This window comes from Sceloporus occidentalis, unplaced genomic scaffold (genome assembly GCF_023333645.1).
Source record: "Sceloporus occidentalis isolate IW3139 unplaced genomic scaffold, rSceOcc1.0.p SCAF_545, whole genome shotgun sequence".
Lineage (NCBI taxonomy): Eukaryota > Metazoa > Chordata > Lepidosauria > Squamata > Phrynosomatidae > Sceloporus > Sceloporus occidentalis.
Window position 1 is genome coordinate 45,099 of NW_028317525.1, and position 65,715 is coordinate 110,813.

Sequence of the window (65,715 nt, forward strand, 5' to 3'; positions counted from 1 at the left end):
GGGACACCAACAAGTAACCCCTTCAACGCCGGGCAGAACCAGCGTTGTAGATAGAAGGGGGGACGTAGCTGCACCGTAGCTGCATTGGCACTGTGGCTATCCGAAGCTTAGCTACACAGCGAGGCTACAGCCCACCCCAAACATCAGTCAACACTCATGTTGAGGTGAAAACAGGACTCATTTATTAAAGCCAAATACAGAGGTATATATACACAAGTAGAAAAGGGGCAATACAAATATCACATGATCTAATTACCATGGCAGGAAGGAAGTAATTAGATTAAATCCTGCAACACAATATCCGGGGGAAGGACAGGATGTCACGAGACATAAATAATTACATTAACTGGGGACGTAGACGTGGAATGACGATAGACATATAATTGGCTTAAGACAGACAATGGCCAGGACACAGGGATAACAGGAGCTCACAGGATTAACAGCTACCTGTTATGTAATTGATAATTAGGTATGCAGCAGTGACACCTAGTCATACCTACAGGGGGTCTTAAGACAAGGGCTAACTCACACAATAACAGGGGAAACACTTCACACCTATACAATTAACAATACAAAGACAATCAGCCTTCTTCCTACCACAGGATGTCCAGCAGACGTTACAGTTCTGAGACTCTGAGTGCTAAAACATGGGGTACATCAGCAGACTGAACCCCTATATCCACACACAGAAGTCTCTACAAGGCCTGGGCCCATAGTCGATAGGGAGGAGGCTGGCTCTCAGGCCTCTCCAGGGGCCCCAGTGATGGAGGGTTCTGTCACATTGTCTTCCTCCCTAATGAATCAGACATGTCTTCTCACTCCCTCATACACCAGACACATCATCTCTCTCCCTCATACACCAGAGATGTCTTCTCACTCCCTCATAAACCAGACATGTCTTCTCATTCCCTCATAATCCAGACATGTCTCCTCACTCACTCATACAGACATGTCATCTTGCTCCTTCATATACCAGACACTTCAGCTCGCTCCCTCATACATCAGACACTTCAGCCAGCTCCCACATACATCAGACATGTCTTCTTGCTCCCTCATACATCATTCTTGTCTTCTCGCTCCCTCATCCACCAGACAAAGCTTCTCAGTTCCTCATACACCAGACACGTCTTCTGTCTCCCTCATTAACCAGCCATGTCTTCCATCCCCCTCATTAACCAGACACGTCTTCTCTCTCCTTCTTTAACCAGACACTTCTGATCACTCCCTCATACACCAGACACCACTTCTCTCTCCCTCATACACCAGACACGGCTTCTCAGTCCCTCAGTCCCAGACACGTCTGCTCGCTACCTCATACACCAGATATGTCTTTTCCCTTTCTTATACAACAGACATCATCTTGCTCCCTCAGACACCAGACACATCTTTTATCTCCGTCTTACACCAGACACGTCTTCTCGTTCCCTCATACACCAGACACTTCAGTTCACTTCCTCAAACATCAGACATGTCTTTTCGCTCCCTCATACACCAGACACATCTTCTTCCTCTCTTATACACCAGACATGTCTTCTCCCTCCCTCATCCACCAGACATGTCTTCTCCCTCTCTCATACAACAGACATGTCACCTCGATCCCTCACACACCAGACACGTCATCTCGCTCCCTCATACACCAGACATGTCTTCTTCCACTCTAATACAACAGAAACGTCATCTCGCTCCCTCATACACGTCTTCTCTCTCCCTCATACATTAGACGTGTCTTCTCTCTCCCTCATACATGAGACATGTCTTCCCTCTCCCTCATACACGAGACACTTCTTCCCTCTCCTTCATGCACGAGACACGTCTTACCTCTCCCTCATACACCAGACACGTCTTCTCTTTCCCTCATACACCAGACATGCCTTCTCTCCCCACCAAACACCAGACACGTCTTCTGTCTCCATCATACAGCAGACATGTCTTCTTCCTCTTTAACACAACAGACACGCCATCCCGCTCCCTCATACCCCACATACATCTTTTAGCTCCCTCATACACCAGACATGTCTTCTCACTCCTTCATACACCAGACATGTCTTCTCACTCCTTCATACAGCAGACATGTCTTCTCACTCCCTCATCCACCAGACATGTCTTCTCCCTCTCTTATACAACAAATATGTCATCCCGCTCCCTCTTACTCCAGACATGTCTTCTCACTGCCTCATACACCAGACAAATCTTACTTCTTTCTCATACATCAGGCATGTCGTCTATCTTTTTTATAAACCAGACACTCCAACTCTCTCCCTCATACACCAGACAAGTATTCTCATTCTTTTATACACCAGACATGTGAGTTCTCTAACTTATACACCAGACAAGTCTTCTCTCTCCCTCATACACCAGACACGTCTCCTCCCTCTCTTATACAACAGACATGTCTTCTCACTCCGTCATACATTAGACACATCTATCTCCCTCATACACCAGAAACGTCTGCTCAATCCCTCACAGACCACTCATGTCTTCTCTCTGCTTTATACACCAGATACTTCAGATCGCTCCCCTCATACATCACACATGCCTTCTTGCTCCCTCATAGACCAGACGTGTCTGTGTATGAGGGGGAGAGAAGACGTGTCTGGTGTCTCTCTCCTTAATAGAACAGACATTTCAGTTATCTTCCTCGTACACGAGACACGTCAGCTGGCTCCGTCGTTACACCAGACATTTCTTCTCATTCTTATACATCAGACATGCCCTCTCCCTTTCTTATACAACAAACACACCTATCTCCCTCATACACCAAACACACCTATATCCCTCATAACCAAACACACCTATCTCCCTCATACACCAGACATGTCTTCTCTCTCCTTTATACACCAGACACATCAGCTCTCCCTCAGATACCAGACATGTCATCCCGCTCCCTCATACCCCAGACATGTCTTCTTGCTCCCCCGTACACCAGACACTTCAGCTCTCTCCTTGATACATCAGACATGTATTCTTGGTCCCTCATATACCAGACATGTCTCCTCACTCCCTCGTACACCAGACACGTCACCTCAATCCCTCATACACCAGACACATCTTCTCTCTACCTCATACACCAGACAAGTCTGCTCGCTCACTCATACACCAGACATGTCTTCTCTCTCCTTCATACACCAGACATGTCTTCTCTCTCCTTCATACACCAGACATCTTCTCTCTCCCTTATACAACAGACATGTCTCGTCACTCCGTCATACATCAGATACATCTATCTCCCTCATACACCAGACACGTCTTCTCAATCCCTCATACAACAGACACATCAGCTCTCCCTCAGATACCAGACATGTCATCCCGCTCCCTCATAAACCAGACATGTCTTATCTCTCCCTCATCCATCAGACATGTCTTCTCCCTCTCTTATGCAACAAATACGTCATCCCGCTCCCTCTTACTCCAGACATGTCTTCTCACTGCCTCATACACCAGACAAATCTTTTCTCTTTCTCATACATCAGGCATGTCTTCTCTCTCCCTCATACACCAGACACGTCTTCTCTCTCCCTCATACACCAGACACGTCTTCTCTCTCCCTCATATACCAGAGACGTCGTCTTCCTCCCTCATAAATCAGACATGTCTTCTCACTCCCTCACAACCCAGACATGTCTCCTCACTCACTCATACACGTCTTCTCTCTCCCTCATCCACAAGACACGTCATCTCGCTCCCTCATACACCAGACATGTCTTCTTGCTCCCTCATACACAAGACACATCTTCTGTCTTCCTCATACATCAGACATCTCTTCTCGCTCCCTCATACACCACACATCTCATCACTCCCTCATACACCAGACACATCTTCTTGCCCCCTCATACACCTGACACATATGGTTGTTCACGTACATAACAGACAAGTCATCAAGCTCCAACATACACCAGACGTCTTCTTGCTCCCTCATATATCAGACACGTCGTCTCTCTCTCTCTCATACACCAGACACATCTCCTCACTCCCTCATACACCAGACACGTCGTCTCTCTCTCTCTCTCTCTCTCTCTCATACACCAGACACGTCTTCTCCTTCACTCATACACCAGACGTGTCTTCTATCTTCCTCCTTCAGCAGACACATCTTCTAACTTCCTCATACACCAGACACGTTGTCTCGCTCCCACATACACCAGAGACGTTGTGTTTCTCCCTCATATACATCTCTTCTTACTCCCTCACACACCAGAGATGCTGTCTTCTTCCCTAATGAATCAGACATGTCTTCTCACTCCCTCATACACCAGACACATCATCTCTCTCCCTCATACACCAGACATGTCTTCTTACTCCCTCATACACCAGACATGTCTTCTCATTCCCTCATAATGCAGACATGTCTCCTCACTTACTCATACAGACATGTCATCTTGCTCCCTCATATACCAGACACTTCAGCTCGCTCCCTCATACATCAGACACTTCAGCCTGCTCCCTCATACATCAGACACTTCAGCCAGCTCCCTCATACATCAGACATGTCTTCTTGCTCCCTCATACATCATTCTTGTCTTCTCGCTCCCTCATACACCAGACAAAGCTTCTCAGTTCCTCATACACCAGACACGTCTTCTGTCTCCCTCATTAACCAGCCATGTCTTCCATCTCCCTCATTAACCAGACACTTCTGATCACTCCCTCATACACCAGACACCACTTCTCTCTCCCTCATACACCAGACACGGCTTCTCAGTCCCTCATACACCAGACACGTCTTCTCTCTTCCTCAGAAACCAGACACGTCTGCTCGCTACCTCATACACCAGATATGTCTTTTCCCTTTCTTATACAACAGACATGTCATCTCGCTCCCTCATACACCAGACACATCTTTAATCTCCGTCATACACCAGACACGTCTTCTCGTTCCCTCATACACCAGACACTTCAGTTCACTTCCTCAAACATCAGACATGTCCTTTTCCTCTCTTATACACCAGACATGTCTTCTCACTCCCTCATCCACCAGACATGTCTTCTCCCTCTCTCATACAACAGACATGTCACCTCGATCCCTCATACACCAGACACGTCACCTCGATCCCTCATACACCAGACACATCTTTAATCTCCGTCATACACCAGACACGTCTTCTCGTTCCCTCATACACCAGACACTTCAGTTCACTTCCTCAAACATCAGACATGTCCTTTTCCTCTCTTATACACCAGACATGTCTTCTCTCTCCTTCATACACCAGACACATCTTCTCTCTCCCTCATCCACCAGACATGTCTCCTCTCTCTCTTATACAACAGACATGTCTCGTCACTCCGTCATACACCAGACACATCTTCTCAATCCCTCATACAACAGACATGTCTCGTCACTCCGTCATACACCAGACACATCTTCTCAATCCCTCATACACCAGACACATCAGCTCTCCCTCAGATACCAGACATGTCATTCCGCTCCCTCATACACCAGACATGTTTCTTCTCACTGACTCATACACCAGACATGTCTTCTCTCTGCCTCATCCACCAGACATGTCTTCTCCCTCTCTTATGCAACAAATACGTCATCCCGCTCCCTCTTACTCCAGAGATGTCTTCTCACTGCCTCATACACCAGACAAATCTTTTCTCTCTCATACATCAGGCATGTCTTCTCTCTCCCTCATACACCAGACACGTCTTCTCTCTCCCTCATACACCAGACACATCTGCTCGCTCAATCATACACCAGACATGTCTTCTCTCTCCCTCATACACCAGACATGTCTACTCTTTCTCTTATACAACAGACACGTCTATTCTCTCCCTCATACACCAGACACGTCTTCTCACTCCCTCACAAACGAGACACGTCTTCTCTCTACCTCATACACCAGACACTTCTGCTTGTTCCCTCATACACCAGACATGTCTTCACTCTCCCTCATATACCAGACACGTCTTCACTCTCCCTCATACACCAGACATGTCTTCTCTCTCCCACATACGCCAGACATGTATTCTCCCTCTCTCATACACCGAACATGTCTTCTCTCTCCTTCATACACCAGACACGTCTTCTCTCCCGTATACACCAGACACTTCAACTCTCTCACTCATACAACAGACATGTCTTCTCCCTCTCTTATACAATAGACACGCCATCCTGCTCCCTCATGGACCAGATACATCTTCTCGCTTCCCTCAGACACCAGACACCTCTTCAACCTCTCTTACACAACAAACACTTCATCCCGCTCCCTCATACACCAGATATGTCTTCTCCGTCTCTTATGCAACAAACACGTCATGTCACTCCCTCATTCACGTCTGATCGCTTCCTCATATACCAGACATGTCTCTTTACTCTCTGATACACCAGACACATCTTCTGTCTCCCTCATTAACCAGACACGTCTTCTCTCTCCCTTATTAACCAGACACATCTTCTCTCTCCCTCATTAACCAGACATGTCTTCTCTTTCTCTTATAATACAGACATATCATCCTGCTCCCTCATGCACCAGACATGTCTTCTATCTCCCTCATACACCAGTCACGTCTTCTCTGTCCCTTATACACCAGACATGTCTTCTCTCTCCCTTATACACCAGACACTTCAACTCTCTCCCTCATACAGCAGACATGTGTTCTCCCTCTCTTATACAATAGGCACGTCACCCCTCTCCCTCATACACACGTCTTCTCTCTCCCTCATACACCAGACACATCTGTCCTCTCCCTCATACACCTGACATGTATTCTCCCTCTCTCATACACCAGACATATCTTCTCTCTCCTTTATACACCGGACACTTCAGATCACTCAATCATACACGTCTTCTCTCTCCCTCATACACCTGTCACGTCTTCTCTCCCCCTGAAACACCAGACACATTTTCTCCCCCCCTTATACAACAGGCAAGTCTTCTCTCTCTCTCATATACGGCTTATCAGTTCCTCATACACCAGACACATCTTCTGTCTCCCTCATTAACCAGCCATGTCTTCCATCTCCCTCATTAACCAGACACATCTTCCATCTCCCTCATTAACCAGACACATCATCTCTCTCCCTCATTAACCAGACACGTCTTCTCTCTCCATTACAAACGAGACACGTCTGCTTGCTCACTCATGCACCAGACACGTCTTCTCTCTCCCTCATTAACCGGAAACATCATCTCTCTCCTTCATTAACCAGACATGTCTTCTCCTTCTCTTATAATACAGACATATCATCCTGCTCCCTCATACATCAGACATGTCTTCTCTCTCCCTCATACACCAGATACTTCTGCTCGCTCCCTCATACACCAGACACTTCTTCTCTCTCCCTCATACACCAGACACGGCTTCTCAGTCGCTCATACACCAGACACGTCTTCTGTCTTCCTCATTAACCAGCCACGTCTTCTCCTTCTCTTATAATACAGACATATGATCCCGCTCCCTCCTACACCAAACACGTCTTCTCTCTCCCTCATACACCAGTCACGTCTTCTCTCTCCCTCATATATCAGTCACGTCTTCACTCTCCCTCATACACCAGACATTTCTTCTCTCTCCCTCATACACCAGACATGTCTTCTCACTACCTAATACACTAAACATATCTACTCCCTCTCTTATACAACAGACATGTCACATTGATCCCTCATACACCAGACACGTCTTCTCTCACCCTCATACACTAGACACGTCTTCTCTCACCCTCATAAACCAGACACGTCATCTCGCTCCCTAATACACCAGACACGTCTTCTCTCCTCCTCAAACACCAGACACGTCTTCTCTCCCCCTCATACACCAGACACGTCTTCTCTCTCCCTCATACAACAGACACGTCTGCTCTCTCCCTCATATACCAAACATGAATTCTCCCTCTCTCATACACCAGGCATCTCTCTCCTTTATACACCAGACACTTCAGATCACTCCCTCATACACCAGACATGTCTTCTCTCTCCCTCATACATCAGTTACGTCCTCTTCTCTCCCTCATACACCAGAAACTTATTCTCACTCCCTCATCCACCAGACATGTCTTCTCTCTCCCTCATACACCAGACACGTCTTCTCTCTACCTCATACAGCAGACATGCTTTCTCCCTCTCTTATACAAAAGGCACGTAATCTCGCACCCTCATACACCAGGCACGTAATGTCGCACCCTCATACACGAGACGTGTCTTCTCACTCCATCATACACCAGACATGTCTTCTTCCTCTCTAATACAACAGACACGCCATCCCGTTGCATCATACACCGGATACATCTTCTCGTTTCCCTCATACACCAGTCATCTTTTCACCCTCTTTTATACAACAAACACGTCATCTTGTTCCCTCATTCACGTCTGATTGCTCCCTCATATACCAGACGTCTCCTCGCTCCCTCATATACCAGACACGTCTCCTCGCTCCCTGATACACCAGACACGTCTTCTCTCAACCTCATATACCAGACACATCTGTTCTCATCCTCATACACCAGATACGTCTTCTCTCTCCCTCATACACCAGACACTTCAACTCTCTCCCTCATACAGCAGACATGTCTTCTCTCTCCCTCATACAGCAGACATGCCTTCTCCCTCTCTTATATAATAGGCACGTAATCTCGCACCCTCATACACCAGACATGTCTTCTCTCCCCCTAATACACCAGACATGTCTTCTCTCTCCCTCATACAGCAGACATGCCTTCTCCCTCTCTTATATAATAGGCACGTAATCTCGCACCCTCATACACCAGGTACGTAATCTCGCACCCTCATACACCAGACATGTACATACACCAGAGGACTTCTTCCTCTCTAATACAACAGACACACCATCCCGCTTCCTCATGCACCAGATACATCTTCTTGCTTCCCCCATACACCAGACATCTCTTCACCCCCCCCTTTACAACAAACACGTCATCCGGTTCCCTCATATACCAGACATGTCTCCTTGCTCCCTCATATACCAGACATTTCTCCTTGCTCCCTCATATACCAGATATGTCTCCTTGCTCCCTCATACATCAGTCACGTCTTCTCTCTCCCTTATACACCAGACATGTCTTCTCTCTCCCTCATACAGCAGACATGTCTTCTCCCTCCCTCATACACCAGACATGTCTTCTCGCTCCCTCATATACCAGACATGTCTTCTCTCTCCCTCATCCACCAGACACATCTGCTTGCTACCTCATACGCCAGATATGTCTTCTCCCTTTCATATACAACAGACATGTCATCTTGCTCCCTCATAAACCAGACACGTCTACTCACTCCCTCATAAACCAGACACGTCTTCTCTCTCCCTCATAAACCAGACATGTCTTCTCGCTCCCTCATAAACCAGACACGTCTTCTCACTCCCTCATAAACCAGACACGTCTGCTCCCTCTCTCATACACCAGACTTGTCTTCTCTCTCCTTTAAACACCAGACACTTCAGATCACTCCCTCATACACCAGACACGTCTTCTCTCTCCCTCATACACCAGACACGTCTTCTCTCTCCCTCATATACCAGACACGTCTTCTCTCTCCCTCATATACCAGTCACGTCTTCTCTCTCCCTCATATACCAGACACGTCTTCTCTCTCCCTCATATACCAGACACGTCTTCTCTCTCCCTCATATACCAGACACGTCTTCTCTCTCCCTCTTACACAAGACATGTCTTCTCCCTCCCTCATACACCAGACATGTCTTCTCGCTCCCTCATATACCAGACATGTCTTCTCTCTCCCTCATCCACCAGACACATCTGCTTGCTACCTCATACGCCAGATATGTCTTCTCCCTTTCTTATACAACAGACATGTCATCTTGCTCCCTCATACACCAGACATGTCTTCTTGCTCCCTCATAAACCAGATACGTCTTCTCGCTCCCTCATACAACAGACACGTCTGCTCTCTCCCTCATATACGAAACATGAATTCTCCCTCTCTCATACACCAGACTTGTCTTCTCTCTCCTTTATACACCAGACACTTCAGATCACTCCCTCATACACCAGACACGTCTTCTCTCTCCCTCATACACCAGACATGTCTTCTCTCACCCTCATACACCAGACATGTCATCTCGCTCCCTAATACACCAGACACGTCTTCTCTCCCCCTCAAACACCAGACACGTCTTCTCTCCCCCTCAAACACCAGACACGTCTTCTCTCCCCCTCATACACCAGACACGTCTTCTCTCCCCCTCATACACCAGACATGTCTTCTCTCCCCCTCATACACCAGACACGTCTTCTCTCTCCCTCATACAACAGACACGTCTGCTCTCTCCCTCATATACCAAACATGAATTCTCCCTCTCTCATACACCAGGCATCTCTCTCCTTTATACACCAGACACTTCAGATCACTCCCTCATACACCAGACATGTCTTCTCTCTCCCTCATACACCAGTTATGCCCTCTTCTCTCCCTCATACACCAGAAACTTCTTCTCACTCCCTCATCCACCAGACATGTCTTCTCTCTCCCTCATACACCACACACGTCTTCTCTCTACCTCATACAGCAGACATGCCATCTCCCTCTCTTATACAAAAGGCACGTAATCTCGCACCCTCATACACCAGACGTGTCTTCTCACTCCCTCATACACCAGACATGTCTTCTTCCTCTCTAATACAACAGACACGCCATCCCGTTCCATCATACACCGGATACATCTTCTCGTTTCCCTCATACACCAGTCATCTTTTCACCCTCTTTTATATAACAAACACGTCATCTCGTTCCCTCATTCACGTCTGATTGCTCCCTCATATACCAGACATGTCTCCTCGCTCCCTCATATACCAGACACGTTTCCTCGCTCCCCGATACACCAGACACGTCTTCTCTCTCCCTCATATACCAGACACATCTGTTCTCACCCTCATACACCAGATACGTCTTCTCTCTCCCTCATACACCAGACACTTCAACTCTCTCCCTCATACAGCAGACATGTCTTCTCCCTCTCTTATACAATAGGTACGTAATCTCGCACCCTCATACACCAGACATGTCTTCTCTCCCCCTAATACACCAGACATGTCTTCTCTCTCCCTCATACAGCAGACATGCCTTCTCCCTCTCTTATATAATAGGCAAGTAATCTCGCACCCTCATACACCAGGTACGTAATCTCGCACCCTCATACACCAGACATGTACATACACCAGAGGACTTCTTCCTCTCTAATACAACAGACACACCATCCCGCTTCCTCATGCACCAGATACATCTTCTTGCTTCCCCCATACACCAGACATCTCTTCACCCCCCCTTTACAACAAACACGTCATCCGGTTCCCTCATATACCAGACATGTCTCCTTGCTCCCTCATATACCAGACATTTCTCCTTGCTCCCTCATATACCAGACATGTCTCCTTGCTCCCTCATACACCAGTCACGTCTTCTCTCTCCCTTATATACCAGACATGTCTTCTCTCTCCCTCATACAGCAGACATGTCTTCTCTCTCCCTCATACAGCAGACATGTCTTCTCCCTCCCTCATACACCAGACATGTCTTCTCCCTCCCTCATACACCAGACATGTCTTCTCGCTCCCTCATATACCAGACATGTCTTCTCGCTCCCTCATATACCAGACATGTCTTCTCGCTCCCTCATATACCAGACATGTCTTCTCTCTCCCTCATCCACCAGACACATCTGCTTGCTACCTCATACGCCAGATATGTCTTCTCCCTTTCATATACAACAGACATGTCATCTTGCTCCCTCATACACCAGACATGTCTTCTCGCTCCCTCATAAACCAGACACGTCTTCTCACTCCCTCATACAACAGACACATCTGCTCTCTCCCTCATATACGAAACATAAATTCTCCCTCTCTCATACACCAGACTTGTCTTCTCTCTCCTTTATACACCAGACACTTCAGATCACTCCCTCATACACCAGACACGTCTTCTCTCTCCCTCATACACCAGACACGTCTTCTCTCTCCCTCATATACTAGACACGTCTTCTCTCTCCCTCTTACACCAGACACGTCTTCTCTCTCCCTCATACACCAGACACGTCTTCTCTCTCCTTTATACACCAGACACTTCAGATCACTCCCTCATACACCAGACACGTCTTCTCTCTCCCTCATACACCAGACACGTCTTCTCTCTCCCTCATATACTAGACACGTCTTCTCTCTCCCTCTTACACCAGACACGTCTTCTCTCTCCCTCATACACCAGACACGTCTTCTCTCTCCCTCATACACCAGACACGTCTTCTCTCTCCCTCATATACCAGACACGTCTTCTCTCTCCCTCATTTACCAGACACGTCTTCTCTCTCCCTCATATACCAGACACGTCTTCTCTCTCGCTCATCCACCAGACACATCTGCTTGCTACCTCATACGCCAGATATGTCTTCTCCCTTTCTTATACAACAGACATGTCTTCTTGCTCCCTCATAAACCAGAAACGTCTTCTCGCTCCCTCATATACGAAACATGAATTCTCCCTCTCTCATACACCAGACTTGTCTTTTCTCTCCTTTATACACCAGACACTTCAGATCACTCCCTCATACACCAGACACGTCTTCTCTCTCCCTCATACACCAGACACGTCTTCTCTCTCCCTCATATACCAGACACGTCTTCTCTCTCCCTCATATTCCAGACACGTCTTCTTTCTCCCTCATTCACCAGACACGTCTTCTCTCTCCCTCTTACACCAGACACGTCTTTTCTCTCCCTCATACACCAGTCACGTATTTTCTCTCCCTCATACACCAGACACGTTTTGTCTCTCCCTCATACACCAGTTACGTCCTCTTCTCTCCCTCATCCACCAGACATGTCTTCTCTCTCCCTCATACACCAGACTCGTCTTCTCACTCCCTCATACACCAGACATGTCTTCTCTGACCCTCATACACCAGACACGTTGTCAGATATTTTATCATAGAAAACATGTATTCCATATATTCTGTATTTTACATGAGCAGAAAATGGAGTCAGAGCCATTTTATTTTACTTAATCATGTAGTGGTTATTTCTTTTTGTCCTTGTTCTCTCTATAATTGAGAACAAAGGAGTATTCATGTATAATGATGTTTCAGCATATATGATACAATTAATGTTATCTTCCATGAGAATGTTAAGGAGTAGACGCTGCATATCATTGGGAACGTAAATTCGTATGGGGGATACATGGTAAGTCTACCAAGTCCTGAGTTACTATCTAGGAGGTAACACCTGGCGATAAGGGTGACCAAGGATAAATTCCAAACACATATGTAATGGTTTTAAGTTAATTCTTAGACCAGAGCGTCTCTCACAGGTAAAGTAAGAAATTACAACGGTGTAAATATGAGTTAATATCCCTAACAACGTCATCTCGCTCCCTCATACACCAGACACGTCTTCTCTCTCCCTCATACATGAGACATGTCTTCTCTCTCCCTCATACACGAGACACGTCTTCCCTCTCCCTCATACACGAGACACGTCTTCCCTCTCCCTCATACACGAGACACGTCTTCCCTCTCCCTCATACAGCAGACACATATTCTCTCCCCCTCATACACGTCTTCTCTCACCCTCATACACCAGACACGTCTTTTCTCTACCTCATACAGCAGACATGCCTTCTCCCTCTCTTATACAATAGGCACGTAATCTCGCACCCTCATACACCAGGCACGTAATCTCGCACCCTCACACACCAGATGTGTCTTCTCTCTCCCTCATCCACCAGACACATCTGCTTGCTACCTCATACGTCATCTATGTCTTCTCCCTTTCTTATACAACAGACATGTCTTCTCGCTCCCTCATAAACCAGACACGTCTTCTCGCTCCCTCATAAACCAGACAAGTCTTCTCTTTCGCTCATACACCAGATACTTCAGCTCACTCCCTCATACATCAGACATGTATTCTTGCTCCATCATACATCAGACATGTCTTTTCGCTCCCTCGTACACCAAAGACTTTATCTTGCTCCCTCATACATCAGACATGTCTTCTCATACCCTCATACATCAGACACGTCTTCTCTCTCCCTCATATACCAGACACGTCTTCTCTCTCCCTCATACACCAGACACACCTTCTCTCTCCATCATACACATCTTCTCTCTCCCTCATACACCAGACATGTCTTCTCTCTGCCTGATACACCAGACACACTTCTTCTTGCTTCCTCATACACCAGACATGTCTTCTCGCTCCCTCATACACCAGACACATCTTCCCTCTCCCTTATATACCAGACACGTCTTCCCTCTCCCTCATACACCAGACACGTCTTCCCTCTCCCTCATACACCAGATACGGCTTCTCAGTCCTTCGTACACCGGACACGTCTCCTGTCCCCCTCATACACCAGACAAGTCTTCTCTCCCCCTCATACAGCAGACATGTCTTCTCCCTCCCTTATACAATAGACTCGTAATCTCGCACCCTCATACATCAGTCACGTAATCTCGCTCCCTCATACACCAGACATCCCTTCTCCCTCTCTTATACAACACGTCATCCCACTCCCTCATACACCAGACGTGTCATCCCGTTCCCTCATACACCAGACGTGTCTTCTCTCTCCCTCATACACTAGACATGTCTTCTTGCTCTGTCATACACCAGACATGTCATCCCATTCCCTCATACACCAGAGATGTCTTCTCGCTTCCTCATACACCAGACACATCATCTCTCTCCCTCATACAGCAGACACGTCTTCTTGCTCCGTCATACACCAGACACGTCTTCTCTCTCCCTCATACACCAAACACATCTTTTCTCTCCCTCATACACCAGACACGTCTTCTCCCTCTCTTATACACCAGACATGTCTACTTCCTCTCTTATACAACATGTCCTCTCACTCCGTCATTTATCAGACACATCTATCTCCCTCATACACCAGACACATCTGCTCAATCCTTCATACACCAGACTTGTCATCCAGTTCCTTCATACACCTTATAGACCGCCACTAAAGATCGTCCTACCTTAGCAGTGATCCACCTGAATGATCAAAGTCTGACATCTCAAACGCTTGTCATGACATAGAGTATTTTAATTTACCTCTGGATTGATGAATAAATATCCGTGAACTTCTCTGAGACCTCTTTAAGCAACTGGTCAGCCACCGGCTGACATGGTCAACCTATAACCCATTGCGTGTCAATAGTGAAGTGCATTAATGACCATGAAATGCGTGTGTTATTCGAGCAATGGAACTCACCTGGGTATTTGAGAGACGGCGGAATAGTGTTTTGTATCCCATTCATCTTCATCCAGCACAGCGACCTTCCCAATCTCTGCTGATGACCACCCGGCTGTTTTAAACAAGAAAAAATGGTAAGACATTATTTATAAATCTTCTAGCAAAAAATGACGTGTCTAGAACGACCTTTATCTTACAGCCACCATTCGCCGTGGGTCTCTATAATCAATTTAAAAACAAACATTATTCCTGCCTCTTTATCAAGAGAACGTACGTATAACCAAACTGATGTTCGGGGGGGGGGGGGTAGGAAGGGTTATTAAAGACTTGGAGCCAAAACATGTAAAATAATGCATCTGGGACAGAGAATGTAAAGATATAATTAATAGCTACAATACTGGTCACAACAGCAGAGAAGAGACTATTGAGGCTACTCACTTACAATGTTTTCCCAAACAATAGGTTTGTACAGAGCAGCCAATGCTGGCCCGTTGTCGTTAACATCCAGAAGGTCTAGAATGACAGTTGCGCTTCCTGTTTGAACTGGGATACCCCGGTCTGAAGCTACAATGACCAGGAGGTATTGGGAAGTCACCTCCCGGTCTAGGGCTTTCACCACTTTGACAGCCCTACTTTGGTCAACATAAAACTGACGGAAGACATCAGACTCCGCGTGAATGCCATAAACAAACTGTCCATTTAATTCGGATCAGGCAGTGGGAAACTGAAGGAAAATCACAGTCCCGGACCTCGATGGTAAGGTTAAATCTCCGTTCCTCAGGGATCTCATAATCCAGCTTCTTATTAAGTTTAATTATCGCGTGTTTCTCCTTTTGGTTGCTTTCAATAGTGAATGCGTGGCCTGGGTCTCCTCCAACGATGCTAAATGACAAAGCGTTTTCTCCGTCATCTTCATCTAGTGCCACCACCTGAAGGACGTTATAGTTGATTTCACTTGTCTCCCAGACGGTAGCATGCCACGTATCCTGGGTGAACACCGGTGCGTGATCGTTTATATCTAGAACATGAATAGTTGCCGTACCGGTGGAACTCATTCCTCCGCCATCTTCAACTTCAATAAGAAGAAAGTAAGTATCTGTCTCTTCACGGTCTAGGTTCCCGAGGGCTGTATAAATAACACCGGTGGTGGAGTCTATGCCGAAGATGCTTCGGTTAAGCAAATCCAGGGGATTGTTAACGATGGAGTAAGTCAGAATAGCATTGGAACCCTTGGTTCAACTGCACTCATCTCCATGACGGACGCGTTGGCAGGAGCGTTTTCCAGCACATCTCCACTGCAGGTGTTTCTCTCGCAGATGAAATGCGGTACGTGGTCATTCACATCATCTACATAAATGATCACATCGGCAAATCCTGTGAGGCTATCTCCTTCTTCATCTGTGGCAAGAACCACAAACCTCCAGAGAGCGTGTTCCTCGCGATCCAGAAGCTTTTGGGCAAATATTCCTCCTGTCCTTTCATTTATGGTAAAAACATTACCTGCTCCGCTTCCATGCAGAGAATACTTCATGGTTCCTTGTTCTCGGTCATCTGGGTCTACAGCAGAAACCTTGACATACGTCAAAGAGTAAACACAGTAGTATTGTTATTATTGGCCAAGAACATTTGAAGAATACCCCTAACCCCCTTGTTCTGAGAGTTATAAGGAAGATGAAGTCAAACAAATTCTGGAAACATGTTCAAAGTACCAGTACCAAAACCGGTAAGTGTGACAGTTCTTCCATTATGTGACGTTGGTACTCGTTCTGCGAGAAAACCGGAGCCTCATCATTTTTGTTCAACACGTTGATCATGACCGTGGTATAATCTTCCCACTTCATAGACCGGCACCTCCTCGTAATTCAGTGGCTGGAAAATGAAGACAGCGCCGGTTTCTGGGTCTACATCCAGGGCTCCCCCGTTATTCCCAGCTGTGATCTGATAGCGGATCTTTGCATTCATCCCTGTAACATAAACAAACATTCCGAGAGCTTCTTCCAAACCAAACAGCTTCCCTTTAAACGGAATGACTTGTATGTCGAGTCAAATGAATGATCCGCATTACTGATAAGCACAGGAATGAGATATTACTAGTTACTGATAATTCCTTTGCTCACCAAACTTCCGTAACATGGACTTTATGTAGATTAGCAATTTCTTCTTGGTGCAAAAAATCAGTTTATTACCATTCTTTACTCTTTTGAGAACTAGGGGTGGAAACCCCTGGTCTAGGGGTATCAGTTGAACTATCCTTGGTCACATTCCTAGACCCAGTTGAACTATCCTTGGTCACATTCCTAGACCCAGCTGAACTATCCTTGGTCACATTTCTACATTTATAACTCTTTGGGGGAAGAGCTCTGTAACTCTCTTACAACTCGGTCACGCTTATTTCACCTTCGTCAAGATCAGTGGCACTGACAAGGGCAGCAATGGATCCCACGTCCTGGTCTTCCTGCACGTTAACGTGGTAAGCACGCTGAGCGAAGGCCGGCTGGTTATCATTAACATCGCTGATGAAAACGCGCACGTACGCCGAGTCTGCAGAGACGAGAGGCAGGAGATTAAAATACTTCACAGAGGCGCTTCTGTCAGGCGCAATTCCTTAAACTGTCCGCCCGCATGTTAAATATAAACTAATATGCAGACAATCCGCGGACAGACCCTGCGGCTCGGAAACAACTTATACAGCCGCGTTATTCCAAAGCTCTTGAAGATGAGATGAATGTGGACGGGAATTTGTTTCAATGGATAACACGAGTATAACTGATGCCCCATGTCAATGGCTCATTTAAAAAAAAAAATTATTTCTGGCCCAATCGCCCCAATAAAGTAGGCCCCGGAGACACAGAAATAACAGGAGGGGCCCCATGATCCGGCCTTGATGATGGTAAGGGTCAGGCTTGACCTCAGATTGGCCCTAGGCTAATCAAGGGGGCGTGTGCCCCCCTTTGGCTATTTAAGGAAGGCCAGGGGTCGTGGCCTTCCTCTTTAAATTTTAAAAGCAGCAAAGAAGTTTTTTCCCGCCCGCCCGCCCTGTTTTTAGTGTGTTGTTTTGGTTTGTGTCCTTTGTGGGGCGCGTGGTGCGACTTACTTTGGTTGGCGGGGAACTGAGGTTCCGGTTGGATGTTTTAGGTACTTATTCGTGGTACCTGGTTATAATTGGGTGGTTTCTCATCAGAGGTATGGGAACCGGGTTTGTTTGTCACGTTTGGTGGGCTTTCCCGCGGGCACGGTCCCAAGGGATGAGGGGGCCGTTGTGCTTATGCCACGTGCTAGTGCGGTTTACGGCTCGTGGTAGGGGTGCACGGCAAAAGTTGGTGACAGCTCCCGGACGGAGGTGGAGCTGTCGGAAAAGGATGTCGGTTTATCCTTAAGGGGTGTGGTAGTAACCTCCATGGGGTTGAAGTGTGGTAGTAGGGGTGGAGGGACCCTAAGTCATGGAGGTTACAATGTTATAACATTATGTATGTTACAATTCAAATAAAGTTTTTACGTGTCACAGTGCTTTTATAATAAATAAAGCTGTGGCCTTTTCAAAATCCAGTTGGTTGTCCGTCTTATTTATTTATCGGTACGTTACTTTATGTTGTAAACCCTTCAGCATGACCCACAAGCTGTCAAGTGCTCGGATCACGCATTTTATTGGGGTTAATTTGTTCTCATTTGCAAACCGTGCTGCTCTTCAGAGGAGCGTTAGGACGTAGATCCTCCTGAACACCATTATAAATTCATGATATTAGTGAATTTCATTAGCATTGCATAAAAGAATACATTTCATTTTTTGCGCATAACTTAATTTAAATACACAAAAAGTGACATGATTTGCATAAGCTTCTGGCAGCTTAAAGTCATTTTATACGAACAGAACTGCATGAGTTAATCCCGGGGTTTCTTTACATGTTGAAAGGTGTGCCCAACCCTAAATATTTAAAAGGTGAGGAGGTAACAGGGCTGAGAGTTACCAACGTAACAATTGACCATCCCTCTGGCACTGCAGCAGGATCAGACTTTGGGGTATCTCAGCAGGATCAGATGTTGGGGCAAAGAGGGGCATGGGCATCTCAGCAGGATCAGACCTTGGGGTATGGAGGGGTATGGGTATCTCAGCAGGATCAGACGTTGGGCTATGGAGGGGTATGGGTATCTCAGCAGGATCAGACGTTGGGGTATGGAGGGGTATAGGTATCTCAGCAGGATCAGACGTTGGGGTATGAAGGGCTATGGGCATCTCAGCAGGATCAGACGTTGGGGTATGGAGGGGTATGGGTATCTCAGCAGGATCAGACGTTGGGGTATGAAGGGCTATGGGCATCTCAGCAGGATCAGACGTTGGGGTATGAAGGGCTATGAGCACCTCAGCAGGATGAGGCATTGAGGTTTTATGGGCTATGGGCTATGGGCACTGCTTTGTGAACATACATTGGGGTGGTTTGTGGGCAACTTCGCAGGATCAGACCTTGGGGTAGGGAGGGCTATGGGTATCTCGGCAGGACCTTGGGGTGGGGATGGTTGTGGGCAACTATTTAGGAATAGATCTTGGGATGTATGCTGCATTTCGGTTGAGCAGTAAGGCCACTGTGCCAAAATAAACCCCATATTAGCCTCACCAGAATTGGAAAACCACTAATGCTCTTTGTTGCAAAGGCCTGGAAGCTTTTACTGAACATGTTCTGCCAGGACTACATATATTATTAACGTAACAGTAATGCCGGTGCGCAGGAAATGCTGCGATCCGATGAGCAAAAGGTCTGTCTGCTCTGCCGCGAACCAATTTAATTTCTCTTTATTATTTATTTGTGGCTTTAACTGACACGTGACCCCTCGACAATCAACAATCTGGCCCTAATACCAGACAGTGTTATCAGGCGAGAAAACCCCCCTATGTGGCGTCAGTAACTCTAATTAACGTGCTGACCCCCTGATCTAGTGTAGATATTGGTATGGCCGTGTCCCACGGATCAGTATGGCCCTGTACTATGAACTGGTATACACCCCTCTCCTATGGATCGGTATGGTCCTGTGCTATGAATTGGTATACACCCCTGTCCTTTGAACCAGTATGGCCTGATCCTATGAATCAGTATTGCCCTGTCCCATGAATCGTAATGGCCCTGTGCAGAGCCGGCCTTAGGCGTTGTGGCGCCCTGTGCGGACTACTCCTCTGGCGCCCCCCCTCACTACCCCCCCTCTCTGCCCCTTCAAACTACCCCCCCTCTCTGCCCCTTCAAACTACCCGCCCTCTCTGCCCCCTCAAACTACCCCTCCCCTCTACCCCTTCAAACTACCCCCCCCTGCCCCTTCAAACTACCCCCCCCCCTCTGCCCCTTCAAACTACCCCCCCCTCTGCCCATTCAAACTACCCCCCCCTCTGCCCCTTCAAACTACCCCCCCTCTGCCCCTTCAAACTACCCCCCCCCCTCTGCCCCTTCAAACTACCCCCCCCCCCCTCTGCCCCTTCAAACTACCCCCCCCCCACTTACCTTGTTGCCGGAGTCCTGCGGTAAGAGCGGGAGGCATCCGTCTTCTCGCTCTGCCAGCATTTCATGTTGAGCGCCGGTATAGTCCGGCGCTCAACATGAGATGCTGGCACCGCGACGGAGTCACGGAGAGTAAGGGGCGCCGAGCGGTTGCCGAGAACTTCACGAGCAACCCGCTCGGCGCCCCTGACCGGGACTTAGATTAAAGCATCGTTTGTTTTTTTTTAAACTTTATTTAACATCAATGATGTTAAATAAAGTTTAAAAAAAAACGATGCTTTAATCTAAGTCCCGGTCAGGCGCCCCTGCAACCATGGCGCCCTGTGCGGTCGCACAGGTCGCACACCCCTAAGGCCGGCCCTGGCCCTGTGCTATAAACTGGTATGCACCCCTGTCCTCTTGATAGGTATGACACTATGCTATGAAATGTTATGGCCTTGTCCCATGGATCGGTATGGCCCTGTCCTGCTGATTGGTATGACCCTGTCCTGCTGATTGGTATGGCCCTGTCTTACAGCTTGGTATGCCCCTGTCCTACAGATTGGTATGGCCCTGTCTTACAGACTGGTATGGTCCTGTTTTACAGATTGGTATGGCCCTGTCTTACAGATTGATATGCCCCTGTCCTACGGATTGGTATGCCCCTCTCCTACAGATTGATATGCCCCTCTCGTACAGATTGATATGCCCCTCTCCTACAGATTGATATGCCCCTCTCCTACAGATTGATATGCCCCTCTCCTACAGATTGATATGCCCCTGTCCTACGGATTGGTATGGTCCTGTCCTACGGATTGGTATGGCCCTGCCCTACGGATTGGTATGGCCATAAAGCACATTGTTTTACATGTGCAAATTACAGGAATATATGCTATGGCTAGAAGGACCAGGGATATCTGAAGAACATGCGTCAATGGGTGCAGATTTTATAAGTTGGTACCGCATTTAGTATACCCTGGAGCACAGAGCTATAGGAATCAGAGTGTGCGTGTGATGAGGTTTCACGTATGAACTCACCTCTCCATTCAGTCCGAGATCTTGGTCAGATGCAGACACCCGGAGCACAAATGTTCCCAATTCAAGGCCTTCTGTAACGGTGGCCTCATATATGGACGACGTAAAGAAGGGCACATTGTCATTCACATCTGCAATATAAACAAGTCCGGCTTCACATTTGCTCTTCTAGCAGCGCAGGCACAGAATCGATATCCGGAGATTCTACCTGTAATGTTAATGTACACCGTAGTGAAGGCAGCCAATGGCACAGCAGCAACGGTCTGAGCTTGGATCCTCAGGATAAATGTCCTGGTTGTTTCATGATCTAAAGGTTCAGCTACAAGAACGGAGGCAGAGCCTTCTTCTCGATTTACCGTCAGGTAGAAACGAACGGGCATGTTAGTCTCCGGGACCAATCCTTCCTCTAAATTGTACGTCACACGAGGGTCTCCCAGCAGTGAGGAAGCTTTAACGGTCTGTAGGAATGGCAGAACATTGTGTAATTAACAGTAAATTACAGTAAAAAGAAGCCCTCAACAGCAGGAAGTCTACTCGGAAATGACAGACATTAGAAGGGTGATTAAGGCTCCTTAGAGGTGATGTCTCCATACCCCGTTCCCTCTCACTAGCTTCATATTAGGCCTAACGGGAAGCAGATGTCTAGATGGGTATGATCCCTGGTAGCCGGGCATGAGGGAGAAATCCATCTTCAAATGAGATCATGCACCAATGGGCGGAATCCTTCTATGACTCCTACCAATGGCTGGAAGCATTGTAAGGTGCCCAACCAATGGCTGGAAGCATTGTACAGTTCCCACCGACAGGTGGAAAAATTCCACTGGTTTCCAGGTCAGAGGTCACGTCTTACCACAACAGGCGTATCTCTCATGGTATTTTCGGAATCACCAGGTCATATCTTTCTTTTTCCCAGACCGGATGCTGATTCTGAGCATCTGTGATTCGAACGGCTACTTCCACCTGCGTGCTTCTATTTCCTCCGTCCGTGGCCGTGACCTCTAGTGTTATTAATGATTTCTGATGGGAAAAAAAAGGTTAAGACAAAAAAATTAATTACATTCACTTAAACCGTCTCCATTCAGCAACCTCCCCGACAAAAAAACAAACCCAAAAATGCTCTTCCAATTGATTTAAAAGCTGTGAGTGACAGATGGTTGAGGAGTTTCATGCACCACTCACATACTCTGGTACTCAAAGTGTTAATTAGTTGTATGGTACTTGTCCTAGAGGGTTTTTCATTCTATCACCCAACCGATTTCCAATTACAGAGCTAACCAGAGGCACGTAAAAAAAAAAAAGACAGTGGACGATTCCCAGCAAACAGCTGGCATTCTGCAATGGAGAGTCTCATTTAGCGGTAACCTCGGGGACTCACACGGGGGCCTTCCAATCAGTGTCCAGATGTCATCGTCTGGCCGTAGAGACTTTTGATTTCAGAAAAAGCAAACATGACAGCTTGACAATGCCTTAAAACTATCCAAAAAGCCCCGTTACGTCCCCACTTAAAAAGCCACCAGCTGTGTTTGCAAAGCAGAAAGTTGAAATATCCAAACACAAAGCTACTCGCTGTCATAAGAGATACATTGTAGTTTTGCAATATGTACATTAAACCGGTTACTTAATATTAGGAACAAAAGAGAGATACAAGTGCGCCATATCTTATTATTGCATTATATATATAGTGGCTTACAATCCTACTATAAGTCATATTGTATGAAGGGGTCTGGGGTCAGAAGGTGACCCCGCGATATTTTCGCTTGTTGAAATGTAAGTTGGTTCTCTAAACACAGCATGTAAACGCTTGCTACGTTACCCGAGATATTGGCTGGCGAACATAAAGCCACCCCGTAGAGGTGTTAATGCTGAAGGCCACTGGTTCCTCTCCGGACACGGAGTACGTGATCGTTCCATTCACGCCATAATCGTCATCACGGGCCGCAACGCGGAGGAAGCAGCTTCCCACGGCAGCATCTTCTCTCAGGAAATCTGGGACAAGAATGGAGACATTTGAATTCTATGTTGTTCACTGGGGTCCCAAATACCCCATGGGCGTGCTGGCCAAGCTCTTGTGGACCAGCAGATCTAGGAAGACTCTTAACGCTGAATTCCACTTAAAGCTATAATTAGAAGAGGACAGAAGAACATGATGGGGACTTGGTGCTTGTAGAGATCTCATACTCTACCCACGGAGACTCAATTACATTCGTAGTGGTTGTTCTCAAAGCTGGGGTCGTTGTCATTTTGGTCCTGGATCTGTAGGTTGATCTGGCACAGCCCTATGAGAGGCTCGGCCCCCTGGTCTGTGGCTTTGATGGTGACGGGGAACTCTTTCTGCTTCTCCCGATCAAAGCTCTGAGGGGTTGTCAGGACTCCTGCGTGGGAAACGTGTTAAAGAAAGCACGGAGGCGATGTGACTGGCAATTCCTGCTATAACACGTGAAGAACATTTTCTCATAAGCTTTTGATTAACATGACCTACAACCATGGTTAAAACCTGCATCACCGAGCCTATCTGACCCACTGGTTTTAACAGAATCAAATGAAGCTCCATGTCGTCACCTCTGGCTGTTGACCCTGGGGTAGAAGGGTAGAAGCGTATACACCAATCCAGCAAAAAGCATATTAAAAACCTGGAACACAAATACACCGGGAGGAAAGTGTGTCCTCGGTCACCGTGCCGCAGCCCGTCTCTCCATGCAATGTTTAAAGGGCTTTAAGGTATAGGAGGCGGTGGCACCTGTGTCCGGATGGATGCTGAATGCAGGAAGAGAGCCCTCGCGATGAACGATCCCGTACTTCACTTGACCGTTGACGCCAACGTCTGCGTCTTTCACCTCCACCTGCAGCACAAACATTCCTGGGGGCTGGTTCTCCAGGACTACGGCGTGGTGACGGTACTGGGCACACTGGAAATAATGTTAAATCCACACATTCAGGGCCGGCCGAAGACTTAACGCCGCCTGGGGCGAAGTTTAAAACGCCGCCCCCCCCCGCCGACGCCGGGGGGGGCGGCATTTTAAACTTCGCCGACGCCATAATCTACGATCCCCCCCCCCCGGTACTTACCTTTAAACAGTCCTGCGGCGAGTCTCCCTGCTCTGCCACGGTGCCGGCTTGTAATGCTGAGCGCCAGAAATTGACGTCACTTCCGGCGCTCTGCATTACAAGCCGGCACCGGGACCGAACAGGGAGACTCGCCGCAGAGGAGAGAGAGAGAGAGAGGGGCGCCGAGCGGGTAAGCGAAAACCACTCGGTGCCCCTCTCTCTCTCCTCCGCTTCAAAAAAACCCCAAAAAAAAGCGCTTGGGGCGGCAAAGTGCCGCCCCTTCTAAAGTGCCGCCTGGGGCAATTGCCCCAGTCTGCCCCATTATAGGGCCGGCCCTGCACACATTTCTTTTATGATCTGGCTACATCTTGGAGCCAAGGACAGTTCTAACACGGCTTTAGTTCGTTGGCGTTCAGTAAGGGATTATTCTCCTAAGCGGTTTTCTGGAGTTAATGTATGAGGTACCTGATGGAAGACGGGCTTGTTCTGGTTGACGTCATCGACTCTCACGGCGACCGTAGTCGTGCTGGTGAGGCTTTGAGGACCCCCCGAAGCATTGTCATCTGTGGTGGTCACATACAGAACATACTCGGCTCCATGATGCTTTGGAAGCAGGTTAGAACCAAGACGGATTATTCCTGTTAAATGGTTTGAGGATAAATCAGTTCCATTGTTACAAATCCTTAGCCCAGGGTAAGCGATCCCCCTACTCAACTATTTAGGAATGTCAAGTTATAGTTACTGTGACGGAATTCTGGTGAGGAACTCGATTTTATCTCGATGACTAATTTTCTTCTTTATGTAGCAGAATATTTGAGAAATCGTCAGGTCTCTGTAAAAAGCATCGGTGGCATTGGGGGGGGGGTAGTTATGGATGTATACAAAATATAGCTCTACGTACCTTTCTCGGAATCAATAATAAAGCTCCCTTCTTTATTTCCTTCCGAAATGTTGTAAGTCACATGATCTCCATCTGGATCAAAGGCATGTACGGTGGCAACCAGGGTGTTGGGAGCCGCTTCCTCCGATACAAACGTTCTGTATCTGGAAAACAGAGAAACGCTGCCAAGAGACCCATTCAGTGCTACCTCCTACCCCAAGGCTCGGCCAACACCAAACCTACTGGTCTTCTCACCGGCCCTGGCAAAGAAGTTATAGAATGAAGTCTATGCAGTCGCCTTTCATTTATGGATTGGGACAAACTCTCAAGCCTTCGTTGGGAGAGACCTGATGAACCGCAATGTATTACAATGTATTATAGGAACCTTTGGAAACATTAGCAGATATTTCTACGCAGAAACCTACTGGACAGAACATTTTTTCCATTAAAATTATCAAAGGAAAGATCTGGAGGCCGGCTCTTAAAACTGTCAGTGTGAGAGATTCCGAGGAAGAGTGACATAGCCCGTCTGCTTCTATAGGAGCTTAGCAAGATCTGTGAGCGTTCGGCTAAATAATGTGTGGCAAACGTAATGACTCGTAGAGCCGGAAGCCGCTTACGATGTCATTTGTACGATGCAGTCTTTGGTGTATGATACCCCGGGGAGTTATTCTCAAGTACTATTTATTGAGGGGCATTACAGTTTATTACCTCTCCGAATGGGCTACACATTGAGATTGGCTGCCAGCTTTTAGACCACAAATCAGGCTTTAGATAACCCTCATCTTTCCTCTGCGTGCAAATAGATCCGGTGATATCTACGGCAATGAAATCTACAATCCCACTCGGCGAGGTCAACGTGGGGTATCTATAAAGACCTCAGAGCTCATGCAAACTCAAGCAGAACTGTCCGTCATCAACCATCCTCTTTGTAAAGCTCATAACTGCTGCAGATCCTGAGAAACCCGACTTGTAGTCCACTGCCGCCATCAACATCTTAGCTTCCAAAGAAGATCCGCAGCAGCTGTAGGGTTTGTCTGGTACAGCATTACAAACTCAACAACCAGCAGGATAAATGCTTTAGAACCCAACATGTATGCGGTGGAACAATAGGAACCCTTAAGAACCCAACCTTGTAGCCCACTGCTGCCATCAACCTCTTCGCTTCCAAAGAAGATCTGCAGCAGCTGTAGGGGTTGTCTGGTTTGTGTAAACCATCACAGCGGGCCGGCATGCAGGGGCAGCGGCCCTGCGGGCAGGGGGACCGCGGGTAGGCGCGCGGGGGCAGCGGATCCACGGGTAGGCGCGCAGGGGCCGCGGGTAGGCGCGCAGGGGCGGCGGGTCCGCGGGTAGGCGCGCAGGGGCGGCGGGTCCGCGGGTAGGCGCGCAGGGGCGGCGGGGTCCGCGGGTAGGCGCGCAGGGGCGGCGGGTCCGCGGGTAGGCGCGCAGCAGCAGCGGGTCCGTGGGCAGCGAGTTGGCGCGCAGGGGCAGCGGGTTGGCAGGCGCGCAGGGGCAGCGGGTCGGCAGGCGCGCAAGGGCAGCGGGTCGGCGGGCATGCACGCAATGGCAGCGGGTACGCGGGCAGGGGCGCAATGGCAGCGGGTACGCGGGCAGGGGCGCAATGGCAGCGGGTACGCGGGCAGGGGCGCAATGGCAGCGGGTACGCGGGCAGGGGCGCAATGGCAGCGGGTACGCGGTCAGGCGCGCAATGGCAGCGGGCACGCGGGCAGGCGCGCAATGGCAGCGGGCACGCGGGCAGGCGCGCAATGGCAGCGGGCACGCGGGCAGGCGCGCAATGGCAGCGGGCACGCGGGCAGGCGCGCAATGGCAGCGGGCACGCGCGCAATGGCAGCGGGTACGCGGGCAGGCGCGCAATGGCAGCGGGTACGCGGGCAGGCGCGCAATGGCAGCGGGTACGCGGGCAGGCGCGCAATGGCAGCGGGTACGCGGGCAGGCGGACCCCTTGTACGCTTCCAGTTTTTCCTCCCCGGTCCCTTTCCCTCCAATTACTCAATCAATTTATCAACATTCCAATGCGGATTTCTTGCATCCAGTATCGGCGCATTATTATACAGATCTGCAGATACAAAGTTATAATATAAAGAAACAGATCTGCAGATATAAAGTTATAATATAAAGACACAGATCTGCAGATATAAAGTTATAATATAAAGACACAGATCTGCAGATACAAAGTTATAATATAAAGAAACAGATCTGCAGATATAAAGTTATAATATAAAGACACAGATCTGCAGATACAAAGTTATAATATAAAGAAACAGATCTGCAGATATAAAGTTATAATATAAAGACACAGATCTGCAGATATAAAGTTATAATATAAAGACACAGATCTGCAGATACAAAGTTATAATATAAAGAAACAGATCTGCAGATATAAAGTTATAATATAAAGACACAGATCTGCAGATATAAAGTTATAATATAAAGACGCAGATCTGCAGATATAAAGTTATAATATAAAGACGCAGATCTGCAGATATAAAGTTATAATATAAAGACGCAGATCTGCAGATATAAAGTTATAATATAAAGACGCAGATCTGCAGATATAAAGTTATAATATAAAGACACAGATCTGCAGATATAAAGTTATAATATAAAGACGCAGATCTGCAGATATAAAGTTATAATATAAAGACACAGATCTGCAGATATAAAGTTATAATATAAAGAAACAGATCTGCAGATATAAAGTTATAATATAAAGACACAGATCTGCAGATATAAAGTTATAATATAAAGACGCAGATCTGCAGATATAAAGTTATAATATAAAGACACAGATCTGCAGATATAAAGTTATAATATAAAGAAACAGATCTGCAGATATAAAGTTATAATATAAAGACGCAGATCTGCAGATATAAAGTTATAATATAAAGAAACAGATCTGCAGATATAAAGTTATAATATAAAGACGCAGATCTGCAGATATAAAGTTACGATATAAAAAGCCAAATCCAGTGAAAGTAACGCGTGGCCGAGCCAACTACCCACAGCCATTAATATCACATTCGTTGCACGAAGTCAGAATTATCCGGGCAATTAAACACGGAACGTCCAGAACACGGCAGAGAAACAAGGGGCATCTAGGGGCGTGTGGGAGGCTTTAAATAACACATAGCAAACAAAAATGGCAGACGCCGTTATTACTATTATTATTATTACTTATATACACAATATATACAACGTATCAGCACCAAGAACTTGGAACGATCAGCTTTACACACATGAGAGGGTAACCGGCACGCCGCGGCCCAGCGAGCGAATCAAACCCCAGAACATGGACATAAACTCTGCACAAAGAGTCAACAGCGCTACAGTATTACCCCTCTGTGTGCCACAGCGGCGTGCGGCCCATCGCCAGGCAAACACAATCGTATCGTTAAAGACATATAAGCGAGCGGCAAACATCTCAGATGCTACATCACAACAGCATAAAACACAGGGTTTAACCCTTTCGGCCCAGTTTGTAAAAAAACAAACAAAAAACTATTTATTGATAAATAAAACCACATGCTTGTCTTATAAACAAGCCACTCACCGGCCCTCCGTGTCCTTACTGTAACAGTTCAGCCAGAGTCCAAACAATCCCTCCAGGGGGTAGATTTTGGTGTAATAATCCAGACCCCAGAGCTCCGCCGATCTGCAACCAATATTATATTCCAGGGCCTTGGCCTGCTGCTTGATTGAGCAGATAATTCCCCAATTCACCCCAAACAGGCTTTTCTTGGGGGGGCAGAAAGTTGACAGCAGCCCCCCACGCAAACTTGTGGGGTCTTTTGGGTTTCCATTTCCTAATAGAAAGAGTGGATTAAGCGGCCACATCAAAGCAGCTCTTTGGAAATCACTGAACAGCCCAGCAGTCCTGGCCCAGGTGGATCAATCAGGGCCGCCCTCTACCTGCAAGATCCACCTTCATTCCTACCAGGAGATCCTGACAGCCTGCGGGGGGCAGACCTCGCAGTAACAATACGTGAATAAACCGTGATATTCATCGGAGGACAGCTACAGGAGCTGTAACAGGGCACCTACCGCAGGGAGAGGGGCAATAATAATCATTATTATGTGAACGATGTATTACGGGGCAATATCTGCACTTTATGCTATAAGATTGGACTATAGTATGTGCTATATAAGGTTTCAGACATGGCGTCTGTTCATCCTCAACCCAGCCTCAGGGGGCACCGGAAAAATTATTATTATCGCCGCGGCCCAGCGAGCGAATCAAACCCCAGAACATGGACATTCTCTGATGCCATCTTCCTGTCTCCCGGCTCTCTGATGCCATCTTCTTGTCTCCCCAGACTCAACTGCCATTTTTCGATGCCTTCTGCCAGTCTCCCCACAGAAAGAGCGTGATAGAAATAAATATATAAAAAAATATAGAGGAAATTCTCATTGTTTTCCCACAAATTACTGCTGCAAAAGGACTTAATTACTAATCCACCGGGGTATATGTGACCCTACTTATGTTAGGTATAGTGCGCTAACCCTGTATTATGAATAGTTTAGTCAGTAGGCAAGCACGGCCTTTTCCCCGTCTTTGTTTGGGAATGAGAATGCATATTAAATTACTAAACTGCTCCTTTAAAAAATAACCCAGAGTGGGAAGTGTTAATGTGTGTAACCATTGCATTGTGTATTTGTGACAGAATGAGCTGTCATACAGGGGCCCAAGGTACTCAGAGATGGCTCCAGCCTGGCTGCCAAACAGGCAGGAACTCCATTGTTTAATTAATCCCATCAATAGGATTGCTGATTGGGTATTAAAGGTTGGGCTGTATGCATGTATCTGTTAATTTATGTTAATGAAGTTCTGTGGCTATATGAGTCTATGTTTTACTACAATAAACTGTTCATTCCTGCTGTACTCAGTTCAAGGTAGTTGTGTCTACTTATTGGGTACACATAGCAGGGTTCCAAGGTGCGCATGCTGGCTGGTGCTGGAAGTGATTCTGGGGACAACAGGAGGATACATGTGGGTGATCTTTGGGAGTTACTACAGCTCTCTTGGTGAACCCGTTACAACGCGTTACACCTCTATATCATATATTCTGTAATACACGCGTTACACACCTCTATATCATATATTCTGTAATACACGCGTTACACCTCTATATCATATATTCTGTAATACACGCGTTATACCTCTATATCATATATTCTGTAATACACGCGTTATACCTCTCTATCATATATTCTGTAATACACGCGTTACACCTCTATATCATATATTCTGTAACACACGCGTTACACCTCTATATCATATATTCTGTAATACACGCTATGACAGAATGACCTGTCATACAGGGGCCCAAGGTACTCAGAGATGGCTCCAGCCTGGCTGCCAAACAGACAGGAACTCCATTGTTAAACTAATCCCATTAACAGGATGGCTACCAGGGGGATATTCAGTAGCTAAAGGGGATTAAAGGTTGGGTTGGCTACCTGTTTATCAATGTTAATTTATGTTAATGAAGTTCTGTGGTTATATGAGTCTATGTTTTACATCAATAAACTGTTCATTCCTGCTGTACTCAGTTCAAGGTAGTTGTGTCTACTTATTGGGTACACATAGCAGGGTTTCAAGGTGCGCATGCTGGCTGGTGCTGGAAGTGATTCCAGGGACAACAGGAGGATACATGTGGGTGATCTCTGGGACTTATTACAGTTCTCTTGGTGAACCAATTACAGTGTTTAACCATTGCATTGTGTATTTTTTCTGTGTTATCAGCCTTTTTTATCGCGTGGTCTCCCGAGCTAGACACCGTGCTAGACCAAAGACAAAACTGTTATGGTTCCTGATCACGTGCATTGCTGTGTGAGTAGAAAATCCCTGGATAAACTGAGCGGGTGCCTTTGCCCATCTCTGCTGCACTCTGAGAGTCCCCCCACACTCTGCTGCCATTTGCCAGTCTTCCAAAACTCTGCTGCCACCCCCGACTCCACTGTTGTTTTCCATTAATCCCCACACTCCGATGCCGTCTGCCAGTCTCCCCACACTCCGCTGCCGCCTGCCAGTCTCCCCACACTCCGCTGCCGTCTGCCAGTCTCCCCACACTCCGCTGCCGTCTGCCAGTCTCCCCACATACCGCTCCCAGTCTCCCCACATACCGCTCCCAGTCTCCCCACTTTACGCTGCCATCCTCCCCACACTCCGCTGCCATCCTCCCCACACACCGCTGCCATCCTCCCCACACTGCCATTTGCCAGTCTCCACTGCCTTTTCCCTGGACTCTGAGGCCATCTTCCAGTTTCCCCAGACTCCATTGCCATTCGCCCTTCTCTGCTACCGCCTGACAGTCTCCCCACACTCCACTACCTTTTGCCAGTCTCTTCAGACTCTACTGCCATCTGCCGGCATCCCCAGACTGCATTGCTATTTGGACTTATCCACTGCCATGTGCCAGTCTCCCCCAGACTCCACTCCCATTTGCCAGTGTCCGCTGCTGTCTCCCAGACTCTGATGGCACCTTCCTGTCTCTGCAAACTCCACTGCCATTTGTCTGTCTTCACCGCTTCTCACACCCCGCCGCCTTCTGTCAGTGCCCCCAGACTCTGCTGTTGTCTCCCAGGCTCCGTTGCCATCTTACCAGTCTCTGCTGCCATCAAGGATGAATCCTAAAGCTGCAGCAGACACCCATCTGCATCCACAAACACCTTAACCTAACCCTGACCTTTCTGCCCTATGCAGGAATTTTATCCTGAACCAGTTCCTGCACTGGGAGTCCTACCAGACCCTTTTCCTCCTACGTTGACACTGCATGGACTGCGATTGATTCTGCAAAATCACATCGTCATACACGCACGCAGTCACACACAGTCAGTCACTGCTGGTCAGGTCACCGGAGAATGGCAGCTTCAGGTGTCACCAGGACTGGCTTTTAAGTGTTTAGGCTACATGTGCAATCCCCCTCAGTCCTTTTGTCGCCTCCATCACAGTGACGCACCTCTCTTTTACTTCACTGTGTATTTTCAGGTATAAAGTCAGTAAATATCCCAAGGAAACACAGCATTGGCGTTACAGATCAACTGAAAAATCACACGCAGACGCAGTATTCAAGGTAATGCTCAAAAAAATGTGCGCCATCTGCTGGCGGAAAGTCTGCACTGCAGGCTGTATGTGTGATATGCTGCCACCCTGTGGACAAAAAGCAGAACCGACTGAGCGCGATATCAATCAGTAAATATAAAATTATAGAGGAATTTTTTGTTTTTGCACAAATTGTACCCTGTATGATGTATATTTCAATTACCCTAACCCTTTTTTCACACAAATTACTTTTGCACAAAGGCTTTAATATGAATTCACTTGGGCCTATGTGTTTTATTTAATTTTCTAAACAAATTGTATGTGCGAGGTAATAAAATACACAAACACTTACACACATTGACACTTCCCTCTCTGGCAAATGGCGGCCGAGCATGGGGGAGACTGGCGGCCGAGCGTGGGGGAGACTGGCGGCCGAGCGCGGGGGAGACTGGTGAGACTGGCGGCCGAGCGCGGGGGAGACTGGTGAGACTGGCGGCCGAGCGCGAGGGAGACTGGCGCTCGGCCGCCAGTCTCCCCCGCGCTCGGCTGCCAGTCTCCCCCGCGCTCGGCCGCCAGTCTCCCCCAATCTCCCTCACGCTGTGTTTCCTGTCTCGGAGTGTACAGCGATGCGGAATGTTATGCAGATGAGTCGGCGACGTGCGTTTTGTAAATGCCAGCAGGTTGCTTCTGGGAGGATCAGGTTTACCTGGATGGAATTTTGCGCATCCTGCGGCATGGGCGCACCATTCATTTCCACCTTTTTGCTGATCTTGGAAAGGTAAGCGTTCTCAAGCTCAGTAAGCCTGGCCTCGCTCCTTGGTGTGTGAGAAGAGACTCTGAGCAGGCGCTCGGTTTCATTATGGAAATGTGTTCCACGCATGTCCTCCTACTTTAGGTGTCATACGAAGATGTAGAAGTTCTCAGGAAGTTTGCCGCCTTGGAGAACGTTCACATTGCCTTCTTCACACAGGACCTGCTTCGACACATCATGACCAACCGACCGAGTGACGAGGAGCTGCAGCAAGTGATCCCAGCCTGAGTCGGAGGGAACGCTAGTAACAGCCTACGCCTGTGCTACCTGCACTGCGCCAACTACAAAATTGTTTGGACTGCTTGATGGAATAGGCACCGGGGCAGCCAATGAAAACTCGGACGGACACCAAAGAATCCTTCCTCTGCTGACAGCGTCGTCTCACACCACAATAATTACAATTAGCTGTTAATTAGCTTAGTGGCCCCAACTTAATTTCTAGGGGCTCGTGGCCGCACCATGCAGTATTCATCGACGGATACTGGCGTAAAGTCCAACCACAGCAGGACTTGTTTCCAATGCCGTCTCATGTCCCAAGCCTCAGCTTGCTGGCTGCCCAGTCCCATGTTTGCTGTGGACCACCCAGGGCATTTCCGTGCGCTGATCCTGCTGCACGTTCGTGTGGCCAATTCAGAAAGGGGTGGAGATTTTGCCTGTTTTTGTGTGTTTTTTTACAGAAATACTTTGATACATTGAATGGTTTCTTCGGTGTTTGTTGCCGTCCCAAAATCCTCATCTAGAAGTTCTAAAACAAATCTTTTCCAACCTGATGACTTGTTTGCTCCGTTAGTGAGCTTTTTACACATTGAAGCCAAACCGTTTATTTCCACATAAAGAATGTTCACATTTCTGTCTGGCATTAAATAAATCATAAATATTATATGTAACTGTATGTCGTGAAAATGCTGACCCCTGCTGGTCACTGGTGCGCATGATGGTTCCATTAACAATATTAAGTAGGAATTTGCTGTACTTTGGCACCGTCCTGTGGACATACTCTGTAATTGCATGTCAGGTTACATGGTGTGAAGTTAGGATTTGTTATCCTTTGGCATCATCATGTGGACTGAGCGTGAGTGAAGTACACGTCAGATATGATATTACACCATATACTGCATGATAACCTATGAATACATTGATATTTATTGGGTTCTGATTTACCCCGTGACGTCATTATTTCCATAATCTGTATGCTGCATGAACACTCACTATTTATTTCATTTACCAGCAGCTTCTCTAGGTGCAAAGATCATCCATCCCCACCAGAGGGCAGCAAGGCCCAAATATATCTTATATAACTGTATGTCGTGAAAATGCTGACCCCTGCTGGTCACTTGTGCGCATGACAGTTCCATTTACAATATTAAGTTGAAATTTGTTATAGTTTGGCGCCGTCCCGTGGACATACTATGTAATTACATGTCAGCTTTAATGGTGTGACTGTGATTTATCATTTGGCGTCATCGTGTGAAGTAAGTGTGAGTGAAGGACAGTGAGTGGTACCCTTAAGAAGATGCTGAGTGCATGTTACAAAATCAACATGACAACAGGAGGGAGGAGTTTTGTGTGAGTGACATCACAATGTTGCAGGTGCGTGTGTGTAAAATATTCTTCATATTTTACGTTGTTTCCTAGCGGATCGCAATGTTTTGGTGAATCTAATTCTTTTTAGACCGTTTTTTCCTCATTCATTTTCCATCGAACCTGGATCTACCCCAACAGGGAGCAGCTGGACACCGGCAAGAACAGCTGCTAAATATCACACTATTTCCATTATCTGAATTTTGAGGGATTTCATCCCGTTTTGGGATATATAGGACGATGGCTTATGAGTCGGTAGCTGATAACCTGAAACCACGGCAACGCCGAGCGTGGTATTTAGCAGAGAATTTAGTGTGTGTGAAGATTGCCAATATTTCCATCTAGTAATAATATCCGGATAATCTGGAAATGTTGTGTCTTTATTAATTGCCGTTACTAGTAACATTAGAACGGACTAGTACAGGCCGTTTTTGGCTTCATTATTGCTGAGTAAGCGTTTGGTGAGTACACGTGGTGATGTCATTTTGAGGACATGTTTCTGCGCTGTGATGTAATGCTTGGAGCCATAAGCCAGCGATTTCTAGCTGATACTCGATGAATAATAGCCGGATTATGGGATCTTTTCATGTTGAGAAGGTAAATGCACGTTTTCACAATAAAATCTCTCTCCATTACCTTCCGCCGTGAGATAATTTATCGGCTGGATTTTGGGGTGATTTGAAAGAAAGGAGATGTGGCACGCCAAAAACCATTCCATTCCCTCTCACTGTCTTCATCCCTCCCTAACTAGATGCACAAGAGAGCGTTGGAGCGGCCGCAGCGAGGAGGAGCAGGAGAGACGACGCAGAGTGACGGCGACAGAGAGCTGCAGAGCTGCCACAGCCTGGTGAATCCCGCGTGGTCTCTAAAACGTGGCTCGTATCTGAATGGCACTCTCCCCGCTGCTGTGATGGCTCTTCCTAAAACGCTCTTTGGGAACTCTGCTCTCTCCTGGTTCTCCTACCCTCTCTCTGATCTCCCCTTCAGACGGGGGCCCCAACGCTCAGTTCTAGGGCCCCTTCCCCCCTTACATGGCCTACCTGGTCAGACTCCTCTCATCCTTTGGCTTTCAGTCCCACCTGTAAGCTGATGAGGCTCTCACCCCTCGCTCTGTGCCTGCGGTCGGTGATCTTTACGTCATCAGTATTTACTCATACACTCGTGCACCCCAAATATTTGTACTCTTGTGTAATATCCCCTCACCTCCTTCTAGATTGTCAGCTCTTGTGCACAGGGCCCTCCTCACCGTTTGTTTATGGCTTATGAGCAGTTTACCCCATTGTACCAAATCCGAGGCTGACCTTTTCCGCACTGTATGTCTCTCCTGTGTTTGAGTCTCTACTCGAGTGCGCTCGCCTCAGCACTTGGAGGCGCATAACTACCTCTTTGGTGACTTGTAAGCGTTGCTGCTTTTCCATAAAAATAGTTTAGTATATGTTATCTCGTAAATACATTAAACGTACGCACAGCTGCTATAACACTTACTAGAGAGTCACCCAGGATCAAACCAGCAGCGCTTCGCATGGCAAGTCACGCGACTACCCATTAGGCCAATAGAGAGCTGACTGCTTTCTCTCCCCATAGATATATAATGCCTGCCACTGCGTATATGTGAGTCAGGAACAGGCATTAAATAACCATGGTGAAGAACTCTTTCTGTCTATCTCGTGGTTTAGAGGTTAGGTGCCTAACCTACGAACCGAATGGTTGCTGGTTCGGTCCCCGTGTCGGTTTGTAGCACTATAGGGGCTATGCGTGTTGTAGGTTTTAGAACTGCAGATTTGAGGATATCTATCATGGACGAGCTCATTCAGGTCGCTGCTCTTGTGGCTCGGTGCTAGGCGCTTTGCCTACCATATAGTTGCTCCCTGGTTCTAATCTCCATGAGTCCTGGTAGGTAGATAGGCAGGTAGAGTAGGTGCGGGTCGGGGTGAATGGGACTTAGAACCAGGAAGCGGAGCACCTAGCTTTTTTTCCCCCGAATGTAAATATAATTAATGTAAAAATATAATGTTTCAGTGTTTATTTATTTTAGGTAGCAGGTAAGGTGTTTCTAGTGGGAATCGAACCTGTAATCCGCAGCACCACATCTACCCACTACGCCACCAGGCAGCTTGACTGTGTGGTTTCCCGCGTACATATTATGCCTGACCCGCGAAAACTTTAACTATACAGATAGCCTTTATAACGGCATCCAGCACTCAGCAGGAAATAGAGCCAACAACCTGCTGGATGTTAATTAACACAATTACCCTCTACGCCACCAGATAGCTAGACTGTGTGGTGCTGCTCAGGGGCGTAACTAGAAACCTCACGGCCCCGGTGCGAGAATCTGTGTTTTCAGTATTTGGCATCGTGTGATCTCCTTGAGCCGGACTTTGGAGACAGAACTCTTATGGCTCCTGATCGCTTGCGTTGCGCGAGTAAAAAATCCCTGGATAAACTGAGCTGATGAGCTCCTTCTCTGGCAGACTCGACCTGTTTGCTCTCTGAAAGACCCTAACCTTACATCCTTACATGGTGAAACTGTGCAAATACTAAAGATTACTCACCACAGAACCTGCACCTTGCCTACAGAATTTGATTTTCATCTAAAGAATGAAGATACGATGCTGCTGTCGGCTTCTTTTTCAAAGCACAAAATAATTGAAATTCTTAAACAAGTTTTAGGAAATTTTTATATCATTTTGGGCCAAAATTTAAAACAATTCCAAACTCCCCATAATGTTTTAAATATCCAAAACCTTCATGAAATATTTCCTCCTGACCCCAAACAGCATCCTGGTAAACCCAAGCGGTACTGAAGGCCAGCTTTGGAAGCTACTTGGGGGACCGGTTTGGCTGAAACCTCGAAGAATGTAGGCTGCGGACATCGTTTCCGAAGCCCAAATAACACCTCTGATAAAGAACTGATTTGGCTGAAATTCCACCCGAAAAGATGATAACATCCCAGTTAAAAGGAAGGGTATGGGAGGCCTGCTTTAGAAGACACTTTCATCTTGAAAAAATACTTGGAAAATTCTAGACCGCAGGCTTTACGATTTGACCCAAAAAACACTTTAGCATTCAGAGATTTGCAAATCCTCGTAAGGCTAGATTTCCACTTGTTTTTTTTTTGCTAAAAACACCCATAAAAACGCCAATAGCGCCACCTGGTGTTTTTTTTGTGAAAAACGGCTGCAGCCAGATGTTAGCTGTTCTTCAATAGGAAATCGCAAAATGCCATTTCCACTTGGCGTTTTTCTGTTTGGCGTTTTTTCAGTCCTCTTTGGCGTTTTTCTGCTTTTTTGGGCTCTGTGGCAGTTTTTCAAAATCGCAGCATGTTGACACTCTGGCGTTTTTTGCAAGAAATCTTGGCGTTTTTCTCCAATAGAAGTCTATGGGAGAGAAAAAACGCCATGAAAAAGCCATGTGGGTTTATTGCCTTGGCGTTTTTTATGGCGTTTTTTCCACAGTTACAATGCAGAGGATGGACCCAGTATCTGTGTGTCCTACGAGAAATAGGCTGAAAACAAACAGTTTCACACAAAACAAAGTCCTGGACTGGTTCATATTGAATTTTACACCATTTGGAACAAACATGCCATTACAAACAAACATACCCGACGCATCAACTGGATCCTGCGTGCCAAAAGCAAGAGCAAACAATTTGCACCATCATTTGGGGCCAATCTTCCCAGAGGAGCAGACATTCGAAATAAAGCATGCCTTACAAACCACAGAAAAGAGACAAAAGGGTCTACCAAGTAAATGACATCAGGAGAGGGCAGATACTTGCCATTTATCCTAATCCCTTTTAGCTGGGTGAAACTTCTAACTTGTAAAGGCTGGAAAAACGGCCTAAGGTCAAAAAAAGCAATTTCCACAGAAAGGCTAAAACGCCAGAAAAAACTGCAGAAAAAACGCCAAAACGCAGGTAAATGCAGTGGCAGTTTTCTTGGCAGTTTTCCTGGCGTTTTTCACCAAGAAAAAAACGCCGGACAAAAACCCAAGTGGAAACCTAGCCTAAGAGTAGCATCTGCTGGCTGAAGGAGTTTTCTTACACAGAGTGCGAGATCGCCTGGGGCTTGGCTTCTTTTAACCCAGTTGCCCCATGGTGACGTTACAGTTTCAGAAGAAAAATATACATTTTATTTGTAAATGTTTTTTGTATTATTACATGTACAAGTATTTAAGGTTGAAATTATTAACCCTGCATTACATCTCATCTGCATTCGCTGCAAATGCTGTTCTGATTCCTTTACACAACGCAAAAAGATCATAACAAGTAAGTAAAAGAGCTATGGATGAAGGTGAACCCATCACACGGCTAACTCAATACCCCAGAAATCCACTAACCCATTAATCCACTAACCAATTACCCCATTAATCCATTACCCTATCACACAGCTAACCCACTACCTCAGTAATCCACTAACCCATTATCCCAGTAATCCACTAACCAATTACCCCATTACACCACTAACCCACTACCCCATTACACCGCTAACCCACTACCCCATTAATCCACTAACCCATTACCCCATCACACGGCTAACCCACTACCCCAGTAATCCACTAACCAATTACCCCATCACACGGCTAACCCACTACCCCAGTAATCCACTAACCAATTACCCCATTAATCCATTACCCTATCACACGGCTAACCCACTACCCCAGTAATCCACTAACCAATTACCCCATTACACCGCTAACCCACTACCCTATTACACCGCTAACCCACTACCCCATTAATCCACTAACCCATTAATCCACTAACCAATTACCCCATCACACGGCTAACCCACTACCCCAGTAATCCACTAACCAATTACCCCATTAATCCATTACCCTATCACACGGCTAACCCACTACCTCTGTTATCCACTAACCCATTACCCCAGTAATCCACTAACCAATTACCCCATTACACCGCTAACCCACTACCCCATTACACCGCTAACCCACTACCCCATTAATCCACTAACCAATTACCCCATTAATCCATTACCCTATCACACGGCTAACCCACTACCCCAGTAATCCACTAACCAATTACCCCATTAATCCATTACCCTATCACACGGCTAACCCACTACCTCTGTAATCCACTAACCCATTACCCCAGTAATCCACTAACCAATTACCCCATTACACCGCTAACCCACTACCCCATTACACCGCTAACCCACTACCCCATTAATCCACTAACCCATGAATCCACTAACCAATTACCCCATCACACGGCTAACCCACTACCCCAGTAATCCACTAACCAATTACCCCATCACACGGCTAACCCACTACCCCAGTAATCCACTAACCAATTACCCCATTAATCCATTACCCTATCACACGGCTAACCCACTACCTCAGTAATCCACTAACCCATTACCCCAGTAATCCACTAACCAATTACCCCATTACACCACTAACCCACTACCCCATTACACCGCTAACCCACTACCCCATTACACCGCTAACCCACTACCCCATTAATCCACTAACCCATTAATCCACTAACCAATTACCCCATCACACGGCTAACCCACTACCCCAGTAATCCACTAACCAATTACCCCATTAATCCATTACCCTATCACACGGCTAACCCACTACCTCTGTAATCCACTAAACCATTACCCCAGTAATCCACTAACCAATTACCCCATTACACCACTAACCCACTACCCCATTACACCGCTAACCCACTACCCCATTAATCCACTAACCCATTACCCCAGTAATCCACTAACCAATTACCCCATTACACCGCTAACCCACTACCCCATTACCCCATCACACGGCTAACCCACTACCCCAGTAATCCACTAACCAATTACCCCATTAATCCACTACCCCATCACACGGCTAACCCACTACCTCAGTAATCCACTACCCCATTACCCCAGAAATCCACTACCCCATTAATCCACTACCCCATTAATCCACTAACCAATTACCCCATCACCCCATTAATCCACTAGCCCCATTTATCCAGTAAACCATTAGCCCAGTGTAAATCCCATTGAGAAGGCTGCACAGAGGACTCAGCTGGGGGAAGAAAGCACTAAACAAAGAGCCCACCGGAGGCTTAGACTGCACCCCGAAAAGCATTAATTGCAGCCAGATTAATTCTGCCGAATTCTGGCAAATTCTTCACATCATGGCAACCCATGGGACAATAACCACCCCACTTGCCCTAGTTGCCCTGTAGTTTTGGGAGCAAAACCATATTTTCCCACCATCAGGAACCAACTGGGACTTCATAGATCATGAAAGATCCGGGCACGTTCCAGGCAAACTCTCACAATGGATGTAAGCTCTTCGCGCCAGGGACATCCTCTCGTCTATACCGCCCCATAATCTAAATGACCATCGACACCGCCGGCCTGAGCTGTAACAAACCACGTCACATACCGGAGAATGGCGTCTGGAGTCACTTGCGAGGTTATAAGCAGGTCGAGCCTCCGGTCTGAGCTACTCAACCCTGCAATACACGGGGCGCGGGGGGGGGGGGGGTGTCTGGGCGCTAAGGGGACCGGGACGGGGGGGGAGCGATACGGGGACCGGGACGCTGACCCGACAAACCCAAAGACCTGTCTGCAGACTGGGGGAATCCAAGCCGGCTCCGGCTCGTCCACATCTGCCCACCCTGCGCAATCATTCATTTAAGGGGGTAACGGAGAGGGTCGTGTTGCTGGAAAACACCCAGAAAGCGGGATAAAGCGGCTCTGAGAATTGGGCGCGGAACCGGTAAATCTCGCGGAATTCATCTGCGACAGAGAAAAAAGCGAGGAAGCCTTCGTCGTAATGGAGTAAGACGCCGACTCGGTGAATGTTGGCAGCGGCGAGGTCAGTCTGTCTATCAGCGTGCCAGGCCTGCAACTTCCCATTAAACCACTCAATGCACCAGGACTCCTTGTTCCGCCCCAGACGGCTTTCTACTCCGGTCCGGGCTATGTTCCTGTAGGCGACGCCAATTCCACTGAAGTTGCCGCCATGGACGCCGACCTCCCAGTAATGGATGCCGTGCGAGAGGCCGCGGGTGCACAGAACCTGGGAACAATGAGTGAAGCGCTCTGATGTCATGGCGTAGTCCTGCGGTTTGTCGCTGACCGTTACCGTGGTGAATCTGTCGGACAGGAGAACTCTCTTGTGCGCGGTGTTGATATCCAGGACCAGTCTTTCAGCATCTAAGAAAACAGAAACCGAATTGGAGAATCTGCCACAGATCAGCCCCATCTAGGCTGTAAAGACTCAAACCTCAAGCAGTCCTGGATTCGCCTCGCCCTCTACCACTTATGCTGGGAGGCTGTTCCACTCATCTACCACCAATCGCGCTAAAGTAAACCTCCTTCCATTCCACCTCAGCCTCTGATCCTCTAGTGCCTCAATCTCTCTCTTCTTTCCCCCAAGCCGGACATATCGAGACCTCTCAGCCTTTTCTCATCATTTTTATCGCTTCCTCTGAAATCTCTCGGCAATGTCGATATCCTCCTGCAGATGGGTCCTCCAGAACTGTACCCACTACTCAAGGTGAGGGCTGACCTTCCTGTTCCTGCTGTCAATGCACCTCACTATACACCCAACACCCACTTTGTTTTTCCACCCCTCTGCTGCATTAATTTCCTTTACTTCTCTCTCGTGCCACTCATACTATCTCCATAGCCATTTGGCCGATGTCATTAGCCCTGCAGGCTTTTGGGACATGCGCAGCTGCTGTATCGGGACTGCATGAGGAAACCCGGGGATATTTTCCGTGCAGGTGGTAAACGCCACTTACATTTCAGAAGCTCTTCTCTAGACCGGTTTGCAGCCGCCGCGGTGGGTGCCGACGGATGCTTTTTGGGCATCGCTATGGAAAAGGCAACCGTGTTACTGAAGAGCTGACATTCTATCAGTGAAGAACAAAGACATTCCCACGAAGAACATTTCAATCCTAATCATGATTGTCATACTCTCCCCGGGGCCCTTTCCACAGACGCCGAGGGCCCCTAATCCGCCAACACACCACCAAAGGTAACAATGAATCTGCTCATACACAGCCACCATATCACTAAATGCACGCTCCACGACAGCAATTTAACCATATGGGGAGGAATAAGGAACAGGAAGTTAGGACGGCAGCTCCCAGGAAAACACAAGAGTGGAGTTTCTTGTTTTAAGCTGTAAACTGTGTGATTTTGGTGCATTTAATGCGAGGAAACATTCACTCCAAAGCTCTTTTCTGGGGAATTTCAGGACCCGGCAGAGCGTGTGCCGGCAGAGCGTGTGCCGGCAGAGCGTGTGCCGGCAGAGCATGTGCCGAGGGCTATCGGTCCCGTGTAATCATGGAACTTACTTTTGGGGGGCTGTTTCTTTTTTTCTCTTGGGGTCTTCTTTGGCATTTGAGGATTCCTTTCAGACGATTCATCTGTAAAAAAAAAGTGCGTTGTGAGAAGCCGCAGAAAGTGCTGGCGCCACCGAGGCGGATCCAGGGGCAAGAGAGGCACCAGCTGCTGCAGGGGGCTCTTGCTTGGGGGTAACACCTCTGAACTTGCCCCAAGATACCTGGTTACGGAGCTGCTGTGTGGGCGACCAGGAGCCGCATCTTCTATTAAGTTTTAAAATGGTTTGTTTGTGGCCTTTTTGGGGCTTTAATGTGATATCCATGGTGCAGGGCAGAGTGGGAGAGGGGGGCAGCTTACCCCGTCGGTGTTCTTTTTCCGGAGATTCCTGCGGCACGGGGTGCGGACACTTCAGCTCCGATGGATCATCTGCAGGGGGATCAGCATCATAATTACTAGAACACGGACCTCGTTCCTCCACTGCGCCCCGCTGACCCCATTACCCCTCCATCTTGGCTCTCGTGGCCGGGGGCGCTGCCGCCTTAGACGGGGGATTTCATTGCCCCAGGTACTTGAAGGCCAGTGGCGGATAAATGAAGAATGGCCGCTCACCACTCCCTTGTGCATGGATGTGAGAATCCAGCCGGTGGCCAGATGTGCCGCACAAGTGGCATTAAAGGTAAGTGCGCGGCGGCACCAGGCATTTGCGGGTTTATCAGATGCCAGCAAACCTGCGCGGTGCCCCCTTACCCATCATCTGCATTGTAGGAAGGAGTGGAGATGTTCATTCCCATTGAAGAGCACCTCGATATGATATCATAGCTCTGCCAACGGCAACAGCGCGCGGGTGCCAGGTGCTTAGCGGCCCTCTGGTGGTGCTGCCCTAGGCATAAATACCCCACTGCCCCTGGCACCATCTCCCCCTCCCGTGTCAGAGCTCACCCGGCTGCTGGAGGTTATGGCTGATTGAGTTCTTAAGCGATGCTGCCCTCCTGTAGATCTGGTGCAGAAGTTTCTCGTTGAACTCGATCTTGGGCTTGTAGGGCTCTTTTGACGGCACGTCCTGCATTTCCGCCGAGCGCTGCGTTCCAGAAACAGAGAAACCGCATTAAAAACGTGTCCAACGGGGGAGGGACGGCGTCTACCGGTCAACAGCGGGTTACAGCATCAGAGCGTCAGCCTCTGGACCCGCTGGGGAATGGAGGATAGGAGCCTCCTTGCCTAAACAACATGGTCGGGTCAGGGTGCGAATTACCCCCCGCTCTGGGGTGACAGGAGATCTCTCTATTACCCGTCGAGCGCTTTCCTCACCTTCAGGAACTGGAGCTCGTCCTCCTCCTGCAGCAGAGACTCCACTCTGACCTTTAACGCCTGGAACTCGCGCTGCTTCTTGCCCAGGACTTGGTGGGTGAAGCTGAACTTTCTGACGACCTTCTTCTCCTCCTCCTCGATGCTGCGCATGGCTTTCGCTTTTTCTCCCTCGATTAGAGCCTGAATTTCATTAAACTCTCCGAGCACCAGATCCTTCTTCTTCTGTGTAATATCCTAAGCAACGCACATCACACAAGAACAACATCACAATGAGGGTCCCTGCCACGTGCCATAAAGGACCCCCCAATGTGCCCATAAAGGACCCCAGCACGTGACAATCAATGACCCCGCAATGTGCCAAAAGTTGTTGTAAGAGATCGAGTTCTGAACCTCAATACATCTCTAACCGGCCATCATCCATTCATAACGTCCACAACAGGGGTTCAGTTGGAACTTTCTTTCCACTCATTGCAAAAATATTATATTGCATAATTATATATATATATATATATATATATGATATGTGTATGTGTGTCCGTGTATATATTTATATATGTATATACAGTATATGTGTGTGAGATTGTATTTATATATTATATATGATATACCGCTATGTGTGTGTAATTATATATATTGTGTATGTGTGTGTGTATATATGCATATATTTATATTATAGTGTATATACACATATATATTATGTGTGTGTGTATATATATTATATACGTGTATAATACACACTTTTTTGTTATTAAACTTACCATGACTTTTCTCTGTTCAGTTATGACATCATCAGCTTTATTCGATGAGCTCTTTATTTTCTGCGTTAGCGACTGCAGCAGATTCCGGACCTCGAGCTGAAATCACATAAAGAGCAGAAATTGCGATTTTAGGGGAGGCAGCTCGATAGCGCGCCGCGTCAGTCAGTCATTCCGCCGCGTCAGTCAGTCATTCTGCCGCGTCAGTCAGTCATTCTGCCGCGTCAGTCAGTCATTCCGCCGCGTCAGTCAGTCATTCCGCCGCGTGATGCTAAGCTGGGTCTATAAACCAAGGTCTGTAGGTGTAGATAAAGGGCAGTAAACACGTCAGGGGGCAGCATTCCGCGTCAGGGGCAGCCAAGTGGCACATATAAAAAGCAGCCCAAAGATCTTTCGGCCGATAGGCTCGGTGCTCACCACCCAAAAAGCCTCTGCAGGGAGCAGGACATTTAACCCGTAGGGGGGGCTCCCTGGGCCGAGGGGTTAAAGCCCCCTTAGGTGGGAAATTGGTGCGGAGCGTCCAAGGGGCGCAGCGGCTCACCTCTCTCCGCCGCTTTCCCTCCCGCAGGCTCAGGGTCTGGCACTGCCTATGGCCGGGGAGGCAGCTGCAGCACAGGCACCGGCCGTGCCCCCAACAGTAATAGTCCAGGAGTTTGCCGTGATCGGAGCACTTCCTGCGGGTCAGATCCTTCACAGGCTCCGTGAGCTCGTGGTCCCTGAATGCCGGACTCTCGTGGTGGGGCTGCAGGTGCTCGGGGCAAAAGGAGGCCATGCAGGTCAGGCAGGTCCGGGCAGCGGCTGCCTTCATGCAGTGATCGCACAGCACGCATCCGGCAGGCAGCGGGTCCCCCCCGAGCAGATCCCGGGAAGGCAGCGGGTCCCCCCCGAGCAGATCCCGGGAGGGCAGCGGGTCCCCCCCGAGCAGATCCCGGGCAGGCAGCGGGTCCAGGGCAGGCAGCAGGTCCCCCCCGAGCAAATCCCCCCCGAGCAGGTCCTCCTGCTGTCCGGGGAAAGGGTTGCCTTTGGTCTCCATGATCCGATCCACCAGGCTGCTCAGCAGGATGTTCTTCCTGAGCTCGGGCTTCTCGGGGAAAGGGTATCTGCACTGGGGGCAGGTGAAGCCCCTGTTATTTGCCCCCTTCCACGTCAGCTCCAGGCACTCGCTGCAGAAGTTGTGCCCGCAGGGGGTGCTCACCGGGCTCTGGAAGGGGCCCAAGCAGATGGAACAACTGAGGTCCTCGGCCATGTCCCCCAGACACGCGGCCATGTTCCCCGGACACCCAACCGAAACGTCGCCGGACACCCAGGCGAAACTTCTCCGGACACTCAGCCGACAGTCCCCCCGGACACTCAGCCCCAAGCCCCGGTCGCCTCACTTTCGTTTCTCCGATCTGATGACGCGGGGGGGCGGGGGCGGACTTTTGACATCTTTCGTTTGCCTGACAGCCTTTGCATACCTCCCAAGTGTCACTGTTTAGCCAGGCCAGTCCCTCTTTCCCTCCATTATGTCCCCTTTTTTTAGGACCTCGAAATGTTTGCTGCTCTGAATGTCCACAATACATACCAACCGTCCCTGTTTAGTTTATTCATTCCTTTTCCCAAATACTTGGTTCCCTTCAACTGATACTCTCATGATCCAGCCATGATCACATGTAATACGTCAAGGGACTCGAGACGGACGGAGATGGAGAGAAACGATCAGCAATTAACCGAGAGATTCCCCCAGGGAGAGAGCGTCGTCGGGAAATACTGGACTAATAATCAGAGACGTCACCGCGTGTCACCATGAAGAACCCGCAGCGCAGGAGTCCAGCAGATCGAGTATTAATCCGGCCCTGCAGGCCCCCGACTGTGGGGGGCTTCCACATCGTTTCCGGGAACCCGCCCACCATCATCTTAATCCCTCTGTAGTAACAGAACATGCGCAGATAAGCGTTCCTCAGACGTTCTACGGAGGATCGTCTTCAATACAGAAGCCTCAAACCTTAATCGTTGGTCTCGTCTTGCCTATCCAGTCAATGTTTACATTCCCTCACTGTATTAGCCTCTACCACTTCTGCTGGAAGGCTGTTCCACTTATCCACCACCCTCTCAGTAAAGTAAACCCTCCTTTCATTAAACGTGAAAATTGTCTTTATTAAAAAATTGAAACAAATGGAATCGGCGACATCCACTCAGTAAAAGTCAGTTTGCAGGAAATGGAGCAACAACATCACCGTTCCTAAAAGCTCCATCATTCGTCACGATGGTTCAGCAATAAAAGCCCAGAGAAAAGCAAATATTTAATTTGGTGACGGCCGTGGAGGACTCGGCGGATTCGGCTCCACGCCTTCTTCCACGATAAGCCTGGGCTCAATCAGAGCACTCCACCTCTGCGTTATCTGCAAGCAAAGATGCCATGAGAAAGAAATCCCCATCAACGCCCCACGACCCGCCAGGCGGAGGCCATGATTCATGTCAGTATGCCCTAGAGCGCGACACGCACCTTCGTGCCCCGAGGCAGCACATACCCTACAACATGTGACACTCCCTACAGCGCGCGAGGCATTTCCCCCGCCCCCCATAGCGCGCGAGGCATTTCCCCGCCCCCCATAGCGCGCGAGGCATTTCTTCGCCCCCAATAGCGCGCGAGGCATTTCTTCGCCCCCAATAGCGCGCGAGGCATTTCCCCCCCCATAGCGCGCGAGGCATTTCCCCCCCCCATAGCGCGCGAGGCATTCCCCCCCCCATAGCGCGCGAGGCATCCCCGCCCCCATAGCGCGCGAGGCATTTCCCCGCCCCCATAGCGCGCGAGGCATCCCCGCCCCCATAGCGCGCGAGGCATTTCCCCGCCCCCATAGCGCGCGAGGCATTTCCCCGCCCCCATAGCGCGCGAGGCATTTCCCCGCCCCCATAGCGCGCGAGGCATTTCCCCGCCCCCATAGCGCGCGAGGCATTTCCCCGCCCCCATAGCGCGCGAGGCATTTCCCCGCCCCCATAGCGCGCGAGGCATTTCCCCGCCCCCATAGCGCGCGAGGCATTTCCCCGCCCCCATAGCGCGCGAGGCATTTCCCCGCCCCCATAGCGCGCGAGGCATTTCCCCGCCCCCATAGCGCGCGAGGCATTTCCCCGCCCCCATAGCGCGCGAGGCATTTCCCCGCCCCCATAGCGCGCGAGGCATCCCCCCCCATAGCGCGCGAGGCATCCCCCCCCCATAGCGCGCGAGGCATCCCCCCCCATAGCGCGCGAGGCATCCCCCCCATAGCGCGCGAGGCATCCCCCCCCCATAGCGCGCGAGGCATCCCCCCCCCATAGCGCGCGAGGCATCCCCCCCCCATAGCGCGCGAGGCATCCCCCCCCCATAGCGCGCGAGGCATCCCCCCCCATAGCGCGCGAGGCATCCCCCCCCCCATAGCGCGCGAGGCATCCCCCCCCCCCATAGCGCACGAGGCATCCCCCCCCCCATAGCGCACGAGGCATACCTTAGTGTCCAGAGGCACCGCATACTCTACGATGTTCGTGCCATCCTCAGCTTCATACACGAGATCAAACTTCCCTGGCTCCTTTTCTTCTGAAAAGACAAAACAGGAAGCTTGGAGCTGCCCCCTGACGCGCGTATCGAGGGGCAAACGTATGAATCAAATTCCACAATAGCGGGGGCTTCGGATGGGAGAGGTGGGTGTGCAGGGCACGTTACCAGTTATTGCAACATCTGATATCTAAAGCAGACGTGTCATTGCCCTCGCTACGTGCGCCCACGCGATGAAAGCAGACATGCCACGTGACCCCGGCAGCAGGCCGGCAGCAGCATCGCCCAACACTCCTCACTTACTGGTCGGATGCGAAAGAATTTCCAATTTCAGCTGTTCTGTTAAAGGATCATAACTCAGGACCCTTCCTTCCTACAGAGAACAGAAACATTTCTCTAGGAGCTGCATATACAAGGGGGGCCTCCATACAGAGAGAGGGGAGAGGGAGAGAGAGGGGAGAGAGAGAGAGAGAGGGGGAGAGAGGTGAGAGAGAGGCCTCAATACAGAGGGCACATTAACAGATTTGTTAATAGCGTCTATGCACAAACACTACATTTTCACCAGAAGGAGGGATCTTTGTCTTAAAAGGACGAAGGGTTAAAAAGAAATACCTTGTAATCAGAGACTTCTGGGCTGTAATTCTCAGATAATTCAAGCAGCTGTAAAAAAAAAAAAAAAAAAGATTTCACCAAATAAGGTTTTTAAATAAGTAATTAGTAACAGAGACAAAATCTAAACCACTTATAGAAACTATTCTGCTCGTGTACAGAATTTTTAGTTCACATAGGGAGAGTGGTGGATGCATGGAGAAGTCTCTCAGCAGAAGCCGTAGAAAGCAATCATGTGAGGGAATTTAAACATGCACGAGACATACACGAGGCTCTCCAATAGACAGGCACTGAGCAACACATCTGGAAATAATGAGCAGATTCTGTGCATTTAATAACCGGAGTTTATGATAACTGAATGAATAAACGGGTTAGTCGAATGAATGAATGCGTCACGTGACATTGTTACAAGCACTTACTTTAAACGCGATGACTCTTCCAGGTTGCGGGGGAGCAGCTAGCAAAGGGAGCGAGCCGTAGTCCCGTGTCTTAACGGGCAGGGCATTCTGAAGAACAGAGAGACAGCTCAGGAAAACTGCCACGATTTAACCCTTAAAACATTATATGCATATGTATTCTAGGTACAGGCTAGCCCACCATAGAGAAGGAACGCCACCGGCAAGCTACACCTTATACCTCGTCACTATCATTTCTGCAGCTCAGAGTGGACTTCCACAAGCGGGAGCCACAGAGTCACACAATACACGTTCCGTGGGGGGTCTCTCTGATGTATGAAGCGACGTGGGCCTCGCCTATAGTTAGAGCTGGAGAGGCTGTAGATAGAGTGTTACGACTTACGTGTAAATGCACATTCCCAGACCACCTCTGCACAAGGCACGCTCCCCCCCTAAGTGTCCCACGCGGGCTCCGGTACTCGTCCAGAAGCCGTTACACGTGAGACAATCACCTGGATGACGGTGGAGTGGTTTGACACAGACTCGTTCAGCTGTTGTTGCTTCTGGCCGTCTGCGTTGTAGCTGTAATAGTAGTTATTACCATCGCCTCTCCCTCTTCCATAGTTTCTGGAGCCTCCTCTCAGCCTGAAAAAGTGTCCCCTCTGAGCCCTCCATGAAAAGTCACCTCTTCCTCTGGGAAGCCCCCGGCCCAGCGCTTGGGGATTAGCCAGCGGCCCCTCATGTACCTTTTCCGATAGCAGACCTTTGTTTGGGGGATCAGCCCCTGGAAGTGCTTTTTTTATAACCAAAGTGTCCGAGTCCGAAGAATCTCTGCTCGAGGAGCAAAGTGTTCGCTGCGAAGGTAAAGCAGGACCTTTCAAGGATGATTTTCTCCTGCAGTCTGTGTCAGGACCAGTCGAGGACACAGCGTTCACCTTTCCAGAAGCTGCTGCGTTAGCCACGCGAGGGGACACAGAAACACCAGTGGAAGGAGTGTCCCGTCCGGTGGCTGCTCTGTGACCCTTCTGGGACTCGTGGCTGCTCTCTGATGAAGCATCAGACCCTTCGCTGGAGGTTGTCCCCTCGGTCCTTTTATCTTCTGGTGCTTTCCGTGTCTGTCTCTGGGTATCGTCTGCGCCTGTCTTTTCCTTCAGGTCTCTCTTCTGTCTTTTTTTGGGTCTCTTTGTAGAGCTGTTAGAATTAGTGCAGCCGTTTGAAGCTTTTTTTTTCTTACTCCTTTTCTCCGAGCCTGGATCCGTTAATGATTCCAGATCTTCCCAAAACGATGAACGTCGCCTCGGTTTCTTTGCTTTCCTTGTCACAGAGCCGCCACTTTCACCTTCTTCCTTGTCAGAATTCTCACAACTTCTTTTTTTGGACTTTTTTCTCTGACAAACAATCCTGGTAGTTGATCCGGTATCCTCTTCCCAGGGACTGGCATCCCATTTAACTCTAAATAAAGCAGAAAGACCCCAGTTAGAATCATCTGCACACGGGTCCTTTACCATGACATTTAACAACACCCAACCCCAGGGTATGCCCCCCGACCCCAGGGTACATCACCCCGACACCCAGGCATCATGCCACCACGACCCCAGGGTACATCACCCGGACCCCCAGGCATCATGCCACCTCAACCCCAGGGTACATCACCCCAACCACAGGGCATGCCACCCCGGCCCCCTGGCGTAATACTACCCCAAACCCCGGAGTTTGCGTGACCCCGAATGCCTGCAGGCCCCTCACTTGATGCAGTCGTTGTCCCGCACCACCAGGGCGCTCTCCCCGGGGGGCAGCAGACATTCCTCCACGTATAGGCTGAGACCACCCCGCTGGCCGTAAAAGAACCGGTCTCGTATGACACTGGCGAGATCGGCAACCACGCGGTACCGGTTTCGATCCAGTAGGAACCAGAACATGCAGCTCTGGGGGATAGCGGGCGGCGGAAAATCAAACAGCAAACGGACCCGCACAGCACTGGGCGCCGCCATCTTGCCCCTGACGTCAGACAGCCACCTGACCCAGGTAGCCCTTATCACGTGCCCTTGTTACCATAGAGACGACCAGCTGCCCCCAGCCGCTTTTACTTAATCCGCTAGTGTGGCACGGTTCCCGGGAATGCTCGGTCCCACGTCACTGAGCTCCCGGTACTGAGCCGGGTTCAACCTTTCGGGGGAGAGAGTAAAGGCTTCTTTAGTCACGTGACCGCTCCGTGCAGCTGGTTGGCTGGTGCTCAGGCGCAACCTAGTCATATGACCGCCCGAGGAACGGAGGTTTCTGTGGCGTTAGAGATGCAGCTGCTGGCGAGTCTGGTACTCTGGGTTTTGCTCTCTGCAGGCCGAGGTGGGTCCGGGGGCCACGATGCCTTTACCGCTGCCGATAACCGGGGTGTTTCGGTATTTGCTGTTCATTCCCTTGGCTCTGTGTTCTAGGAATGGTGGTTAAGGCGCCACAGCAGGACTGGGGTTACGTCCCTGTGAGGAGCGGCGCCTACATGTTCTGGTGGCTGTACCTGGCAGACCACCCTACGAGCAACTACACGCAGCTCCCCCTGGTCCTGTGGCTTCAGGTATCAACGGGGGCGGGGGGCACACTGATTACCTTGCTCTTCTGGGGCCACAGTCCCCACAAAGGATATGTAGTCCCTGCTGCAACAAGCTCCAAAAGGTTACCCCACCAAGCCTTCTGGGGGGTGGGCAGCTGTGGCACTGCCAGCTTCTGCAAGTTCCTGCCCCAGATGGCTGCTGTTATAAAAGCCTTTATGGGCCAGTCTGACTGCGGTGTGTGCCGGGTTCACCTCTCACCGAGAATGGGCTGAGTGCCCAGTGGGCTCCATAGGGACGCCCAGGGGTGTAACTAGAAGCCATGGAAACTTCAACAGCTAGCCTGTGCTGTCATTGCCCCACACAATTACACATCATGCTCATCCGCACACATACATTGGCGCGCACGCACATTGGCGCATACGTCGGCAGCCTTTAGCCGAAAGGTTGAGGTGTGGCAGTGTGATTGTCTTTATACCTGGTAGAGCCCCTCACTGCCACAGACAGAGTCTCTGTGATTGTGAATCCATGGTTCCAGGACACGCGTTCTGCCCTGTGGCGTGGGCCCGAATAAAGTCATGAATAATCAGGGAACTAGTTTTCCATCCCACATGTTGAGCCTTGCATGGAATTGTTTTCTTAAACCGGTTGTTTGCCCGGTGGGCCGGGCCGGATTGACTTAGGCGCTGATGGAGCTGCAGCTCCAGGCCCCTACCTTAAAATAGGCCCAGTCAGGACCGAACTGACTGGGCCTATGCGGCCTCTATGCGGCACCTGCCCCTTAAGCACGCCGCAACTGCGACCGGGTCTGCCACTCTAAGGGGTCGGGAAGCCCCCACCAGGGCCGGCCTTACGGGTGTGCGGCCGCACAGGGTTTAAATTAAAACATCGGGGGTTTTTTTTTTTACTTTATTTAACATCCTCCATGTTAAATAAAGTTTTTGTTAACTTTATTTAACATGGAGGATGTTAAATAAAGTTAACCCCCCCCCCCCCCCGATGTTTTAATGTAAGCCCTGTGGGGGCTTCCCGGCCCCTTAGAGTGGCGGACCCGGTCGCAGTTGCGGCGGGCTTAAGGGGCAGGTGCCCCTTATGCCCTGCGGCCGTAGAGGCCGCATAGGCCCAGTCAGTTCGGTCCTGCCGCGGGCCCGGCCGCAGTTGCTGCTTGCTCCGGCAACAAGGTAAGTAGAGTGAGGGAGGGGGGTGCAGTGAGAAGGGGCAGAGGGGGGTTAGATAGTGAGAGGGGGTACATAGTGAAAAGGGGGGAACATAGTGAGAAGGGGCAGATAAGATGGGGAGAGGTGGTAGTGTGAATGCGTATGAGAATGAATAAATGTGTGGATGAATTGTGTGAATGCGTATGAGAATTAATGAATTCATGTGTGGATGAATTGCTTGAATGATTTGTGAGACTGCATTAATGCAATGTGTTAATGATTTGTGTGAATGAGTAAATGCAAAGATGGTACATGAAGGGTGGGCTTTAACAATAAATAAATATGGGCTGCTCGGGCCTATTTTTTGTCCCAGTCCGGGCCTGCCCACCACACACACACACAACACACGGAACACCGCCTGCAAGTTTTGTTTTTTTATTATGTGTCCCATGGGACCCACATCCCGATGCAGTTGTCTACCACATACTGTAGAATCTGTAGACTGATCAGCACCATTCAGCCCGTCTAGTCTGCACGTTTCCTCCTGTAAAGACTTAAACCTTAATCAGTCGTTGGTCTCATCTTAGATTCAGGAGCCATATGCCTATTCTATGCATGATTAAATTCCCTTGCTGTATTAGCCTCTACTGCTTCTGCCGGGAGGCCTTTAAGCCTGTGAACCTGTAGCATGGAAACTCTGTGTGTATCCTGGAAACGTGGCAGCTGTGGTCATCCTAATTCCCTTCAGGACTGCACGGCTACAGCACTCTGGGGCCATGAAGAAGCCGCGCTTTGTGGATATCCCAGCATCTGCATGGGGCATCGCAATAAATATGTTTGTAGGTGGGGATGCGCATAATTTCCAGCCTGTCTGTGGACCATTTCAGATGCCTTTGCTGGCATTTACTTGGAGTGCAGTGGATGGTATTCCGGCTGGCACCACGGTGGCAGTAACTCATGCGCGCCGCCGTTCCTAGCTGCACATCGTCTCGTGTTTTAATGTTTTGCCCTGAATTCCAAAGGGCGGCCCTGGGGCTTCTGGATGTGGATATGGAAACTTTGAAGAAATCGGTCCTCTCGACACTTCCCTGAATCCGAGGAACACAAGCTGGGTAGGCGTTATTCCGTTCGAATGTCTATTTTCACAGTCCTCTTATTGCAGCAGCGCTACGGACTCTGCTGGTGCTATATGAATAAATGTAATGGTGGAGTCATGTTACATTCATACATTGTGTTATACAAGTGTTTGGTGCTGGGCGTCTATATGTAGCGTGGGTATGATGCGTAGTTAATCCACCTGCCGCTGCCCTCACCTGTTCCCCATGTATCTGTTCCACAGGTAAAAGAGGCCAGTCTGCTGTTTGTGGACAATCCTGTGGGGACCGGCTTCAGCTACGTTACGGATGGTGGCGCCTACGCGAAGGACGTGGCCATGGTGGCTTCTGATATGATGGTTCTTTTAAAGCAGTTTTTAAACTCTAAACCTGAATTCCAGGTGATTCTTCCTAAAAGTCCTGATTTCGAGAGTGTTGGGGACGGCAGAGAGCGAGCTGCGCGGAGAAAAGGTGTTGGTTCTTGGGACCAAACGTCTAACTCTTACTTCCTTTCTTGTCCTAGTATACTCCGTTTTACATCTTCTCAGAGTCTTACGGGGGAAAGATGGCAGCTGTGATTTCTTTGGCGTTGTACAAGGTCTGGAATTTCCTGCCACTAAAATACTTGAAGGGAGCTTTACTTTAATAGTAAAACATCAGCCGGATGGGGATGGTTTGACCCTTAGTGTCACAATAACATGTCCTGCCTTCAGTCTTTAAAGGGTTTATTTACTTTCTGCGTTCAGGGGCCAGACAAGCGACCGCACATGTTTGAGGAGTTTGTGGTCTCCTAGAGGTACAGTGCAGGAACCGTGTCCTCCGAGCCGATACCGTGGTTGTGTGCAGTGGGTGGGCTGTGTGACCGAAGCTTTCCCCCCACCATCCATGAGCTTTTATTTCAGCGCCGGGTCATTCTTGCTTTCATCCCAACGCTGTGGTGTTTTTTATATATATGTTTTAGGACATCCAGGCTGGAAGCATTAAGTGTAACTTCGGAGGTGTAGCGCTTGGTGACTCCTGGATTTCCCCTATAGGTGAGATCATAGCGTTTAACCCATTTCTGTCCAGACACACAAGAGGCATGAAACATACCTTGAGCTGAAAGCTGAACGTGAAGCCAAAGCGCAAGCTCTGGGTCCCTGTAGCGGCTGGATTGACGTGACCCGTGTTTTCTGTTTGCAGATTCCGTGTTGAGCTGGGGACCTTACCTTTACAGTATTGTGAGTGCGCTTGGCCCTTCTGTGCCACTGAAATCTGGTGGTCTTCCTTGGCAGTGTTAATGAATGAACCAATTTATTTAAAGGAAGGACCTGTCGGACTACTTCCCGGGGGAAAAAACGGCCAAATATCAGACTTCATGTTATTGTGGAAGAGAACATTTTCAATCTTCTGCCCCAATAAACAAAGCGCAGTAATGGAGCCCTGCTTATTTAATGTTCCATGGCCCTCAAGCAATGTATTTGGACAGCCCTGTAGAAGGATGTTGATTAACTGGTTTATGGGATCATGGTCTCTTAAACCTAAACCCAAGTGTGCAGAGCTTTGTTCATTTGCATTTGGTGACTGATGATGAATGAAATGACCTTTTAAATCTGCAAAGATGCGAGCAGCCATTTATTCTTAAATAATAAATGACTGCCACTAATATTACTAAAAAACAGCCGTTTATTATTTACTAATTCTATGGTGGTACTATTGTATAAATAAAGTCTCTGCTGTTATATTTTAGTCCCTGCTTGATGAACAAGGACTGAAGAGGGTCCAGGAGTCTGCGAATGACGTGCAGAATGCCATCAATAAAGGTCAATATGAGCTCGCCACCGATCTATGGAGTAAAGCAGAGAATGTGATTGAAGAGGTAGGATTTCAGAAGACATCGCGCAGACTCCATGTCCAGCCGAGTGATACTGCGCCATCGCAGCCGCCCCACAAGATGCTTGGGTTTCCTCTGCCATACATTCAAGATTATTTTCTTTGTTTTAGAATACAGACAATGTCAACTTTTACAACATTTTAACCAAAGATTCAATGATGGCTAAAAAACAGTTTATGGAAAATGAAAGATTTCCAAATCATTTACTTGGTAAGTTGAGGGGTCATGTCAGACGGCCTTCTGGGACATGTTGTTCCTAGACCCGTATATACATGTGGACAGGGAATACATGAAGGAATCTGTCTAAGGTGGGGGCCCTGTGACCGCTGGTGCGGTCGCCTGTGTGATGGTGGGGGCCCTCTGGCGGCTGGTCGGTGCGGTCTCCTGTGTGACGGTGGGGCCCTCTGGCGGCTGGTCGGTGCGGTCTCCTGTGTGACGGTGGGGCCCTCTGACTGCTTGTCTTTCTCACTATTCCCATTCCAGGACAGCTCTTCCAGCGTCACCTGCTGCCTTTCAGGAAAGATCGCTTGTACGATCTGATGAATGGCCCCATCAGAAAGAAGCTGCAAATCATTCCTGATGACGTTACCTGGGGAGGTGAGGGACGTTTACATTTTGCTATAAACCCAATATAAGCCAATTGAAAAACTTGATTACTGCATGCCTGGCCCTGCCAGTGCAATAATGCACATCCAATAGCTAAAGTGCCCATTGCCCATGTACTGTAGCAGTCTTGGCTCGAGCCCTTTAGTGGCCATAATCCTTTCTTTAGCCAGTCTGACGGTTTGGGGATTTTCTTTCACACCAGGTCAGTCTGGGGAAGTTTTTTCCAGCATGGCAGGCGATTTTATGAAGCCTGTAGTTGACATCGTTGACGAACTCCTGTATGCAAATGTGAATGTCACCGTATATAACGGCCAGCTCGACCTTATCGTGGACACTGTGGGTAAGTATTAAATACTCTAGTGAATGTTTACATGTAAATAAGTGAAAAGTGCAGCCAAGAGAAATAACACTGGAGTCACTGGGATCTCGTATATACAAACCTCAACTATGTTCTGGAGATAGGGGATACCCCCTGAATCTCCGTATGGGGGTTTATGATATAGGGGGGGTTACCTCCATGGCTCTGTAGGCATATGGGTATATTGCATTTGTTCTTTGTATGAGATTATTATGGTTTGTATGATATTTCAGTCATGTAGGTGAACTTAAATCCTTTTTTTATGGCTTTTTAGGTCAGGAGCGCTGGGTTGAAAAATTAAAATGGCCCGAGCTAAAGTACTTTAAGGACCTTAAATGGACACCACTCCATATGTGTGCCGAATGCACTGACACTATGGCTTTTTACAAGTCATATGAAAACTTCAACTTCTATTGGATCCTGAGGGCCGGGCACATGGTAAGATGGCTGTGCCCAGTGTGGGGATAGAGGGTCCTTGATAAGGGTGGGCAGCTATGATAAGGGGGGTACCTGATGGCTCGCTCTACAGCTCCCATATAAACTGATATAAAAGTCCCATGATGCGTGCAGACAGTGATGAGTTATAGTTAAACGCCTGCTTGGTCCTCTCTGCAGCTCCATATGTGTGGCGTGAGGACCCATGTCGCAGGGCCCTGGGGACCCTAGAATTGGGTAGCATGCTAAAACACACACAACTACACCCCCTAAGCCCCCCCCCCCCCCCCCCGGTACTCTTGCTAACCTTTCTTCTTTGTACAGGTTCCCTCAGACCAGGGAGTTATGGCCCTGAAAATGCTCAAAATGATTATTGGTAAATGAAGAGAAAGCGGCGACCCTGCGGAGCGGGGAGGACCTGGGCGCTACGGAGGCCGAGCGTGTGAGGGACATGTGCTGTTACTGGACTTACATGTAACCTTTCCTATTAACAAGTGTGAAGGTGCATTTCCAATATGCACTGGCTATAGCGTCACCAGTTCTGCTTCGCGTTTGCTGATTTATTGGAAATTTTGATACTAAATAAAGAACTTGCTTGTATCTCGTGCACAGACTAACTCCCAGGAACAGGGTGATCTGCGCATCGTTGGCTGAAACAAATCTCACAAAGGGAAAAACTTGTTGGCATATCCGATAGCGGGGCATTAGATTGCCTGTGTGGCTTGATTTTTTTTTTTTTTAATTTTTTATAGACCGTGCCTGATTTTGCTCTGCTTACCTGATCTGTGCCTAGCCTGCTCCCTACATATCTAATAGCCCATCTTGTTTATAACTATTAGAGGAACTTCGAGCGAAGGAAGGGCCACACACCCTTTTCCATCCCACGTGTCGGTAATGTTGCTCAATCTGTAATCTAGTACAGACAAAGTATACGCTTGGGGGAAAAAGCAGACCTCTTCAGCCAGATCTTCTTTGTGTCACCAATCTCTCATGCCCCTCTTTTCTAGGAGGTCAGAATGTTTGCTGGGTATGAGGATATCACAGGGTTCCACAGCCATAAAAGCCCCCACAATGTGTATAGAAACAGCTTTATAAATTAAATGGGGCAAATAAAACCCATTGATCTTTCAAATGCCCCACTCGATTACACCAATAGCCCGCTTATAGCCACACCCCCAGACTGACGCGACAGGGTGAGCATAGACGAGTAAACTCATTGGAACGCATGCATTGTGCGACTTACAGTGACCGGCGGCCTCGTAACTCCAAACTTCAAAAATAAAACCAGAACGTTCAAATGATCGAGGGAACTAAGCGGGGATGTGCGCTCTGTAACGAGCCTCTAGCCATGTCCTGCTTGGGGGAATCCAGGGCCCCGATCATGCTTTACTTCGGTTACTGTGAATGGCGGGTCTATTAAAACCGTGATAATGGTATCCTGGGGTTAAACCCTGCACATCGGCACCCGTGTGTCTATAGGGAATGGGCTATTCCCCGGCCACTACGACACATCCTTACAATTTAAATCATGGAAGCTTGTTTACCACAACAAGAATGGCGGTGGGGCAGCAAGCGATCTGCCATCTTCTGCCTGATTACAGGATCTGGTTAGTAAATGGACAGGGGCAGAAATTATCTGAAGGAATATATGATGGGCAACCAGCACAGTGGGGGAAAGTGCCGGTAGGGGTGCTGCTTGGGGGCCGCAAAGACCCATCCTGCCCCAAAACTCTGCACAGTATGTAGCTGCATGTGATGCTAGACATTGTTTGCTTGTCTGGCACAAATTCCAATGGTTGGACTCCCTCAAACCAAACACAGACCCTACATTAGCCCCTCTATACCTCCATTCCCACATGGTCCCAATATCACAGTTCTCTTTCCTTTGTTCCTCCATCTTTGCTCCCCTCTGCAGCTTCTCCATGTGTCCCTTACCTGCCTCAGATCTTCATCCTATGGTTTCTCTATTCCTTTCCCTATATTTCCCACCAGTGTTTCGTTCCAGGTATCCCTCCTTCCATCCATGGCCTGCCATCCACTTCCTCATAGCCAGCATCCCACCCTTACACACTGCACTGAATTCAGCAGCCCCCCCCTACACATTGCACTGAATTTGGCAGCCCCCCAGCTACACATTGCACTGAATTCGGCAGCCCCCCCCCCTTACACATTGCACTGAATTCGGCAGCCCCCCCCCTTACACATTGCACTGAATTCAGCAGCCAGCCCTAAATAACACTTATATAGATAAAGCGCCCTGTACGTTACAGTATATTCAGTGGCCCCTAGACACAGCCCCCTCATATAATACAGCCCCCTCATATAATACAGCCCCCTTATACAGTGCACTAAATTCAGCAGCCCCCTTATACAGCGCACTAAATTCAGCAGCGCCCTTATATGTTACACTGAATACAGCAGCCCCCTTACACGGAATACAGCAGCCCCCGTGTACGTTACACCGAATACAGCAGCCCCCTTACACGTTATACCGAATACAGCAGCCCCTTATACGTTATACCGAATACAGCAGCCCCCTTATACGTTCCACCGAATACAGCAGCCCCCTTATACGTTATACCGAATAAAGCAGCCCCCTTACACGTTACACCAAATACAGCAGCCCCCTTATACGTTATACCGAATACAGCAGCCCCCTCATACGTTATACCGAATACAGCAGCCCCCTTACACTGAATACAGCAGCCCCCTTATACGTTACACCAAATACAGCAGCCCCCTTATACGTTACACCAAATACAGCAGCCCCCTTATACGTTCCACCGAATACAGCAGCCCCCTTATACGTTCCACCGAATACAGCAGCCCCCTTATACGTTCCACCGAATACAGCAGCCCCCTTATACGTTACACCGAATACAGCAGCCCCTTATACGTTACACCGAATACAGCAGCCCCCTTATACGTTACACCGAATACAGCAGCCCACTCATACGTTACACCGAATACAGCAGCCCCCTTACACTGAATACAGCAGCCCCCTTATACGTTACACCAAATACAGCAGCCCCCTTATACGTTACACCAAATACAGCAGCCCCCTTATACGTTACACCGAATACAGCAGCCCCCTTATACGTTACACCGAATACAGCAGCCCCCTTATACGTTACACCGAATACAGCAGCCCCCTTATACGTTACACCGAATACAGCAGCCCCTTATACGTTACACGGAATACAGCAGCCCCCTTATACGTTACACCGAATACAGCAGCCCCCTCATACGTTACACCGAATAGAGCAGCCCCCTTACACTGAATACAACAGCCCCCTTATACGTTACACCAAATACAGCAGCCCCCTTATACGTTACACCGAATACAGCAGCCCCCTTACACGTTACACCAAATACAGCAGCCCCCTTACACGTTACACCAAATACAGCAGCCCCCTTATACGTTATACCGAATACAGCAGCCCCCTTATACGTTCCACCGAATACAGCAGCCCCCTTATACGTTCCACCGAATACAGCAGCCCCCTTATACGTTATACCGAATACAGCAGCCCCCTTATACGTTCCACCGAATACAGCAGCCCCCTTATACGTTATACCGAATACAGCAGCCCCCTTACACGTTCCACCGAATACAGCAGCCCCCTTATACGTTATACCGAATACAGCAGCCCCCTCATACGTTATACCGAATACAGCAGCCCCCTTACACTGAATACAGCAGCCCCCTTATACGTTACACCAAATACAGCAGCCCCCTTATACGTTACACCGAATACAGTAGCCCCCTTATACGTTCCACCGAATACAGCAGCCCCCTTATACGTTACACCGAATACAGCGGCCCCCTTATACGTTCCACCGAATACAGCAGCCCCCTTATACGTTACACCGAATACAGCAGCCACCCTTATACGTTACACCGAATACAGCAGCCCCCTTATACATTACACCGAATACAGCAACCCCCTCATACGTTATACCCAATACAGCAGCCCCCTTACACTGAATACAGTGTAATACGTTACACCGAATACAGAAGCCCCATTATACGTTACACCGAATACAGCAGCCCCCTTATACGTTACACCGAATACAGCATTCTGCCCCTTCATTTAAACATTGCTAGGTAACGGAGGCCGTATCCCCGGTGTCATCCTCTGCCTTCTCCTCTTTTTTGCCCTGTGCCATCCACCATCCTCACGCATCTTCATCTCTTCTCCTGCTTTCTCCCCTCCCGCTCCTTCTCTGGATCCCTCCATCCCTCCTCCCATGTCTGTCTCTCTCTCTCTTCCACTCCTCCCCGCTTCTCCCCGGCTCCAGCTCATGATGAAGTGATGATGGCGGCTGTGCCCAGGCTCCGCGTTCCGAGCTGCTGCTAGTCTCCCTGATGGAGTGTGCGGGCCTCGGCGCGGGGACCCAGCAGCATCTCCTGCACTTCCTCAGGAGGCTGAAGCAGGTCTTCGACGTGTGCGATGAAGATGCTGACGGCTTTATCAAGGTGGAACATTTCATGGATCTGGGGCTACAGTTTGCTCGGGGAGATGAGGTGAGGACACCGGGCTTTACTGGCTGCGCAGACCGGTGGCTATTCATCGCGCATCTCCCCAAAAATCCCCCCGCTTTGGGAGGTGTCGGGGAGACCGGATTTTACGGCAGATCTGCCCATTTCTTTTCGGATTTAAAATCCTTATTTGGTTTTAGATTTGATTTTAGATTGAGTCATTCTAGCTCTAATGGCTCTAGGGTTTTCGGGGCCCTAGTTAGAAAGATGTAGGGCCCCTACTGCAAGGTGTTTTAATGAGCAATTAAATGCAATCACTGCAGCACAAATAACGAGTTTAATAAATCATGTTATTCATGATCGCCATTAAAATGGGCTGATTCTATTTTACCCCCATACCCTCTGGGGGCCCTAAGCACCATCTCTGCCGCAAACGCACAGCAGCCGCCGAGACTCCAGAGGCCGGGGAGATCTGGGGCCACGACTGGCAAAGGGCTCCCTAATACGGGCACCAAAGGCTGCCGTTCCGCACACTATGCAGGTCTATCCACAGCGCGCTTCCGGAAAACCCACTCATGGAGCATGAGGACCTGGTCTTCATGCGAATGCTGCATGAGTCTACATGTGTATGTGGGTGTCCGTGCGTGAATGCGGGCATCTGCGTGTGTATGGGAGCGAATGTGGGCGTCTGCGTGTGTTTGAGGGCCAATGTGCGAGAATGTGGGCGTCTGCGTGTGTATGCGAGCGAATGCGGGCGTCTGTGTGTGTTTTGGGGCCAGTGTGCAGGAATGCGGGCATCTGCGTGTGTTTTGGGGCCAACGCGCCGGGATGTGGGCTACTGGGTGTGTATGCGAGCGTCTACGTGTGCATGTGGGCGAATGTGCGGGAATGCGGGAGCCTGCGTGTGTTTGGGGGTGAATGTGCGGGAATGCGGGTGTCTGCGTGTGTTTTGGGGCGAATGGGCGGGAATGCGAGCGTCTGCGTGTGTTTTGGGGCCAATGTGCAGGGATGCAGGCTTCTGGGTGTGTCTGCGGGCGTCTTCGCGGGGATTTGGAAAGACATTAAATCTTTTTCCCCCAACAGGTGGAGAAACTTGTTAAATTCTTGGACCCAAATGACTTGGGAAGAATAAATTTCAAGGACTTTTGCCGTGGAGTGTTCGCGATTAAAGGTTGGGATTTCTTGTCACATCATACATGTAATCCGTGATGAAGGGGCTTGGGGCGGTTTCCTGTCCCCACGGAGGAGAAAATGGTGACAGATCCTTTTTCTTCCAGGGCGTGATGAGCTGGTGTATGGAGTGCTGGGGGTAAAACACGGAGAACGCCCTCAATATCACACGGGATATGTGGATTTCTACCACCAGGTAACAGAGTACTACAACCCCATCCAGACTTCCCGAGACGGCCCCCGAGCTGGGGAATTCCCGAGACAGCCCCCGAGCTGGGGAATTCCCGAGACGGCCCCCGAGCTGGGGAATTCCCGAGACGGCCCCCGAGCTGGGGAATTCCCGAGACGGCCCCTGAGCTGGGGACTTCCCGAGCACTAATAAGACCCCCAAGCACATGCATAGAAAGTGCTCCCAGTTGTTTCCTGACACTAATTGGCTGCTTCAGCCAGTGGGCGAAGGGTCAGACCCCATGAGCTGCAGCTTCACCCTAAGGTAGAAATATAAATGAATGGATATCCTTACAGAGTGCCGTCCGCCACATTATTTCATCGGTAGGAGGGCCGACTGGGGTTCCTTTAAAAGGAGAATGAGGAGACAATCACATTCCCCTTAACAACTATAGCTGCCAAGTGGCCCATTTTAGGAGGAACAGTACCAAATTCCAGGCAGGTGATCAGAGGCCTGTTCGGGAGACCCCCACAATTGCCCAGACCATGCAGGGATAATACTATTTTCCGGTACACACTGCTGTTTTCATGTTATATACATGCTGTGAGAATCATGCAGCTTACATGTTACATTCATCATGCCTTTTACATGTTACATACATCATGCCTTTTACATGTTATATAAATATTGTATAAGTCATGTTATTTACATGTTACACAAGCATGCCGTTTACATGTTATACGCATATTGTATGAGTCATGCTATTTACATGTTACACACGTCATACCGTTTACATGTGGCGCACGCGCAGCTCCTGTCTGTATCCGGGCGGAGTTAGGAGTGAGCGTGGCCAGTGAGACTGGCCCGAAACTCCTTCCCCTCCTGACACGCGACCTGATGACGTAATTGAGATGCGCAGCCCTAGAGACGCTTCTTGTCACCCAGCAACGGTGGCAATGGGCGGGTCCGATTCTGAGTCCCACAGAGTGATCGGAAGAGCTCATCCCGAGCGCAATACCCCCCAGAGGGACAAGGTGAGGGTGCTGTGCCAGCAATGCCCCCTACAGGGACAAGGTGAGGGTGCTGTGCCAGCAATACCCCCACAGGGGCAAGGTGAGGGTGCTGTGCCAGCAATACCCCCACAGGGACAAGGTGAGGGTGCTGTGCCAGCAATACCCCCGCAGGGGCAAGGTGAGGGCGCTGTGCCAGCAATACACCCCCCCCTCCCCCCCCAGGTTGGGGCAGAGGGGAACAGGCAATAAGTGGGGCAGGACGAATGTAGAAAGCTGGATTTTGAAAGCTTCTTCATAATTCTGGGAGATGTACTGAGAGGAAGCCCCGGAAGAATAATATCAGGGTCACTGCCGGTTACCGTTTCTATTGAAGCTGCGTCCTGCATAACGGGGTAACTGGCGCCTTCTGCTTCTCAGGTTGTTAAGAGAAATTAGGGTGAGAAAGAGGGACCCTTTCAGCCCCTCGATCGTGTCCTAGAGCATGTAATTGAGAGGTAAGTAGTGTTTACTGTACGCGGTTCACCATCCGTAGCCAGAGCGGAGCTTCCTTTTGGCGCTCTCCGTGGTGAGGAAGTCCTCCTTACAGCAAACGCAGTCTATTTTATACACCTTAGCGCTTCTCAAGGTTGGGAATCATTGACGATAATGCCTATGATCCGAAGGCGTTCGCTCTGTGATGTTGCATTTGCAGCTGTAAGTTGCATGTTGTCTCCTTGTGTAGGAACAGAGCACTGAGCTGCCAGACAGGATCTCCATGGACAGGCAGAGCACGTACAGTGATTCCGAGTCGTATCCAGACGAAGACCGGATTACATTGACGCAGTGTGGACTCCTCCATGAGTCCGATCCGGACAGCGCAATTGAGAGCACTCAGAGCTCGGAA

At 48.9% G+C, this 65,715-nt stretch overlaps 2 protein-coding genes and 1 pseudogene across 2 annotated transcripts; all 3 read right to left on the minus strand.

Moving 5' to 3' along the window:
- Positions 1-15,829: 15,829 nt before the first annotated feature.
- Positions 15,830-31,783, minus strand: LOC149271147 (neural-cadherin-like; annotated as a pseudogene).
- Positions 31,784-41,686: 9,903 nt separating this feature from the next.
- On the minus strand, positions 41,687-46,686 carry LOC149271148 (E3 ubiquitin/ISG15 ligase TRIM25-like). The gene is made up of 7 exons (XM_089507575.1): positions 45,961-46,686; positions 45,423-45,518; positions 44,665-44,898; positions 44,296-44,434; positions 43,714-43,782; positions 42,810-42,920; positions 41,687-42,219 (listed from the first exon to the last, which is right to left on the minus strand). The coding sequence occupies exons 1-7, from the start codon at positions 46,684-46,686 to the stop codon at positions 41,687-41,689; spliced, it is 1,908 nt and encodes a 635-aa protein (XP_089363701.1).
- A 1,015-nt stretch (positions 46,687-47,701) lies between these two features.
- LOC149271149 (coilin-like) lies at positions 47,702-51,922 on the minus strand. Its single transcript, XM_089507576.1, has 7 exons — positions 51,678-51,922; positions 50,411-51,122; positions 49,956-50,042; positions 49,540-49,587; positions 49,231-49,300; positions 48,881-48,966; positions 47,702-47,800 (listed from the first exon to the last, which is right to left on the minus strand). The coding sequence occupies exons 1-7, from the start codon at positions 51,920-51,922 to the stop codon at positions 47,702-47,704; spliced, it is 1,347 nt and encodes a 448-aa protein (XP_089363702.1).
- Positions 51,923-65,715: the final 13,793 nt, after the last annotated feature.

Excerpts from the sequence above, each read along its gene's own strand:
- LOC149271148 (XM_089507575.1), bottom strand. The coding sequence starts at position 46,686 with ATGGCCGCGTGTCTGGGGGACATGGCCGAGGACCTCAGTTGTTCCATC. Across the intron at positions 45,519-45,960 it reads AGGGAAAGCGGCGGAGAGAG|CTCGAGGTCCGGAATCTGCT; the intron begins GTGAGCCGCTGC and ends ATGTGATTTCAG. Across the intron at positions 44,899-45,422 it reads CTGAACAGAGAAAAGTCATG|GATATTACACAGAAGAAGAA; the intron begins GTAAGTTTAATA and ends TGCGTTGCTTAG.
- LOC149271149 (XM_089507576.1), bottom strand. The coding sequence starts at position 51,922 with ATGGCGGCGCCCAGTGCTGTGCGGGTCCGTTTGCTGTTTGATTTTCCG. Across the intron at positions 50,043-50,410 it reads GTGTAACGGCTTCTGGACGA|AATGCCCTGCCCGTTAAGAC; the intron begins GTACCGGAGCCC and ends TCTGTTCTTCAG. Across the intron at positions 47,801-48,880 it reads CGGTGCCTCTGGACACTAAG|ATAACGCAGAGGTGGAGTGC; the intron begins GTATGCCTCGTG and ends CTTTGCTTGCAG.